The following is a 71,470-nucleotide window of genomic DNA, read 5'->3' as shown; positions in this document are numbered from 1 at the left end:
ATAACCTAAACTACAGTCCTAATTCCTCAAGAAATTTTATATTAGATAGAAATTAAACTCTGATATCTGAGGATTTCTAAATCAATAAGGTTGTTGGGTGCTTTGGTGGTCCTCGTGGAGTTAAAGAGTTCACAACAACAAATTAAGAAACGAGAGCGACTGAGGTTCGAGAGCAGAGAGCCACTGCAAGTCTGCAACTATGTAGAGAAAAATTCACTAGAGAGAGATGGAAAAGTTTGCGTCTTTTTGTCGTTTGATGTATATATCTACGATTTTTTTTTCTTTTCTTAGGGGTACTGTGATTATATATAGGGCTAAAATCTGTTTAGTCCATGTATTTTGCCTCCAACATCATTTCAGTTCCTGATATTCCAAATTCATCTAAACCCTCCTTGGCCTCTCAATTTCTCTCCAATAGGTCCACTCCGTTAACTCTCCGTCCAAGTGCTCCAGTAAGTCGCTGACGTGGCAATCTCTTCCAAGCCAACTCAGCAAGTCGCTGACGTGGCAATCTCTTCCACGCCAACTCAGCTCGATAATTGTGAAATGTCTAATATAACCCTGTGTTCTTTCTCCCTTCCTTTTTTCTTTTTAATTTCTTCTATTCTTTTTTTTTTTTTTTTGGCCTTTTCTTCTACCCCCTTCTTTTTCACACCCAAATTCCAAAGCATAACACCACCACCACCATAACCACCATCGAGCACTGTCTCCAAGCGGAACCACCAATTCCATTTCAACTTCCTCCAACCCCAAAAAATTGTGAAACTCTCCACCGCCACCACCAAGCTCACCATCCAAACCTCCTCGGATTTACAAATTCAGGATGTCACTATGTCAATAAACCCATCAGACGACAGAGCTCAGACGACAGAATGAGTGTTTTCTGTTGTCTGAATAATTTTAACGACAGAATGAAAAAATTCTGTTGTTTGAATATAGTGTATAACATGGTAAATTAGGTTTCTGAAAAAGGTTTTGTTTCAGACAACAGATTTCTGTTGTGCATTACATTGAGGTTGATTTAGTTTTGATTGTTTGGGTTTTTTTTTTTCTTGAAAAGAACTGTTTGGAAAGGATTATGTTTCAGACAACAGAATTCTGTTGTGCATTGAACTGACTTTGGTTTTTTATTTCCCCCTCCTTTCAGTTTGGTTTTTTGGCACAACGTAAAGGTATATCCCCTTCTCAAAAAAAAAAAAAAAAAAAATACGTAAAGATATATCCGCCTAACACTTAATGAAATTTTGGCCCGACAAATTTGTCAAACTGAAAGAAACCTAAAAACCTTCTCTCAGCTCGCCCTCACTCTCAAACCCACCTCCTCTCTTGCTCTCGCTTTCGTTCTTCAAACTGAAAACCCAATCCTCCCCTCCGCGCATCAGCCCGCACAGCCGCGCCAGCAGCCCACCCGCCTACGCCCCAGCGCCCTCCCCACCTGTGCAGATCCCAGAAGCCCCGCGCGGCCCCGCCTGCGCAGATCCCAGCAGCCACAGCTCACCTCAGTAACTCGCGCGCAGCCTCCCACCAGACTGGCCTCAGCCCTGCCGCCAGCCCGGTCTCATCCAACATGGAAACTGAAAACCCAGAATCATCTCAAGCATCTCACCTCGCAAAATAGAAAACCCCATTCGAGCCAAACGATCTCGGTCTCAATCTCAATCCGTATCATGGTCTCAGTCTGAGTTCGCATCTATCACGGGTAATCCCCTTGGCTAAGTGTTAATAGATTTAAGGTTTTTGTTGGATTGGGTATTTAGGGTTTTCTCGATTAAGTGTTCATCTCACTTTGCCTAGCTAGGCGATTGCATTGGGTAGCAGCACAAGCGATTCAGGCTGAGTCTGTTATCTCTTTAATCCAAAATAGGAAGAGGAAAGTTCAAGGGCAAGCCCACGGGTCACTGCAACTTCTCCACTCACGAAGAGATGGGTATTCAATCTCTCTCTCATTCTTTCACTTTTTCCTCTATTTCTATATCTATTTGCAAGGTCTCAATTGCTTGGTGTTTTCTCCACTCACGAAGAGATGGGTATTCAATAGATGAATTTGTAAATGTTTTGCGTATTCTAATTTTGAATTTGGGGTCTTCATCTAAAAGCTCGTACTTCTTTCACTGAAATTTTGTTCCTTTAATGAACTTTGGTCCAGTAAAGCTTTGAAGATAAGTTATAGGTTTCTGGTAGTGATTTGGCTTGAAATCTGGTAGTGATTTCAATTCGCAGCAGTCAATTTGAAGGTATTGGAGTTTGATTCGCTGTAGGCCATTTGAAGGTATGATTCCAATTGATTTCATTATAAATCTGGGTTTGAGTTGTTCCGTTTGGATAATCATATAGAGTAAGTGTCTATGCTTTTGTGGAGAATCTTTGTGGGGTATTCCAGCTGCTATCCTTTCACTGGTGAATGGGAAACCTCCGATCTATATGAAGTTCCCTTCTGCTTCTGCCAATGAAAAAGTCGAAAAAGTTTTATCTGGTCATTAGAGTATATCATTATAAATTTAGTTGCTGGGTTGATTTTTAGGTGATTGTGTTTATAGTGCAGGTGATTGTGTTTAGTTGCTGTGTTGGATTTCATTTAGAATTTGTCAACAGTATGATTGTTGGTAATGTATGAACTGTTTTGATTGTTAGGGAAACTTGATTAAGTTTTGATAATTGAGTTGTGGAGAGCATGCACTGTTAGTGTGCTTGGGCGAATCCCCAAGCACAGGGAGATCAGCCTAAAGTGAGTGTTATGGTCCTTCTCGGTGTTTACATGACCCTTGCATTTGGGAGCTCGTGGTCTATATTTATTAGGGCTGTGTTGGTAGCTACCTTTGGTCTAGAAGCTGCACAGAAATTCTTTCTGAAGATGCTTAGGAGTGTTTTCAGCGCACCAATGTCTTTCTTTGATTCTACTCCTGCTGGACGGATTTTGAATCCAAGAGATGCAAGGTGGTGAATGACTTACTTATATCTTATTTCATTCATGTAGAAATTGATAGAAAGTTTTGATAGGGTAAATCAGTTATTGTTTTTCTGATGTGGTACTTCACTTTGCTGGAAGTGACTGGGTTATTTTTACAAACCATTACTCTCATGTGAGTCAAATGATATAATCCATTAGATGAACATGTAGTGGATAATGGATATTGACGTGACAAACCATGTAGTGGTCTCAATTCTGGAGCTGATTGTTATTGTTCTGGGTTCTGGGTTGTGGTTGTGGGTGCAGTTGGTTCTGAACTGAGGAAGAGGAAGCTGCTGTTCTGTGTGTTACTAGATTAAAGGTACTGTGTTTTCGAGATTTTATTTTTGTTATGGTATGATTTAATATCTTCTGGCATTTGATTTAGATTTTTCTTATTCCTCCACTTTGGTTTTTTTTACTTTCTAATACGATAATGAATGCTAAAGAAGAGTAGCAGTAGTATTGCTGGGTTAAGTTGGCTTGGCAGATTGTGTGAAAAGAGTATGTGAAGAGTAGTCATTAAAATTGGAATGAGCAGTCAGACACCCATTTTGTTTGTATTCCTTGATCTCGATGATATCAGTTGCTCTTAATTATTAAAACCAAACCTCACAAATCAATATAGATGGGTACTGTGGTATCTTTTTATGTATGTGGAGTGCAGCTTTCTTCTGAAGCTTAAATTCTTTGTCTGACATTTGCATTTGCTTTATTGTGCAGGCCAAATAAAGGAGGTCTTTGTGGTGCTGCACTGCCAAATTAGTCCAGGTAACAATTGACCAAAATGACCAAAACTGCATATGGTGGAGAAACTTCTCAGCTATAGTGATTTGTTGTCCATATTGGGACAAAGTAGGTGAATTGAAATGAATGTAAACAAACTTAAATTCAATATTAACAGCAACCAAATAACTCAAAAGAGTGAAAGAATAACCACGGCCCTAAATCTTCACTGTAATTAATTATAGAGTTCTTGACCGAAATTTCTCGACTTGGATCTAATGTTATAGGTTCATATTATCACTGATACATTGGTGACAAGTTTGACATTTTGCACATCTATGGTCAACAAGCTCTTACTTTTGCAGCTCATTTATATCAATTTTCCTTTGATCTGCACTCATATATATATGAACGTGTGTAGGTTTACATTATTTCTATTTGCTTTGCTTGGTTTTGTTTTCAGCTTCAGTTTTACATGTACTGTTGGTAATTTACATTTTGTAGTTTCAAAGAAGTATCTCATAAGATGATCTCCCTTCCAAGAAAAGAATAAAACTAATTTATATTATTAGTGTGTGAAATCTATGTAGTAAACATAAATACTTTGTTTGCATTTGTACCACTGCCTACATCATAGAGGTCAATCATTATAGCAGTAATTTTTCTTTTTTCCTTTTTTTTTTTTTGGCTTACAGAAACTTTGCGTTGAAATTAGTGTTTGTAGTTTGACAATTAATTTCAGCATTTCATTGCTGTTTTATTTGGTTTCCACAGATTTTATGTGAAAGAATATTGGCACCATTTTGCTGCTGCTGTTCCTCTGTCTATTCGTTAGTGTTTCCTTTCTAACATTCAATCATTTTCAAAGACAAGTTTTTCTTTTCTTTGTTTCTCCTTACTATTTCTTTTTTCTTTATCTAACTTTAGCCACTGAAAATCTGATGCAACTATAAATATTAGCACTGAATTGATTCAGTAGCATGTGTTTTTGATTAATGTTGACACTATTTTGCAAGTTTGTTGACTACTCAGCATTTGATGACCATGGTTTCTACTGTCTTTGGCAGGGTCAACAAATGCCTTGGTTATATCTAAGCAGACCATTCTACTTCGTGTAGAGGTAGTGAGTAGCTGCTCATGTCTTTCTATAACAACAAGGCAAACCGCTAATTTTCAAGCCAACATCCATCAAACGGTTCTCATTATTGTTTTTCATCTATTGCTTTATTAGACGATACATACCAAGTTTGATTTGAAGTTATTGATTCCACTGAGAAATTCGTGTAACATGTTTTAATCATCCTTTTGCAGCTCAAGACTACATAATGAAGGTTTGATGTTGGACAAGGAGTTCAGAAGTTCAAAGCGGGCGATAATGTTGTAGCATTTCACCATGTGAGAAGAGCCTCTGCTTCAGAATTGGAATGAACAGTAGTAGTAAGAGAAAATGCTAACAACTGAAGCTGCTTTGTGTTAACTACTTGTTTCTATGTACTTATTATGTCAAGATAATGTACTGATGACTTGTACTGTACTTATTATGTCAAGATAATGTACTGATGACTTGTACATATGGAGTTGTTAATATAGATATATAACTGATTCTTTGCCTATAGTACTTGTGTCTGCAGGCATGAGAACAAAAACAAGCTGAAATCCGAATCAACATCAAACAACAAAATTCAAGCAAATGTCTGTTGTCTGAAAGCACCATAAACCACAGATGATGTAGGCTAACTATAGTCCTTAGGCTAATCAGACAACAGAAAGACCTAAGAAGGTTCATGCTGCTACATATTCAAACGACATATTTCTGTTATTTTAGTCAAAAAGAAACAATAGAACTTTATGAGTATATGTTGTTCATGATTGAGTCACACAACAGAAAGACCCAAGAAAGTTCACGCTTTTACATATTCAAACGACATATTTATGTCATTTTAGTAAAAAAGAAACAACAGAACTTTATAAATATATGTTGTTCATAATTGAGTCACACAACAGAAAGACCCAAGAAAGTTCACACCTCTACATATTCAAACGACATATTTCTGTCATTTTAGTCAAAAAGAAACAACAGAACTTTATAAATATATGTGGTTTCTAATTGAATCACACAACAGAAAAACACAAGAAAGTACAAGCTTCTATATATTCGGACGACATATTTCTGTCATTTTAATAAAAAAGAAACAACAGAACATGAAAAATATATGTTGTCTACAATTGATTCACACAACAGAAAAAATCCAAGATAGTTCAAATCTCTATATATTCACACAACAGATTTCTGTCGTCTTAATGAAATACAAACGATAGAGATTTATGAAAATATGTTATGTAGAATCCTTTATAACAACATATAACTGTCGTTTCATTACATCTTCAACTACAGAAAGTCATAATTTGACATATCTCGACATAATCAGACAACAGATTATTGGCCGGCCTCTGTTGTTTGAGTGAAATATAGATCACGGGTAATATCTATCGTCTGAAGGCCTAAGAGATATCAGGCTACTAGACAACAGAAATTTTCTGAATCAGACAACAGCCCTCGGCTGTTGTCTGATGGGGTTATTGACATAGTGTGTGGTTGTCAATCTTGCCAACCTGAGACGTTTGGAGGATATAATTCAATACATTCATGTTGCCAAACATAGCAGCAATCATAAGCGGTGTTCTCTCCTTAAACCCCATCTTCTTCGAGCCAACATGCCATCCATACCAATAACTCGCCTCATCAACATCATGACCATCTTCCTCCACAACACTTTTGAACCCATCCAGATCATCGAACGATGCTGAAGAAAACAAGACACAAACTTGTGGAAGATTTTCTGGTATATTGATTCTTAGTAAGAAATAGACTTACAAGGATGCACTATATAGACACGTTGAGTGAGAAAACAGACTTCCATCACCCTTAATCTAAGGAACAACAAGTCAAATTTAAACCCATAACTATGTTAACAACTAAGATAAGGTGAGGTTAAGGTGAGGTAAGATCGATATTAACAGTAAAAGTTAATGCACAAATCAGTATGCCATGCTAGCCATACTTCCAATACTCCCCTTCTAATTGGATCAAAAGGATTCATTGATCCAAGCTTGCCCAAAATTCTGTGAAAGTGAACAGTAGGAAGCGACTTAGTGAAAATATCAGCCAATTGATCATGACTGCGAGTGTAATGACTAATGAGCATCAATAAGCTTTGATTGAACTTGAGCTCGAATCTAGTGACAATCAACCTCTATGTGCTTGGTTCGTTCATAAAAAACTGGATTAGAAGCAATGTGCATGGCAGCTTGATTGTCACAGAAAAGAGACATTGGTTGACTACTAGGATACCCCAGATCAGAGAGAAGACATTTCAACCAAATAAGCTCACAAGCAGTGGAAGCCATAGCTTTCTTCCATTCCTCAAGATGGTTAGTTTCTTCAAAACTTTGAGGTTCACGAGAATTATCGAGAACACTCAGGAATGTTGAATAAGCAAAGGAAAATTTCTTATAAGATATGAAGTATATCATCGGATACCTTGCATTGTAGGTTTTATAGTCATTGAGCTTTGATGGAGGACCTCTTTCTCGTGGAGGGTTTCTACAAAGAACAACTGGAGGTGGAGAGGATGGCTCGACAACAGATTGCATATTTATTTTTGAATCCTAAATTACAGCTGAAACTTCTTGAATTGGAGTATCAGGATTGATAGACGAGTTGCAATCCTCATAATCCTCATCAACAAGAACATCAACAGGAAGACTAGGACTTGTCTGCTTTGCACTCAGAATTTGACAGATGACAGACATCACATTAATTGTCTGCTTTGCACATATTTGGAAACAAAAAGGACAACACCTTCTCTGAAGGATGAGCCAAGTGTTGGCGTCATAGATGATGATCTTGTGCTGATGTTAAACTGACTTGAAAAACCTTGGAATCAAATGAATTCTTGGACAGATAATAAAGACCATTCAAAAAGAAACCTTCACTAATTGTCTTCTTAGTGATAAGATCCTGAAATATGACATTATAAGGAGAGAAGATTACAAGGAATTTCAAGGTGTTTGTAATTCTCCCAACAAATAGGAGTTGAAAAGGAAAAGAAGGAACATAAAGAGCAATTGACTTAATAAGACTAGAGAGTAATTTTATTTTTCATTTTCCCAAAACTGCAGCACCTTTGCCATTTGCTACACACACTTTAGAAGGAATAGACATTTTTTCAAAATCATGCAAATTAATAATCTTATTTGTCATGTGATCCGTAGCCCCTGAGTCTATAATCTAATAATCATCCATAGCACACACATTGAGAGCAGTAGAAAATGATTTTAGAGTACCTGAAGCTTCTTCATGTGAAACAGAATCAGTTTCTGCAAGGAAGCCAGTAAATTTTCCAAGGAGTGCAGTGTGACTTTCACTCCCAGACATGGTTGTTTCTTCACTTCCACTATGCATCTGCTTCTTGTTGAGATAGGCAGCAAATTCATTGATAAAAGCAGAAGGGTTGGAGGTGAAGTTCAGCATACCCTCAGAAGAAGCAGAAGGAGTTGCTACAAGGTTTGCTCTTGGTGAATTCCAGCTCTTTTGAGGACCTTTGCCTTCCTTTGAAAACTTTGGCTCTGTTGGGGATGGAGAACCCAACATCTATTCTTGACATGTCCAACACCTTCACAGTAGCTGCATTTCAAGTCAGGCCTCCTGCCTTTGTATGTTCTAGCTTTAACTTGCCTGAGATTAGAAACATAAGCTCTAGCTTTAGATGCACTTGTCTTGGTCTCCATATTCATCACCTTTCTTCGAACTTCTTCCCTTTGAATGGTAGCACACACATTGTTGAAAGAAGATAGCTCAGCATTCATAAGAATGTGACTTCTTAAATCTTCATAAACTGAGCTTAAATAAAGTTGAAAAATCTTGTCCTCCTCAGCTCTTTTTAACAAAACACTAGCCTCGGTGGTATGAGGCCTATAAACATCTAGCTCATTCCACATACTTGTAAGGCTACCAAGATATTGAACAAAAGGCTTGCCTTCTTGTTGAAGATCAGCAATATCTCGTTTAAGTTGAAAAACTCGAGCAACATTATTCTAATTTATATACATCTCTTTAACATGTTTCCAGAGATGCATATATAGAAGACTTAGAAAAATGAAAATTTCTGCTATTCTGCTCTCCATAGAGTTGAGCAGCCAAGACATAACGAGTTGATCCTTACAGCAGCCAAGACATAACGAGTTGATCCTTACACAGCCAAAAGAATCATATGTAGAGGAGTCAACATTAGGCTTCTGTATAACTCCATTGACATAGCCAAGCTTGGACCTTCCTCCAAGAGCAAGTGTAACAGTTCTGGCCCAAGAAAAATAGTTGAAATCATTAAACAAAATAGAGCTAAGACGTTGGTTTGGATTAAACTCGACATCGAAAGATTTTGCAAGTGGTTCATCAGTTTTAGAACCAGATTTCCCAGCCATGTTAAGTTGGTAAAATTAGGAAATGCACATGAAAGAATACAGATTCAAGACTTGAATTCATGCTCTGATACCATGAAGAAAACAAGACACAAACTTGTGGAAGATTTTCTGGTATATTGATTCTTAGTAAGAAACAGACTTACAAGGATGCACTATATAGACACGTTGAGTGAGGAAACAAACTTCCATCACCCTTAATCTAAGGAACAACAAGTCAAATTTAAAGTTTTAAACCCATAACTATGTTAACAACTAAGATAAGGTGAGGTTAAGGTGAGGTAAGGTATTAACATTAAAAGGTAATGCACAAATCAGTATGCCATACTAGCCATACTGAAGCCATACTTCCAATAGTTGCTAACTCTAGCAACATCAAAAAGCTAAACCTTAAACCTTCTTGTTTCTAATGATCCATGGTCGAGTTAGTGGTACAAGGTTTCCTCTTTGAACCGCTACACATGGAAATTGGTCTTCAAAGCTCTCTTTCTAAAAATTACAGCACACAATTAATTCTAGAACCATAACAAATTACCTTCTTTTCCAACATATTTCAATTTTATAAATAGAATTCAAAAAAGACGTACTAGGCCTACGATTCTAGAATAAATATGCTATACCTAGTTTCAAGAAAGAAAAAAAACAGAAATCTATTACAAACCCAACAACCAAAACCAAATAACAAACACAACCTCTAGCCCAAAAAATTGGGAAAAATCAAAACACATACAACTACCCTCTCAATTTACCATTCAAACTCAGCTCAAGAACTAAACCTTAAACTCCCCAACTTCTCGATTATTCTCGATAAAGCCACAAACTTTCACAAGATTAAAGAAAACTCAATTAGAATCCAACCTCAAATGATCCAATAAACCACAGAAACCAACAAAAAAGAACTAAAAAGTTTCAATTTCACAAAAGCATGGGCATACCTTAGAACCAAGAAAATGGAAGAGGAGAAGCAGAAGTCAAGAGTGGGATCAGAGAAACCCAAGAGCCTTGTTTAACTAACTGTCCAAAACTGTAGCCAATATAGAACATCTTCACCGCCCAGGGCCGCGAGTGATGGTAAGATCCATTTTCAGATTTCCTTTTAATGGAGAGAGAGAGAGAGAGAGAGAGAGAAATCTTCTGGAGGGCTCAACCACTCGAAAAAGAAATAGAAAAATAATTTAACGGCACATTTGGACGGAATTGACCTATTGGATATAAATTGAGAGGCCATGGAGTTTTTGGATGAAATTGGAATGTTAGGCACTGAAATGATATTAAAGGCAATGTACAGGGACTAAACATATTTTAGCCCTTATATATGTATATCAATTTTTTTTTTTTAAGAAAGGGCTGGTGCAGCGGCCCTCACACCTTAACCATTAATGAACCCTTAGAATACACCGGGGGGGGGGGGGGGGACATAGCCCTTATCATAGTTAGTAAAAAACGGGACGTGTATAGTATGAGAAAAATACGTACCTGTATTATTCGGACATTTTATCCTGTAGTTCGGCAAAATATTTTTAATTAAATAAATAATTAAAAATATTATTTTATATTCATTTTTGTTAAATAATATGTGTAAAATACGGGAAAAAACGTAAAAATCGTGTATAGTACGTATATAATATTTTTGACTTCAAAAGTATGGAAAATTTAACGAGTCACTTTCAAAAATACAAAGTACGGAAGTATTTTTGAAAAAAACGTAAGTACGTGTTTTATTCGCGTATAATACGAAAAATTACTAACTAGGGCCCTTATATATGTATATCAATTTTATTTTATTTTTTAAATCAAAAAGTTGGGGTGGGCTGCAGCACACCTTATGCCACCCTTGGTTTTGTGCCTGGGGTTGAGTTTCTTCAGGCTTTAAATGTCACAAAAGCAATAATTCACGGTAATTGTTTGCTTGCAACTCAGGCTAATAATTCAGTGGAGGAAGACTTGTCTTCTCTAGGCAGTATTGTTGAGGCAGACTAAAGGACTCAGATGATCAAAGGTGGTCTGGCCGATCTTTGGTGGGCGATATGGAAGCTTCTGTGTGGTGGAGACAAACATTACCCTTCCACGACCTCCTGATTGCGACGCTTCCGACTAAGATGTGGAAGCGGTGAGTGTTGGTTTTGGATTAGACTTGATGTTGTGGGAGATGTCCAAAAAACAAAAGAGATGCATAGGGAGGTGGTGATGCGCACAGTCTTATAAGTAAAATTGTGAAAGTGGGGTGCCCAAATCAATGGGTGAGCCCAACACTAATTGGTGAAAAAAAAAAAAAAAGTTTTATATGAAGTGACCATTTTTTTTTAAAGGGGTTTGGAACCCAGCCTAACTGGAAGGCTCAGCCCCACACCAGGCTCTATTTATTATATTAATAGTAAACTTTTGCGTCGCGGGGACATATAACCTATACCCCGAAGTGACCATTCTTAAATAAGCATTGTTGCTATAGACCAATCATACTAGGGGGAATGCTATATACACACTCACTGTGCGCGTGAATGTAACACCATAGTGCCACGTGCTATGTGGCAACAGAAATGGAATAATCTATTAATGCATTTTTTTCTTGTCACTTTTTCCCTTGCTGTTATTCTCTCTCTTATTTTCTCCTTCTCCCTCTCTTCTCTTCTGCAACAAGACACCATGGTCTTCTGCAACTCAGACATCAAATTCATCAAGGAAAGAGAAAGAACAAATGAGAGAAAAAGCTCTGAGAGAGAGAGAGAGAGAAAAAAAAAATAGATATGGGATCCGCTTTCTCTGTTCTCAGTCAACCGGAGCTCCACCGGCAACACCTGCACCACCATCATGCTCGATCACAGGTCGTCGACGAGTCCAACCCAGCATCCATGACGTCCGACGACCAGTGTCGAGTTAGGATATGGATCATGGATACATGACAAATAAGACATGATTCTTTGCTTTATTTTGTGAGATCTGCTAAAGTTATGATTTTTCAAATCCAGGAGTTGGGCATCTAGAAGCAAGAACCTGCTATTTTGTGATTGTTGAATGCAAAACCCTAATACTCACGTTGTTAGGATCGCCAGGATCCAAGCCCAGAAATGACATAGTTGTAAAAGAGAAAGAAGGAAAAGAAAGAGGAAAAAACTAAGCAAATAAAACTGATTCAATTCTTCGATGATCTGTTACAAGTCCTAGTGGCTATTCAAGCAAAGAAAATATCTAGAAGTAGTGGACTCATGAAACATAAGACCCAAATAGGCCCATACAACAACGATAGCCCATGTAAAAAGATAGAATCATAACAACAACAACACTGTAATATTTGAGGAAACGTTCTTATTCACTTGAAACAGAAGATGATGGCTTTATAAGCCTTACAAAGGAAAAGATAAAAACAAATAACACCTCACGTTGTGCACTAACTAAGCAACGTGAATCATGGACTGGAATAATTCAAACCTATACTACTTTCGTAACAAGTAGGGATTATTAACAGCATTAAATACCAAACCCTAACAAACTTTCGGTTAAAACCCTAACTTCCCCAACAGTGATTGTCTCCAAATTAAGTTTTACAAGTCTGGTGTTATAATGGTTTGACGAGAGAGAAGAAGAAAGAGATTGCTTTCGCAGAAGAAGAGAGAGAGAGAGATGAAGAAGAAAGAGAATGGAGCATAAGGGTAAAAGTGACAAGAAAAAACTGCATTCCATTTCTGATGCCATATAATAATTTGTATCTCGCAATCTCCCCTCTAATTTAACAAAATTAAAATCGGTGGCCAAAGGTCAAAATTTTCCAAAATTCAGGACCAAAATCTAAAAAAAAATGTATAGTAGTACACAGTTCAGATATAACGGCTATGCTACTCTCCTCTTCAGTACCCGCAAAGAAGAGAGGGAGGGAGGAAGCGAGAGAATATATCAGAGGCCTCTCTTTCCATGAGTATTGGTGAACTCTTAACAGCTTACAGCTCAATCCAAGAATGACTCCAACTCTCGCTCTCAACTATTATCTCTACACCTCCACAGCACCACCCAACCTCTCTCGAAAACGCGCCGCCGAGCCCAGAGCAAACCAGGGCGCCGACCCGCCGAGATTTCCCAAATGGGTTCGTAAAGCCGCAAAACCACCTATCAAGTCAACCACACTGATTGAACAGCACAGCTCTTCGCTCAAACAGGCTCTTCATGACCATGTTCAATCTGGGTCCATGGAAGACGCGCTCTGGGTGTTTGAGAAAATGAACCAGTCAGATGCGTACAACTGGAATATCGTTATCAGAGGTTTTACGGATAACGGGTTGTTCCGAGAGGCGATTGAGTTTTATCGGAGAATGGAATTTGAAGGTGTTGGAGCGGATAACTATACTTTCCCATTTGTGATCAAGGCCTGTGGTGGGTCCTTATCGTTGGCCGAAGTCCGAAGGGTTCACGGGAAGTTGTTCAAGGCTGGGTTGGTTTCGGACGTATACATATGTAACTCTCTGTGTGCTGTGTATGCGAAACTTGGTTGCATAGAAGATGCAGAGAAGGTGTTTGAAGAAATGCCTGTTAAAGACTTGGTTTCTTGGAATTCGATGATTGGTGCGTATGTTGCAGTTGGGGATGGATGGACTGCAGTGGTTTGTTTTCAAGAGATGCTCGTGGTTGGGATAATGCCGGATAGATTCAGCATGATCCGCGTTCTTAATGCTTGTGCTATCGAGGGTTTGCTCCAAACTGGGAAGGAAATCCATTGCCAGGTGATGAAATGTGTGGTTGAATCGGATGTCATGGTTCAAACCTCGCTTATTGACATGTACCACAAATGCGGTAGAGTAGACTATGCGGAGAGGTTGTTTGATAAGATTTCTCAAAAGAATGTTGTGGTTTGGAATGCGATGATACACGGATATGCGCTAAATGCTTGTCCCATGGAGTCTTTTTCTTGCTTGAAAACGATGCAAGAGACTGATAAGTTGAGGCCTGATGCTATTACGATGATAAATTTACTCCCTTCTTGCACACAAGTAGGAGCCCTCATGGAGGGAAAATCTATCCATGGCTACGCCATTAGACATGGGTTTCTCCCTCATATTGTCTTGGAAACGGCTCTGATTGAGTTGTATGGTGCGTGCAGCAGGGTAAAATTTGCAGAACGTATATTTGGCCAACTGGCTCAAAAGAATTTGATATCGTGGAACACCATGATTTCTGCGTATGTACACAATGGACGGAATTGGGAAGCCTTGGAACTATTTCAGGATCTTGTGAGTAAACCTCTTGACCCAGACCCAATTACGATTTCAAGCATCCTACCTGCCTATTCTGAAGTAGCATCATTTGGGCAGCGGATGCAAATTCATGGTTATATCTCGAAATTGGAGCATCATTCAAATACCTTCATCTTGAATTCATCTGTTTACATGTATGCAAAATGTGGGCATCTAGGTACTGCCCAAGAAATCTTTGATAGGATGATATACAGGGATGTCAGCTCATGGAACACTATTATTATGGCTTATGCCATTCATGGGTTTGGGAGAAGATCAACTCGGTTGTTCTCCGAAATGGTAGACATGGGCATTCAACCAAATGAGAGCACTTTTGTTTCCCTGTTAACAGCTTGTAGCATTTCTGGCATGGTCGATGAGGGTTGGAAATACTATGCATCTATGAAATTAGAGTACGGTATTGATCCTGGAATAGAGCACTACGGTTGTATGATTGATCTTCTTGGGCGTACAGGTAATCTTGACCAAGCCAAGACTTTCATTGACGAAATGCCGTTGCTGCCCACAGCCAGAATCTGGGGTTCTTTACTGACAGCCAGTAGAAACAATAGAAACATAGAGTTAGCAGAGGTTGCTGCTGAGAACATTTTATCCTTGGAACATGATAATACTGGGTGTTACGTCTTGCTTTCCAATATGTATGCTGAAGCTGGAAGGTGGGAAGATGTAAAACGGATCAAATTTCGTATGAAGCAAAGAGGACTGGAAAAAACTATTGGATGCAGCTATCTTGAGACCAAATGTAAGCCTTACAGGTTCATCAACCACGACAAGTCGCACGTTGAAAGTGACACGATTTATGAGGTTTTAGACGTAATTTTGAGGAAGATTGGGGAAGACAAGTATGTTCACAGTATCACCAAGTTCAGACCCTTGGATTTGATGAGAAAGAAACAAAATTCTGCAGAGCATCACAGTGTAAGATTGGCAATTTCTTATGGGCTGATCTCCACGAAACTCAGAGACCCGGTTCTTGTTAGAAGAAACACAAGAATATGCGAAGATTGCCATAATGCTGCTAAGAAGGTTTCAGAGATGACCAAGAGAGAGATAATAGTAGGGGATTCCAAGGTCTTTCACCACTTCAGAGATGGGAATTGCTCATGTGGTGATTATTGGTGACTAACTGTTTTACAGAAACTTGGTGTACATACAAAAAGTATGTTGCAAAATTAGCTGCAAACTTCCACGGGTATGTAATTTTTTAGAAAGAGACTCAAATACACAGCAATGCTAAAATTTTGTAGACTACAGGCTTCCATGAGCTTCATCGCATAGAGCATACAAGCATTGATAGGCACACGCGAGTCCTTAATTGATGGACATCGCGAATGCCTGATACACATGTGGATAAACATCTGGTGTGCTCATTTTTCACAAGATTCCGATAAGGATCGACACATCAGATATTGTCTACGTGACAAAAAGGATCAGAAAATATAGTCATGAAACTGATGAGGGAGCTACAAAAGTGTCATGGTCATGATTACTCATCCATGAGTTGGCGTTGCAAAGTTGGAATTCACTTATTCGAAACATGTGAATACCAACAAGTCTCGGAGTCTCGATTGATGTTGAAATTATGCTAAGCTCAACATTTTCCGGGTCCATCACTAGCTACAGCACATGCATGCATAATTATTGCTTTGAAAACAAACCCAAGTTTTACCATATTCGTGTAAGTCGGATTCTGCACTCGTTGCTAATATTAGCATGGAAGAATAACACATGAAAGATTTGAACTTGGTGTATATGGACGTGATGATTTGTCGTCTTATCTCTTTGAGTCATTGCGTTAGAATGTATCGTTGTAGAGGATATTTTTGCTTCATTTGGTCATTCTCATAAAGAGAGTGTGGATTTATTTCTCACTTTCTTGTTTCGTTTGCGAAAGAAAATTAATTCATTTATTTTTTTTATGTAAATTGAGATTTCTATGATGATTCATTTTTTTTTTTTTTTTTTTGAAAGGATGATGATTCATTCTAATATTTGATAATGTTAGGAAAGTTGTATGATGCGTGATTAATGAGAGAAAATAATGCAGAATTAATAACTAATGCAAGAAAAGAGTGAGGAATAATGAGTCTCTCTAGAATAGAGATATTCAATTTTAACTTGTTCATTTCCTTGTACTTACCAAATACATGAAATGAATGAGTTTATTTTCCTAATCTCTCAAATCCACGAAACCAAACGAGAGCTAGCATCTTTTATCTTTTGTTTGGCAATCTTGATTCGAGCTGTAAGCGAAAGTTGAATATGTTTTACAAGTAATTCTTTTACAGACTTAAAAACTTTATTTAGTAACTATTTTACGAACTCAATCCGAACTCGAATTCAAATCACCCACTCAATCATTAACAATTCATCAACCTTAAAAAATTGCTCACTACATAGTTCCTTCTTGAAGAAGCAAAATTTCTCTGTCAAGAAACAACAAAGTGTTCGGTGATTAATAAATCGAACACAATGTTGAAGCGTAACACACCCATCTACAGGTCACAAACCACCAAAAACATAAAAACAAAAATTCTATTTACAATTCCTCCCTTTCGTATCTATCTATGCCTCTAAGCTACCGGTCAGTCAAACCTGAACTTCCAAATATGCCCCCACACTCTCTCTATCTCAGTCTCAGTCAACCTTGACGTAATCATCGTCGTCGTAGTCGTCATCATCGTCCTCATCCCAATTCCCCTCCCTCCGGCCATCCTCCCCAAACGCCTCCTTCACCGAATTCCAAACGACGTCGCGCAGCCAGTCCAGGCATCCGATCCCGTCCGTACACCCACACTTGTCCCTGACCGTCCGGATTATCCCCTTGCCGCCGACCTCGGGCGGCGACGACATTGGCTGGAGGTAGGCGAGAGCGGCATGCTTGACGAGCGGGTTCTTGATCGGAATTTCGTGCCAGCTGGAGTTTTGCGTGGGCGAGCCGATCGTCGGCGGGGAGGCCGGTAACAGGTCCTTGAGGCTGGTGTAGGTGACGGTCTGTATGGTGATCATCTCTATGTCGGAGACGTCGAGCTGCGGGGAGGCGAAGCCGTTGTGGGAGAGGAAGGTGGGGGAGTGGGAATTGGGGACATTGTTGAGACTCGAACTCTTAATCAAGGAGGTCTCCATAGAGTTGTTTAATTCGGATTAGAAATCATAGAGTGATTTGGAGAAAGGTGGGTGGAATTTGGATTCTGTGAGAGAGAGAGAGAGAGAGAGAAGCGGGGGATTAAGGAGGGAGTGATGAGGTGGTGGGCGAGGCCAAATGTAACTGTGGGCCATATGAAATTGTTGGATCCAAGTGGGAGTGACACGTGTATGAAGGGTGTTGGATTTGACGAGCTCTTTATTATTTTATTATTTGTTGATTAAAATGTAAAGACGGGTACTTTTATGTGTACACACGCTCTGTGGTTAGTTTTATATGCTTGTTTTTTTTTTATATATTAAGTAAACAACTCTCTTCAGAGTCCACAGTCCATAGAAGCTTTGCCAGTTATTCAAAAGAATTAAATTAATTACACGAAAGATTAAGACTTGGACCAAAATAATATAAAAAGAAAAAAGATTATTCATAAATATATGATGAATCAATGATACTAGTCGCGTATCGTGTTCTAGACGGCGGGATGATGCGATCATAGTTTGATTTTTTTTCTTTTCTATTTGAGGAAGATTAGGTTAGGTTATGTGTTAATGAAAATTTCATTCAATAGAATGTACTAAAAGAAATGTTTAATCGATACAATCAATTTATTTTTTGGATTCTTGACCCAATGCACAAAATTGGGCCAAGATATTCTCACTTATACCACAAACAGATTTTTATTCTCACTTACCTCATTTAAACGTCAAATAACAATTTTAGCCTTCAAAGAATTGTGAAATTACAAATCATACATAAAATCATAAAACGTTCTCTCTCTGTCCTCTCTCTCCCCTCCCCTCCCCTCCCCTCCACTCTTCGTTCTCTTTCCGGCGAGGAACATTCCTCCATTGAGCAAGTCGCCCTCACCATCATGGGCCGGGCTAGGGTCGGGCCGGGCCGGGCCTAGTCAAAGTCAACAAAATTTAGAGCCGGGTAGGGTCGGGCCGGGGCTTTAATATGCTAACCCTTACCCGCCCGAAAAGCCCGATTCACTAGGGCCGGCCTTCCTAATAGAGTCAAATAGGGCCGAAATGGGCCGAAAAGGGCCTTATTTTGTATAACCAAAAATTTTTCCTCAAAATGTGGCTCAAATTTAACACACACACACACACACACACACACACACACACATATATATATATATATAGAAATTAACTTATAACATTTATTAATTTAGTTAAGGTGGTTATATTCAATTAACTATCTCTCTAAATCTATCAATATTAATTGTTGTGTAACAAGGAAAATAATAGTTAAAGAAAACCAGTGTTCTAAAACTCGGCCGCCCAGCCAGCCTAGGCGGCGTCTAGGCGCTGGGCGGTGGGTCTCCGCCGCGAGTAATGGCCAGTCGGTGGGATAGGCGTTCTGGGTTTTGGGCGGCCGCCTAGGCGGCTGGGTTTTGCTGGGCGTCCGCGTCGAAATGTCTCTCCCTTGCTCATCAGATCTTGATACCCGATCGCCGAGACATCCTGGGCTCCTTACCGCTCCGATTCATGATTCATAAATGCTATTTTGAGGGAACATATGGGTTTTCATTTCAGAAATTGGTTGTAGGTGGATGGATGTTTAGGACGATGAGCAAAATAGGGCCTGTGTTTGGTTGATCTGATCAAATTCTCTTCATGGAAGATTGATTTTGGTGATCTGCGAATTGGGTTTTGAAAGATTGAAGGTGCGGATTGGTTTTGGAAGATTGGGGAAGATTGGTTTTGGAAGATTTTGGGGGATTTTGAAAAATTGAAGGTGTGAATTGGTTTTGAAGAGTTCGGAAGATTGGGGAAGATCCGTTTTGGAAGAGTACTCTGGGTTATCTCATATCTGTTGGGTTTGTCACTTGGTGTTTGAATAGGGAATCATCACTCATCACTTCATCAGGCCATGTGTTCACTAAAAAAAAAAATCAAGCCATGTGTTCGACATGCATGAAATTATCTTATAGAAAATTAATATTATTTTTATTTATAAATTATAATAAGTGGTTATATATTCTTTTTAAGTCTATAATATGTTTATATGGTATAAAAATCAATTAAAATTAAAAAAATTAAAAACCGCCTAGGCGCCGCCTAGACACCCGACTAGGCGTCTGGGCGCTAGTCGTCTGGCCACCGCCCGACTAGCGCCTAGCGATTTTTCGAACCTTGAAGAAAACAAAGCCTATGTAATAGAAAATAATAAAAATAATATATAAATTTTAGGGTTGGACCGGGTAGGGCTATTAGGGCCGGGCCGGGCTTGGCCCTTAAGGGCTCAATTGGACCGGGCCGTAGGGTAGGGCCGGGCTTCATTTGCATGACCCTTACCCTACCCTATTTGAGAAAGGGTAGGGCCGGCCCGCCCTAATGTAAGGGTCGGGTCGGGCTTAGGCCCTACGGGCCGGGCGAGCTTAGGGTCGAAAGGTAAATGATGAGGCCTAACCGAATCCCCACCTCCCAGATCGCTGGCTTCACCATCCTCGCTGTCGATTTCCTCTCCGAGACCTCGACCGAGGTCTTCATCGTCAAGATATTCCAATCCCTCAACAAAACGACGTTCGTTCGCGCGTTTTCGAATAAGCCCCACGCCATGGTCTTCGGGTTTGCGAAGACGGAGAGGACCATGAAGTATTTATATTTGAGGAGATTGCATCTGTGGCTGAGGTTTCATGTGGAGGTTTCAAATGAGTTGGATAGGGACACGCCAAAGGTGGTGGGTATTAGGGTTCCGATGACCAAGTACATGGTAGATTCAGAAAGCAATTATTGAAGTATCGATGCTTGCTTGAAAGAAATGAGGAAGACGAACAAGGTTGATGTAGAGGACTTGGCTGTCGAAAATGGACTGTTTTCATTTGAGGAGATTGTGAGGAGGCAATTGGATCCAATTTGGCATACTTTGGGGAAGAAGACTAAGCAGCTTGTATCTGACTCGAAGACTCTCAGGAAGCACTTGGAATCTTGGATTACCTTGTTAGGTACACTTGGCTCCACTCTTTCCGGGCATTGTTTTTTTTTTTTTTAATGGAAATAAATTACTCAATTAAAGAAGGAAGCCTCTAGGGCAACCAATGTTTACACCATCAAAAATTAAGGCTCTAGAAGCCTCACTAGGGACCCTATCACTCTAGTACATAGGAGAAGTAGCATCATGTCCTAAATTTGCAATGGCGTCAACTACAAAGTTTGCTTCCCTATAGATATGCTTAAAGGAAATTTGAGAAAAGGAAGTTGCAATAGTTCTAATGTCTTCAATCAATTTGAGCAACCTCCAAGGTGGGATCACTACTCCATTAACTGCATCAATAATGAGCTTCGAGTCTCCTTCAACTTCAACTCTTGTAAAACCTTTGTCTTTGGCCACAATCAGGCTATCCCTGAGCACAATAGCTTCTGCAACATGTAGCAGCTGAATCTCTACTACCTGAACCATCAAAATTGATTTTAACACAAGAACTAGGAGGAGCAGACCACTTAATTGTGGTTGAAAGGTTTGAGGTATTTGCTCCACTAGTACTAGTGTTAAAATTAACAAAGCTTTTCATTATTGCCTCAACTGACATAACAACTGACATAGGATTAACAGAATCTGTTATGAAAATAACATCTTTTCTAGTCTTCCAAACCTGCCAGCACAGAGTAAGAATCTTTGCAAACAGGTCAGCATTGTAAGGTTGGTGTAAGAAAAGTTCCTCAAAGACTTTGAGATACCCTTCCTCCCAGTCCACTGAGGTGCATGTCAATGTTTGCCAGCCTCCAAACTTCCTTAGTGAATCGCAATAACCAAACAAATGGTCAGCGGTCTCATTATTTTTATTACAGAGGAGACAAGAGTTATCATTAATAATCCCAAACTTGGAAAGTCTATCCCAGTTTTGAGCCTTCCTCTAAGAAACAGCCAACCAAGGATTTTAATTTTTGGCTGAACATTAAGCTTCCAGAGCTTATTTATCAACTTGGACTGGTTATGCTTATGAAGATGATCATATTGCAACCACGTAGCAGATTTAATAGAGAATCTACCATTCGAGGCGGGACCCCAAATATATTCATCTTCCTGTTCACAAACAAGTAAAGGAATGCCAAGAATCTGCTTCACAATATTAGTATCTAGAACAGAAGCTAGCTTTGCCATGTCCCATTTACCATTAATAATATACTCGGCCACTGACTCTTCTAGATTAATCATATTCCTTCTATCATCAGGAATGAAATCAAGTAAATAACAATCAAACACCCAATATATTAAAAGTCCAGAACTTTATATTCTTACCATTGCCTACAATCCAACTCATTCCTTTCATGATCAAGTATCTTGCATCCAAGACACCATTCCAAGCAATAGAGTTCTTCTGTTTATTCTTGGCCTGAAAAAAAAAAAAAAAAAAAAAACATTTCTTAGATACTTTTTTCTCATAATTTGTGACCACCAGTTATCCTTGTCATTAATTATTTTCCGAGCTAACTTATCTATAGCTGCATTATTGAAAAAGGCTGAAGGTCTAATGCCTAAGCCACCTGTTGACTTGGGTTGGCACACCTGCTCCCAAGCAACAGAGTCACATTTCATGTCTAGGCCCCATAAAAAGGATCTGGCTTGTTTATCAATATTGTTAGTCAACTTCTTTGGACATTTGAAGCAAGACATAATATGATTAGGCATACCAGCAATATTAGAATTAATAAGGGTTAACCTGCCTGCCCTTGAGAGGGTTCCTTTCTTCAAGCCAGACAGCTTATTAGACAATTTAAGTAAGATTTCTTTTGCATTTATAGGATCCTTCCAAAAAATAACATTATGGATACCTAAATACTTACCTATTGTAGCCTTTTGTTGGATGTTAAAATATTTACAATATCATTTTTGAGACTAGAATTGACATTTGGAGAGAAATAGAGAGAAGATTTATGCTAATTGATTTTTTGTCCTGAAACAGCAACAAAGAGGTCAAGGATTTTAGAAATGTTCCTTGCACCTTTCTTAGTAGCCTTTTTAGCAAAAATTAAACAATCATCAGCAAACATGAGGTTAGAAATTCTAAAACCACATGGTGAAGATAGAAGACCAACTTGTGACTTATGGTTGATAGCTAGAGCATTTAGGTGCCTTATTAGAGGCTCCATAACTAAAATAAAAATATAGGGAGAGAGAGGGTCACCTTGTCTGATACCTCTAGCTGGTTTGAACCAACCAGAAAGACTGCCATTAACTATAATCGAGAAAGAAGCAGAAGAAATACAGTTTAAAACAAGCTTAATCCAATTATCATGAAAACCAAACCTCTTGAGGCATTGGGAGATATAATCCCAGTTTAGGAAATCAAAAGCTTTTTCGAGGTCCAACTTAAGTGCTAAAGCACCAACTTTTCCTTTCTTTTTCTGAAAATCCGGAAGATTTCATGTGCAATCAGGATATTATCCTGGATGGCCCTTTCGGGAGCAAAAGCTCCTTGATTTTTGGAGATACATTTTTCTAGCAAAGGCCTTAACCTTTTGTGACGACCTAAAATTTTTAACATTTTTTTCCGAAAAATAAGTTTAATTTTAATTTTTTTTTGTGCTAAATTATTTGTTTAAATATTATTATTTAGAGATAATTTTACTTGTTTTCTTTTGGGTTTAAGTAATTAGAGTAGCCCAAAGTTTTTGGCCCAAGACTAAAAACCCAAGTAGCCTAACAGCTGATAGAAAACATTCCACGACCAAACTAGATCAACAACGCCTAAACTCAAAGGTTTGTCCCTTCTCTTCATCGTCTTCCTCACCTCCACATTCTTCTCTATCTGGTATACCAGCCACCGCCTTAGGAAAGTAAAAAGGACATAGCCGCCGCCATGGGTAAGTAGGAGGTGTCAACAGCCTTGGAAATCAAGTTTCAGATTGGTGATTCCCCAAAGCTATGAAGCTAGAGTTGGAACCCTAGAATCAAGAGCTGGAACTCTAGAAATCTGGAGGTGGCGAGTCTAGTATCTATATGGGTAAGATTTCAATTAGAATATCCAATTTTTCTTCGGTTAGACCTATCTTGTTTTCTACGTATACACCTCCTTTCCAGACACTATAAATAGGCTGACCATCTATGCTTTCCATATAGTTCCTTGAGTTGTTAGATACATAGATAAACAAGAAAGAGAGAGAGAGAGAGAGAGAGAGAAAGAGAGTTTAATTCGGTATCTTAGAAGTGGAGGAGTGAAAAGTCAGGTGTGATTTTGTTTTTCTGATTTGATAAGTTGTTTGATGGTTAATGCAATTGGAAATTGAGTTATGTTTCTGCTTTAAATATTCATAGGTTACTGTAAGACTTGGGGATTCATGTTGATGGAAGAACTTGAAATAGATATGAAGTTCAGTTAGGAATAAATTGTTGTCACTAGAACAGAATTAATTCTTTTCTCATCTTCTATTTTGATTTCACTAGTTTTCTGGAAAATAGTTTTTATATTTGGTTTTTGAATTTATCCCAAGTAGAATTTGAAATCACTTTGCAGCTGGTTTGTTGTTTCCTTTAGTCATGAGAGCTTTTGGAAGACATAAATTAAGAGAATCTGACTTGAGAAGAGTCACGAACCAAGTAGGAAACATATGCAGTTCTAAAGTTGAAAACTTTCACTCATCCTTTAAAGCCTTGTTGAAAGTGTGGTTTCTTTTATTTTAACACTTTAGAAAGTCTATTTTCAGTACTGAAAGTTTTACACAAATGGGAGTTTTAGAAAGTACATTAAAACTGAAGAGGTTAGCACACAGTAGCAGTTTCTGCAGAAAAACGTGGGACTGTATCTGAACTTTAAAAATTCATAACTAATTCTAGGAAATTTGTTTTCAGGTGATTCAAATTCCGAGAGTTTCTTTAGGATGTCAGCTACAAATCGTTAGAAGACCATGAAAACAGATTTTAAACATATTTGTACAGTTTTTAACGTAAAGGTGACTGGGTCAGGAAACTGCAGTATTTCAGTTTGTCAAGTAAAAACCTGTTTTGGTCAAAATAACTCACTGCTCAGATTTTCCAAGTATTTTAGCTGAGTTTTGCTTTAATTCTGTGTGTGTGGAACTAATGAATTCTATTCTTGCAATAGGAACTTGTTTTCATCCGGATACTTAACGTGAAGATTGATTGAGGTAGGGGAAAAACTTGGGGAGCCTCTATGTTTGCATTGGATGGTTGTTTACATGAGTGTATTGGATGGTTGTGTTCATGATTATATGCATTTATGTCCTCTGTTTCTGATTGTTTGGTATGGCTGAATAGTGAATACACTTACATATTCAAAGTATTTGTGCATCAATAAGACATGAAGTATAAGGGTGGTGATGGTAATGTGAATATGCTATTGGAATGAGTATGTTGGTTTATCTTTTGCGTAGTTGAGTCTATAACCTCAGCAGGTACCAGATCCCAGGTATGCCCACTTGTTAATGTGCACTTAGTATAGGATATTGAAAGGGTAATTCGGGACTGGCGAAAGGGGAATGGACAAGATGACTAGCAAAAGAAGGTTAGGGGGGATTGATTTTGGGTGGGGGTTAATTTACATTGTTGAATACTCTGAGTCACCTTCGTGGTAAAATACATGGTATGGGACATGTAGGCTCGGTTTATTTTGCAATGTGGATTATCGGGAATAGATAATAGTTGCATCCATTCATTATTGCTATTCTAACTATGATCTTCACAGAGGTTTTGTTCTCCTACTGGGCAATGTATGCTCACCCCTTTTTATCATTTTGCAGATGACGAATAAATAAGTTTGAAGTTATTTTACTGCAAGGGTGTTTTTAATAATGTAATATACATGTGTGTTATGGTTAATCATGCTTGGGTTCCTAGACAAGAACTTGGAATATAGTTGACCTTTTGTTGTAAATGTTGGTGTAAACCCCCCTTGTAATAAAGGTTGTGTTTCAATTTCGGAAACTTGTCTAGTATCGTTCTTTTCCAATTATTCATATTTCGATCTCGGAAATTTATTTCCATGATTGGAGTATGAGTTGCATCTCAAAAGAAAAAAAAAAAAAATTTGGGATGTGACACCTTTTAACAAGAATTTTGGTGATAATTTTATAAGAGACATTGCAAAGGCTTATAGGCCTAAAATCATTTACCTTAGTAGGATTATCAACTTTGGGGATCAGAGAAATATAATTAGTATGGTTAATTAGGTGTTGAGAACTACTATCAGTAAAAACACCTTTGATCATGGGAATAATTGTATCCTTAACTTCACTCCAACAATTTTGATAGAAGGCGGCATGCAGCCCATCTGGGCCGGGTGCTTTAAGTGGTATAATATCTTTAACAGCTTTTAGAATTTCCTCATTTGTGACCTGTTTGTTCAAAAGCTCATTATCAGAATGATTAATACATGGCTGTATAATGGCAATAAAATCATTTAAGGAATCCCTATTAGGGATATTATCAAGATGAAATCTCTTTTTAAAATCATGGATTAGAATATCAGCAATGTCATGGTCTGTAGTTGCCCAATTTCTAGAACCATCTTGAATTCTTGTTATCAGGTTAGATTTCTTCCTGATATTGGCCTGAGCTTGGAAGAATATAGTATTCCTGTCTCCTAATTTGAGCCAGTTAGCTTTAGCCATCTGGACCCAAAACAATTCCTCATCTTTATAAAGTTTCAGAAGTTCCTTTCTGACTTGAACATCCTGCTCATGCATGTAGTCAGACATAGGTGAAATCATTAACTATTGTTGAATAAGCTTACTTCTTTCATTTAGCTCCTCCAGCTTCCTGAAGAGGTTTCCGTAGACATTTTTGTTCCAGCTTTGTGCCTGGCTGGAGAATTGATTTGCAATGGTGACAAAATTCAATAAAGGATTAGTATTGTGTTTTTGGTTCCAAATATTTTCAACCAAAGGTATAAACTCCTTATGTGAGAGCCAAATTGCTTCAAATTTAAAACATCTATTTTTCTTTTTCTTCATGTTATTGAGTGTTAGACAAATAAGTCCATGATCAGAGCCAATAATTGGAAGATTTTCCAACTTAATATCTGGACAGTCATTGAGAAGGCTTGTGTTAACACAGACCCTATCCAATGTCTCAAAAATAATAGAATCATCTTCATGTTTATTTGTCCAAGTATAAGGGATTCCAAAAGCTCTCAAGGAGAAAAGATTTTCATTGTTTAAAAAATCATAGAAATTGAGCATATAATTTGTGACTACTTGGCTCCCACCAAGCTTTTCATCAAGACTCGTAATGATGTTGAAGTCTCCCATCAGTACCCAATTTTCATTATTATAAGGTTGTAAACGAGCAAGATCATTCCAGAGTACAGCTTGTCTATCTTTTTGGGGATAGGCATAGACAAAGTTACATAATAAGATTTGGAAGTAACCAAATCCTTAATCAGACAATGGATAAATCTATCATGGGGTTCAATCACATCAAGTTTAACTAAATTTGATTTCCAAAGAATCACTAAACCACCACATTGCCCTAAAGCTGAAATAGCATAAGAACTATCGAAAGGGAGGTTCTTAAGTTTATTTATAATAGAAACAGAAGGAGCCTTGGTGTCCAAAATACATAAAACATCAACATCAAAACAAGTAACATAGAAATGGGTTTGTGCCAAAAAAGCCCTCCCAGGTACATTGTCTTTGCTTTCTTTATGTATGGTCAAAGAAGCCACTGAGGAATGAATGACCCACACTTCAATTCTCTGTATCCATTGATCTTAATGGCTGCACGCATGCAGTTATAGATAGTTTCTTTGTATTCCATTTTTTGTTATTGATGAAATTTTTGTATTTTCTTCTTTTATATATATATATATATATATATATATATATATATATATATATATATATATATATATATATATATATATTTGTTGATGGTATTATTGACTCTGAACTTCAATTCTTACTTAATAGAGAATTACAGACGTACTCCTTTCACCTTTATCAGCAAAACTTAATAAGCATTCTTTCATAAACAAATAGTTTATGTCATCTTTTTCAAAATGTAAAAGAGTTCGTAATTACTTATGATTACTGATCACCAATGGTAATTACTTTAGTTTGAGTGGAGCAATAAAGGGCTATTGAGGGGCAATAGAGATTTGTTAAAGGTCTATTGGGGGGCAATACATGTTTTGAAATGATGTAATCTCCTCGTTTTTTTCCTTAATCAAAGTTCTATTTGTCTAGTCTTACGGAGATTAGTTCTCATTCTGGCAACCGAAAGTTCTGTTGGGGGGCAACAGACGTCTATTAGGGGGCAATACAAGTTTATTCAGGGGAGTAGTAAACCTCTCCAGCCCTATATGAGATCTCCAAAAACCTCTTTAGAGACTTCCAGTGAGGTTTCATAAACCTCAATTGCCCGCCTCCCCCCCCCCCCCCCTCAATAAGGGTCTATTGGGGGGCAATAGATATCTATTTGGGGGCAATAAACTTTTCCGGCGACCTATGAGATCTCCGACGACCTCGGTTGGTGGCGGTCGGTGACGGGAATCCTGTGGCTGGTGACCGGACTCCGACGAAGTCTCCTATGGCTTATCTCTCTCTCTCTCTCTATGTAACAAAGGGTGAGGGTAAAATAGTCTTAAAAATAAACAAAAAACCAAACATAATTGGGTATTAGGGAAGACTTCCTTAGAACGTTTTGGGTAAGGAGGAATTAAAAAAAATTAATAGGGTAAGTGGGAAAATTAGAATTGAGGTAAATGGACAAAAACCCTTTTTTAACCTTTATTTTTAAGAAGATTTCATTGAAACTTTAACGAGTACACTTGTTTAGAATAGCATAGCTGAACAATTATAAATCAAGTTTGGCTATCAGTACTACACAATGCTTGACTTGCTAATTAACTTGTGAGCTCTTATTGGCTTGACGTTGAACAAAAGTGATCTTGTATTGAGCATTTCCTCTCACCAGTTCCTTCACATGTTCTCGAAGAAAACCTATACTAGAGAAATCTGTGTTCTCCTGTTTCAAAGCCTGACCAAGAAGCATGCAATCTGGCACAAATTCCACTCGATCATAGTGCATTAGCCAAGCCAATTTCATACCCTCATGAAAGGGGAAAACCACTTGATCAAATTGCCGCATAGTTCTGTAGGAATTTTTATAGTTATTTCAAAATACAAATTGTTGTCGTAACAGTTGAACAAGCAATGAAATCCATCATTGCAATATTGCTCTAAATATTCATCCTTAATTGTCTACTACTGCAAGGTCTATTTCAAATAAAGTCTTGAAACGTTATGTCATAATGTGCTCAACCTTTTCATACCATTCAATTTCATATTCAATTCAAATATGATGTCTGACAGATAAATGAGCCTTAAGAAATCCTATATAAACCATTGCCCAAATAGAAAAGATCACATAAACACATTCTCTATTCATACATCTTCCTCATTGTTTTTCTTTATGAGTTTTCCCAACATCGCTTTACAGAGACTCCTAATAAGAGTATCTTCAATCCATCTACTGTGCCAAGGACAGAACCGAAGCAGTTCTAGGATCCAAGTTTGCGAGTGTACACTTACAAGGATTAACGGTTGTTATACTCTAGAGGGTAGAACGCTATAAACCTGCTACATCGAGACATTGTCTCTGAAGGGTAATGAAATCTACTCTTAAAGGCAATGTTTAATTGCACGCCTCAACCTTAAACACTTCTCGAATGATGTATCCTTTGGAAGCCTACAAATCTAAGAGATAAATCCTATTATCCTTGTTATTTTAATCTAGAGTTTTTGTCAATTTACCCTAATTGTAGGGATTTTCCCACTTACCCCATTAAGTTTTTTTAATTCCCCTTTACCCATAAAGACTCTAATAAAGTCTTCCCTAATACCCAATTAATTTTTTTTTTTTTAGACTATTTTATGCTCACCCCTTTGTTACGTAGAGAGAGAGAGAAAAAAAAAAAATGGAAGAGAGAGAAGTCATAGGAGACTTCGCCGGAGTTCGCCACCCACCAGACTTCTCTGAAAACCTTGCCGGAGGTCCCTAAAAAGGTCATCCGATATCTCATAGGTCGCCGAAAGGTTTATTTGCCCCCAATAGATGGGCACCTAGTAATGCTCTGGGTACCGAATTGGAGCAAACACCGAGAAATGCTCTGGGCACCGAATTTGACCAAACACACCGAGCCAGGGTCAAGTTCTACGAGTTTCTTGCACTACTGGGCTACACCGGTAATCTGATAATCAATGAGATAGAGCACTCCACCTCTCTCTGAATCGACTCCCCTATTTTTGACCACCCTACTTTCATGCTTGCTCCTGACATCTCCTTCGTCCAACCCAGCTAAAGGCACCCCTAATTTCAACCTCAATTCCCCATAACTCTTCGAATTCTTCACCAAATCGTCTCTACTTTAATTGCAGGAATCTTATACAGAGAACCTTCACCTTAGAATGATCTTTACAGAGAGCTTGACCACTTCGCCACCAGGTCTCGGAATTTGAGCAGAATCTTGTAGTCGCTGGATAAATTGAGAAACCGAGTGGGTATCGGAGAACCATTGGACTGAATCGAGTACAAGTCAGCGGGTTCAAAATTGGAGTGGCGATGGCGAGAGCGACTATCTGTTGCTGGTTTGCTTCCATAAGGCGAGGTGAGACGAGCTCGCCAATCTCCACCGCGTCACCACAGCCGCCTTGGATGGTGGATTCAGATGCCGTGGCTTTGTTATAAAGGTTTTTCCACGGTTTGAGTTCCTCCAACCTCTTTCTACGAAATGGCTCAGTTTTGTTGAAGCCGAGAGAGAGAGAGAGAGAGAGGCGTGGATGCAATTTCTTAATTATACGAAGGGTAAAATTATCATTTTATTATAAATTGGGTAAGTGAGATTAAAAATCTGTTGCTAGGGTAAGTGGGATAATTTTGTCCAATTTTGGTGCTTTGGGTCAAGGACCCTTTAATCTATTATGACAACAACATGTTGATTATTATTATTATTATTTTTTTTAACCCTTAGCCCACCCCACGCTTACATATGTCAGTGAGAATCGAACCCATGACATTTACAATGTTGGAATTATAACTTACCAACAAATTACTGATTTGTTATTAATATATTGTATTTATGAGATTTATATCCTACAAAAATATGGAGATAGAAGTGGCATCCACTGACCAAATTTTCCAACAATCTTAAGAGTAGATTTGTTGGTGGATGTTTCGTTAGTTATTACAAAGATTACACGACACCCATTTAGATGACCACAATTTGCATTTTATTAATAGTCGCAGTGGTTGGAGCACCCACTACCTATGTACGAAGTCATGGGTTCGAGTCACCATGGGGGTAGGAGTGAAATCCTTTGATCCTCTTTCTAAGAAAAAAAAAAAGAAAGAAAAAAAAAAATAGTCGCAAACTGGTAAGTGTTCTATTTGATGAATACCTGTATTTGGTGGAACTTCTTTCCATAGAGATAAGTATTTCTCTTCACTACTATATCGGTTTATATTTTAACGTGGTTACTATGGTTTTGAGGAGTTTTGAAAGTCTTTCTCTTAAGCCTTATAAAAAGGTTGCTTTAATTTATTTATTTGGTGCATTATATTAACCGTTGTATTCTAAATTATTTAGTTTGCGTGGTTTTTAATTAAATTTCTATCTTAATCACTAATGGGTTTTCAGTTTGCATTTTTTTTTTTAATAAAAGGATTTGGAACCCAGTCAACCTGGGAGTCTCTTCCCCATGCCCATGTTATTATATATAATATTTTGTCGCATCAAAACGGACGTAATACTTATATCGCGAGCATTTAAATGTTGATACTATAAATAAAATATATGCTACCATTACTTTTGGTTGATTTTATTTTCATTAAAATTGATTTAGCTAGGTTGTTATAATATCGTGAATAAAGCATTTAGAAACAGTTTTATCAATTTTCATTGACGGTTTCCTTCACAATTTGATGCCTCGGAATATTAATATGGCCCTACATTGTTAATGCCTCCTGAAAAAATGTTGCCTTTGTTTTAGGGAATCAGAAATTTGAGAGAGAAATTACTGTGCTTTCATTGATAATAGGGGTCTCTTTATATAGAGGATTACAATGCATAGAATCAAAGTTGTACAAGGAAAGATAATCATACATTGAATGGATATATCTAAGATTCTCCGAGATTATCTCTAATTAAAACTCTATTACCACTAGGTAAAGTAACCTAGAGTTTGGGTCAGACACAATCTGGATTTACTTAAACACTCCTCCTTGTGTAGCCCAAACGCGGTACTTCTCTCATTGTCTCGTCAAAAACTTTGCCGAGTAACAAAAACCCAGTGGGCCGCACTACTACAAAAAGTGCATCACACAACACGAATCACACAACGGAACAGAAATTATCTGTTGTGTGTTTAAGTAAACTCTATTGTACAACGGTATTAGTGATGTTCTGTTGTGTGAATGTCAACAAAGTGATAACTTTTTTATCAGAACTACATTGCACGACGGAATTGAGTATTGTCCGTTGTCTGAGTCATAAAAAATTTAGCGACAGATTTCCCTCCACTTTGGAGTCTTGATTGCCTCTTGAAACACTGAAATTTGGGGTACTAGGTACAACGGTATAGCTATTTCTGTTGTGTGATTGAAAACTGCGCGCCAATTTTTGAAGAATTTTGCTTGAATGTCTTCCACTCGGTACACCTAGTGCAATCTGTAGAAATGGCACAACAGATTTAAACTATTCTGTTGTGTGAACTAAAAACATTGGAGGCAAGATTTTGAGCCCAAAGCAGCAGGCGGCATTGTTTCCCTCCATGTTTTAGCATCTAGTTTTTATGCGATACACTCCTACAACAGTTTGTTACAGAAACATTGTGGGAGTGACTTGAAAATAATCAAAATATATTGAGGGTTAATTGTGTCCCATAGACCGAGCCACATCTCGACCTAATTGCAAAGTGGAAGACAAAACCTCTCGACCCTCTCAGTCATCTTCTTCGCCACTTTCTCTTCCCCTTCTCATCCAAAATGAAAATCTTGTGCCCTCCTCACTGCTAATCCAAACCACTAATTCAATTCCTCAATTTCCCCCATTTTCCTTTCAATTTTTCGAAATCCGTACCAAATTTTTCCACAATTGAAAAAATGGGATTCGAATTGAACGCTCTAGGGTTCCGAGTAATCGAGCAGCAGTGAGATGAGCAACAACACGGAGAGTTCAAATCCGAGCCTCCTGACCTTGAGAAGCAGCAGCAGCGTGACGGCGGCGCCGAGGCGATTACCTTAATTCCCAAGTCTTCTTGGGTTGAGTCTAGCCATCTGCGGCTCGACTTGTTCTGGGGAATCTCGAGCCTCTCGTCGTCGCTGTTGAAGACCTCGATGTACAGCAACAAAATATATTCCGTGCCAATCGTCGTCCAGGCTCCACCAGTTTGGGCTAAACGACAAGGCGTCGCCGGTGAAATATAGTGGATTCAGAGAAGGCCAGTAGTCCTCTCCAGTCATTGTGTTTCTTCGCTTTCTCTCTCTCTCTCTCTCTGAATTTCCAAATTTGATTCTCACTCTCTCTCTCTCTCAAAACCCTAACCCCCATTCTCTAGACCACAAGACTTCCGCTTCTCATCGCCGCTCGCCATCGACCTGCCACGGCGTCGTTTCGGCTTCGTGTCGCATTATCGGTGTTTCTCGACATTGTCGGTGACAGCCGGAAGGAAGAAGGAGGGAGAATGGGGGTTTTGGCTTTATGGGACTTGTACGACGGCGTTGGTGATCGGTCTTTGTTTTGATCAACATTCCGGCGTTTTGGCTTGCCGGAGAAGAGCGATTGGGGTATCGGAGGCTCTGTGGGAAAAGAGGTTTGTTGAGTGAAACTGCGAAGGTAATTTCTGAACCTAATCCAAGTGATTTAGCTTTGTTTGGTGCTTATGGTAAACAGAGGCGTTCTGTATTTTGGGGCAACCAAACAGAGGGAACTAGTTACTCAGAAGAATTTTCTGCTTTGCTTATAGATTGTTGTGTTGATTTTGTTGATTGTTGAGCAGAATTGTTTGTTCTTTTGTAAAATAAATGTTACGAAAAAAAATGAATTGAGCCCTGGGTTGTATGTTCTGTAGCTGAAACTTCACCAATCTTTGGTTAAATTCAATGTTTTCTTCTTGGTGAAAAAGTGTTATTTTGGTATTGTTTATGTGCAATTATATGTAGAAGCGGAATAAGCATTTGGTATTTTACATATATCAGCACCTTGAGTGGTTGTTACACTGGCACATTGGCACATTGAGTGAAGAGGCCTTCAAGGGGCTAGGGGACTTTTCAAAGGAGGAGCTGGACTCGGAGTCAGAGAGTGAGGTGGTTGAGCCGGCTAATGAAGATTTGAAATTGTATCTGGTAATGATAGGAAATTAGGAATCATAGGATTGATAGCTATTGATATTGACTGATGCTCTGATGGATAACTGGACAAGTTCATTTAGTTATGAACTTATGATTTATTAATTAATGAATTATGACCTTTTGTGGTTTTCTTTCTTTGTTTTGTTTTGTTTTTCATTTCTAATGAGATGGACTGAATATTGGTTCCAACTAGTATTGTAGTTTTCTCCCTGTTGGGGCCTCATGATTATGATTTAATTTTGCAGATGCTTCAAGGCTTTCCAAAGAGCAAAACATGAGCATGAGGCATTAAAGAGGCAGCTTGAAACTTATTTCCAGGTACCTCTAGACTCTTCCTTTCTTTCTGGGCAACTGTACGCTGTGTTTGATTAATTAAATAACTCTTGGAGCTATTTTTCTTTCATATATTTGTAGTTGAGAAGACAAGCTGGAATGGCACAAAGGTCTTGAATGCCACATAGATTGGCGATTGCATGAGGTGCCCATATAATAGGGAGAAACTAGTTGAGAACTATGTATTTTGTCAATCTCGTGAACTCCTAGCTACGTAATATTTGTTTAACTATAGAAGGCACCCTATTCAAGTTTAGCTGCTGCAATATTCAGATACTGAGTTTTGGTTAGCCATATATATAGAAGTAATATTGTTCGAAAAATCTACTTCCTAGATTTACCAATAATGCAATTTTTACTCCTCTGTGAGATATACTGCAATATGCATGTATTATGATATAAAGGCCTTTCTTCTTGGAATAAATAAACTTGCAGCTGTGTTGTTGTCATTTAATTGCCCTTGTGTGTAGCATGTAATTCTTAACTTCCTGATCTAATGATAGCAAGGGAGGTAATGAGAGGTTGGATGTGATAGAACTTTGTACATACTAAACTTTCTAGTAGGATACTGATCGACTTGAAGGGTAGAGGAATCAGCCTATTTAGAATCTGTTAAAGCTTTTGAATTGTTAGCTAATTGGTTAAGTTTGGTGTTTGATGACATGGCTTTGGGAGTTATTTGACATTGCCACAAAGAAAGTCTCTTCCTAATATGCGCTGTGACATTGCCAAGCTTCTTGAGATTGGCTAGGAAGCTAAAGCTCAGATTCAGGTAATTTATCTTTTTTCATTGAGGTTAATTTACTTGCACAATATCTAAAACAAGTTCTAAGTTTTTGGTTAGTAATTATTTGGTATATATATTATTAGAGAAGAGAATATGATGGCAGCTCAGGAGATAAAAGTAATGATTGGTTTTTCAGTATATGAGCTTTGTCTGAGATACAAGCACTGTTTGCTTAGGCTCCAACATTTCAATTAATTAGAAATTTGGAACTGAACTTTTCAATGCAGTTTTCAATTAATTTTGGTAAATATTGTCCACAAATATTTTCACTTAATTAGAAAGTTGACCAGTAGAGCTATCAATGCTTTGATTGTTCTGGGATTTGGGACCTTTGCGGTGTCTAAGTTGCTATCTCTCTGGCTTAAAAATATCCATGCAGAGTGCAAGTGCTTGTGATTCTTTAGTTGGTGTGTTCTATTCCAAGCCTTTTGACACCAAGGTGGACTGGAGCTTTGTTGCTAAGGCTTCTCCCTGTTATGTGACTGTATGTTCCTATTATTCTCGTAAATTTTACTTTTCTTTTTAGTTTCTAGTTTTAAAAAGATGATTACATCTCTCTCTCTGTTAGTCTGATACTGATTACATCTGTATGGCAGTATCTAAAGGATGCAATTGATCAAATCTGCATTGTTAGCTGAGAGTTTGGAGTATCATGGTGACTTTCAGTTTCCATTAGCTTGTATTGCTTGAATGTTGAATGTCAATCTTACTTTCCAAGCTGAAATGTGGTGATTTTTCTTCAATTAGTATTCCATAAGTCAAGGACAGCATTTCAAAAGAGGCCTGATTGTTTTTGTGTACAAATATCGTTTTGAAGTTTGGATATATTTGTTTTTCACCTCAGGTATAATAGTGTACAAAAAGCAAGTTGTGAATATGCACACGTTAAAAACATGTATCTATTTGGTTGGAACTGGTTTTCTGAGCTTTTCTTTTTTCAGTTTCTTCTTGTTGGGACAGGGAAGAATGAGTTTTATTGGCTTGCATTGAATTATTTCATGCTAATCTTGCTTATAGAAAGTGCTGTGATTATTGTTAACGGGAGGAAATTTAGTGATAAAAGCTTTTAGGGAAGAAGAGAGTCCTGTGAAACTGTGATATATGTGCTTTAAGACCTTTCTTCCTACAATCATATGAAGAGTCTTATCCCTCTTCTGCTTAATACAGTTATGTCAGAGATACAAAAATTAGAGTTCTCTATTCTATATGGTAGCCCACCTTGGGTGCAGTACTTACTATGCATGTAATACTATACAAAAATTACAGTTCTCTATTCTATGTGACCTAATTAATAGTATTAACTTTCTTTCTGCAGGTTGAGGCTGAAGTGTGAAAGTTGGAGCAGTTCAAGTCAAGTAGGCTCAAATAGATCATTTTGAAAAAGAAGTTGGAACTGGATGAGAAGCTGTTGGATGCTCCACCCGACACACTAGGTGCTATTGCCTTAGCACTACACTATGCAAGTATGAGAGAACTTTAGTGGCAAATATTTTCCTCTCGCAACGATTTGATTGTATTAGCTTTTGCTATCTTTCATTGTAATTAGCTAGAATGCAGCAGCCATCATGCTAGCTAGAATGCCTTCTTTTTTGGTTTTATGGAATGGATGGATACATGAATGCTACCTCTTTTGGTACATTAGATTGTTGAATACTCTAATGCATAAATCTTATATTGTGCATTATTTTTGTGCAAATATTTCAGTTTAAGAACCGAAAATAATCAAACAACAGTCCATTACATTACGTTGTATGAATATGCATACATCGTTAATCACACAACAAATCAATTTTAATCACACAACGGTACTTATAAAATTTTGTCGTATCATTAATATTCACACAACATAACAAGTGAGTAACAGTTGTCTAATGTTAAATCACATAACGGTATAGAAACAATATGTTGTATGACTTATGAAGAATTCAACATTGAGCCTCACACATACAACATTTACTTTATGATATCTGTTGTGTGAAGGAACAACCCACAACAGTTGCCATATTTTTCTGTTGTATGATAAGTTAACCAACAACAATATATTATTACTTCCGTTGTCTAAGTGTCATTTTTCTGTTGTGTGAGAAGTTAACCAGCAACAGCGTGTACTTACTTCTGTTGTCTGATCACCATCGAAACAGCGCTGCATCCGATTTCTGGCATTAGCATGCGCAGAATCTGTGCAACGGTTTTAACTGATGCGTTGTGTCTATGGAATACACACAACAGTGTTTCACCGTTGTTGGAGTGTGCTCATCACACAACACCGAGATAGACGACAGACATGGTGCAAATCACACAACAGATTTCCACCGTTGTGTGATGCACTTTTTGTAGTAGTGGGGACAAAAATAACCTCGGTCGAACGAGAAAAAGAGCACAACACACCATTCACGTTCTGATATCAACATGTAGACATCTCCCCCTGATGTCAGCGTCTGATACCCCTAAAATAGACACTCAACTTAACCCTGTGAGATGTAGTCGTTAGCAATATAGAGTAAGCAAGGATCGTTCGATGCCAGAGATTGAGGGTAACAAATTAATCACACAAAATAAAAACAAACTAATTTAAGGGCTAAATACTAGTTAGTACCCTATGGTTTAGGTCCAAAATCAATTCAGTCCCTGGACTTCTAATTTCATCAAAAACACCCCTGCACTTTCAATTTTGATCTAATAGGTCCAATTCGTTAATATTCTGTTATGGATTCAAGTTATAGTTGGATTATTTGTTGAAAAACTATTTATTTTTAATAGTATGACTCACTCCTAAATTGACTATGCAGACCATCTCGACACCACATCATAAAACATAGGCCATATATGAGCCACATTAACAAGTTAAATAACTCAATTGTCGGAAAACTAACAAATTGGACCTATTAGATCAAAATTGAAAGTGTAGGGGTGTTTTTGATGAAATTGAAAGTTCAGGGACTGAATTGATTTTGGACCTAAACCACAGGGTAGTAATTTTTATTTAGCCCTTTAAACAAACTAAAGCACAAAACAAATAATCAAAACTATGAGAAAGAAAAACGTCAAAGAGGAAAAAGAAAAGATGGTAGGACAAGATGGGGATAGAAGGGTACGTTGCAATCCTAAGTTGAACAGATTTGGGGTTTTTAAGTTTCTACGAAATAAAAGGAAAATAAGAAAGCAAAAATGATTTTAGAGTTTGAATGACAATATGGAGAAGACGTTAGAGACTCGGAAATCCACCACCAATTACTTTTGAACAATGTTAAGTTAACCTAGTTTCAATTACTAAGGTGTGAACAGAAACCAACCAAGAAACAAGTCGGAGCAGATCATGTCCCTTATTAATGTTTCCCTAATTACTTAGTCTACGTGAACGCACAATAGCTAAGCCTATCAAACATGCAATCAAGGTATATATAGAACGCTATCCTATCAACAACACATATAGTGTCAACACATTTGAAGCATTAAGATCTCATGAGAACGATTGGTTATAGAGTTGCAGTCTAGTGTGGAACGCCTACCTAGCATGCTCTTCTAGTTGTTTAAAACATCAGCTTTTGTCCAAAGCCTTGCATACTTGTGGATTAGAAAACAAGACGATTAGGTGAATTATTTTCTAAACCTAGCTCCAATTACATGCATAAATCCTATGATGGCTACCATAAAACAAACACATGCAAAAGTTTTCAATCAATCAGAATTAAACAACCAATTCACACCAAAGATCAAGAAACTAAATTTAAACAAACATATATTCTACATAATTGGGGCTTCAAACCTCACCCCTAACAAAAATAACTAGCCACACATTGTCTTAAATTCAACAAATAAAAACCTAAGTATTGAATTACAAGAGTATAAAAACCGTAAAAGGGGAGGGTGAAGGCCACGAATTCACTTTTAGGCTGCCCTTGGATGCAAGAACTCCTTCAAGATGAAGAACACGGCAAGACTTGATGGAAGACGGATGATGGTGCACGGTTTTACTTCTTGAAGACTTGGGAATTTCAAGACTTTGTGAACTAAGATTTGGGGCAAAAGATGGCGCTGTAGGGTGGTTGTTTGCAACGTGTTCAGAGCCTCTATATGTATGGAATACACAGCCCAAGTTTCCTTTTCCAATTCTTCTTTGAAAGCCTCTCCTAGTTGCTTGAGGATTCCTTTAATTGGTGCACAATTAAATGATTTTCAAGCCTTAGTAATCTTCCCAAAATCTTGAGGAATCATTCTACGACTCTCCTTGATATTTGCAGCATCAATAACCTTCCAAAAATGCCCAAGAAATCCGTCCAAAGAAGAGTCTCGGCCAAAATGCCCTGTTTTGACTAGGATTCAATTTCTGTCTCTGAAGCTTCCTTCTTGGATAAGGAACGACCTCATCTTGCTATGTTTCTGGATGATTCTTGACTCCTACGTGTTCTATGACATTACATATTTTAGAATGATCAATAATCTTCTGAAAAAACTCCAAGCAAGTTGCCCGAAAAGATCTCCCAAAAAGCTTCGTGAAAAGCTGACAGTTTCTGCCTTATCGGGAAGCTTACTTCGATCTTGAATTCCTGCTGCCTCGTTGACGCTTTTTACCAGTTCTTTGGCTCCTATTGAATTATAACATCATTTATTCAAGGATCGCTGGCCGTTTCTGAAAAGGTGCAGCTGGAAAAATACAAGAATTGCTCCTTAAAATCGTTCCCAGAAAGCTGATTCTGAAACTGCAGTTTTCTGCTTTGCAGCAACTGTTTTGCACAACGATTTCCGTGGATTTCCCTTATAATTTCCAACCAAAAGATTGATCAATCTTGGTCCTTTGCATCAGTACTGTACTTCATGATCCATGACTTCGTTGCTCCCTTTAAGCTCCTATTTCTCTTTAATCACTCCACGAACTACCTAAAAAGAAAACAAAGTTAAAACTGACTTTTTAAAGGAAATAGCTAAGAAAAGTGTAAAGGATTGCACATTATATTTGTCGCATTTTATGCTCCTATCAGCGTCTCCCCCTGATGACTACGATCATGGAAGTTCAGATAACTTCCACAAGCCAATGCTTGCAACATGTTTCTCGAACGTGGATTTAGGCAATGACTTAATAAACAAGTCTGCCACATTGTTCTCAAATCGAACCTGGTTCACTTTGATCTTGAGGAGCTTCTGTTGCTGCTTATTGTAGAATAACTTGGGCCATATGTTCTTGGTATTGTCGCCTTTGATGTAGCCTTGCTTCATTTGTTCAATGCAAGCAGCATTATCCTCACAAATGCTGGTAAGCTCATTTGTGGTGGATTTCAAACCACAATTGCTTAGAACATGAGTAACTATGGATCTAAGCCATATACATTCACGAACTGCTTTGTGAAGAGCAATAATCTCTGCATGGTTTTAAGAAGTAGCGACTAGGGCCGTTTAGTAGACCTCCAAGATATCACGGTCTTACCCATGGTGAATAAATAACCAGTTTGGGAGCGACCTTTGTGTGGGTCAGAGAGGTATCCAGCATCAGCAAAACCTTCCAAAACACTTATGTCGTTTTGGGATGGGGAGAGGGAACGCAGACCACTGTTGGTGACGTTATTGACATATGATGGGTCTAAATCCATCGTCTCTCTGTAGGGATAGAACAAGCTCATATCAATCGTACCACTTAGGTATCGAAAGATATCTTTAACACGAGTCCAATGGCGTCGTGTTGGAGCAGAGCTATATCTAGCTAACAAGTTCACAGCGAAAGAGATGTCTGGTCTCGTGCATTGAGCTAAGTACAATAATGCACCTATTGCACTTAGGTATGGCACTTCTGCCTCTAGCACATCTTCGTAGCCATCTTTTGGAAGGAATGGATCCTTCTTTGGATCACAACTACGGATGACAATTGGGGTGTTTGAAGGCTTAACTTTATCAGTATTGAAATGCCTAGGCATCTTTTGGGTATAAGCTGACTGATGAATCAGGATACCATCTTCACGGTGCTCAAGTTCCAAACCGAGGCAAAACTGTGTTTTCCCAAGATCTTTCATCTCAAACTCGGATTTCAAGTGTTCAGCGGTTTCCCTTAACTCTTTAAGGGTGCCAATTATGTTCATGTCATCAACATAAACCGCTACTATTGCAAATCTGGAACTTGTTCTTTTTATGAACACACATGGGCATAGTTCATTGTTAACATATCCCTTCCCAATAAAGTAGTCACTTAGACGGTTATACCACATCCGTCCGGATTGCTTCAATCCATATAGTGACCATTTCAATCTTATTTAGAGCCACTTTATTTGGATAACTAAAGTCCATCTGGGACTTTCATGTATATCTCTGTATCTAGATCCCCATATAGATACGCAGTAACCATATCCATAAGCTGCATGTTCAGTTTTTCAGAAACTACCAAACTGACAAGGTAGCGGAACGTAATAACGTCCATTACGGGAGAATAGATCTCCTCGTAGTCGATTCCAGGGAGTTGTGAGAAGCCTTGCGCCACAAGGCGAGCTTTGTACCTTACAATCTCGTTTCTCTCATTACGCTTTCTAACGAATACCCATTTATGACCAACTGGTTTGGTGTTGGGCGGTATTGGCACAACTGGCCCGAATACCTTTCTCTTCACTAGAGAATCAAGTTCTGCCTGGATCACTTCTTTCCATTTTGATCAATCAGCTCTACATTAGCATTCATCAACATGTCATCGGTCTCAATAATCTCACACGCTACTGAATACGCGAATACATCATCAATGATGATGGAGTTTCTTTCCCACATCCCATGTACACTAGTTAATTTACAGAGATCTCTACGTTCTCAGGGATAGGTTTTGACATTGAGGCATCCCCCAATGATGTCTCTTGGACATAACCATACTCTGGAACATTCTCATGGGACGGATTTTGAGTATCGATGATCAAAAGATTTGTTTGTGCCTCATTTGCTCTCTTTCTAAGGCGAGTATCCTTCGAACCAATCGGTCTACTGAGCTTCCTTACGGGACCTGCGGCCATAGACGCCACATCACTGCCAATCTGGGCAGTGGTGCCATCTCCTGGTGTCAGAGGAGTTGCGTTACGTCCAATATCTGGGACGTCAATCCTTGCAAGCACGTTTGCAGCAGGTATATGTGATCTCATCACTTTAGTAACATTAGAAAACGCATCAGGCAGAGTGTCTTCTACGTTCTGGAGCTCGATAATTCTTCTCACTTCAAGTTCGGACTGTGCGGTACGGGGATCGAGATGAGACATAGTGGGGACAAACCACGACAATTCATGTCATTCTTGTTGAACATTCATGTTCTTATCTCCCCCTAACGATGGGAAGACTGTCTCATCTAAGTGACAATTCGCAAATCTAGCGGTAAAGAGATCGCCTGTCGAGGGTTCAAGGTAGCGGACGATAGTTGGAGATTCATATCCAACATATATGTCCACTCGTCTCTGTGGACCCATCTTAGTATGCTGTGGCGGCGTAGTAGGCACATAAATGGCACACCCAAAAATGCGTAAGTGCGAGATATCTGGCTCGTACCCAGTCACTAGTTGTAACACAGAATAAGGTTGGGTGGCAGTGGGTCGTAGACGAATTAGCATTGTTGCGTGCAATATTGCATATCCCCAAGCGGAAATAGGGAGATTGGTGCGCATAACCAATGTCCATGCTATCATTTGTAGTCGTTTGATAGCGGCTTTAGCGAGACCATTTTGGGTATGAACATGGACAATTGGATGCTCTACATCAATCCCTAGTGACATGCAATAGTCATCGAACATTTTCAATGTAAACTCCCCAGCATTATCAAGTTGAATTCACATAATTGAGTGGTCTGGGTAATGAGCCCGTAGACTGATAATCTGGGCTAGGACTTTAGCATAAGCAGCATTTCGAGTGGACAACAGCACGACATGTGACCAGCGTGTCTACGCATCAACCAATACTATAAAGTATTTAAAAGGTCCGCAAGATGGTTGAATTGGTCCACATATATCCCCTTGGATTCTCTATAAGAACGGAATGAGTATTTTGAGATCCTTTGAATAGGACAGTCTCAGTCCTAATTTCTTTAAAGAACAGGCTTTGCAAAATTATTGAGGGGCCTTAGAAGCAACCAATGAGGATTTTGGTTGGGCCGGAGCGTCTGAAACGCTATTAGAAGCAAAATTTGTGACTACATCACCTATCATGGCATTGCAACCATGAGAAGTGGCACCCGTGGCGCCATTGCCATGGGTGACGCAATTTATGGCGTTGTCAAGGGGGAAATGGGCGTCCCTAGGCCGGCGGTGGACGGCGGCGGCGCCAGAGGCGGCAGTCACACTAAGTCCTGGAATCAATCTTTGATTCTTGCTTCTTTTCTCTCGAAATAATGGATGTCCGTATGAAGTTTTTGGTATACGGATCATCATATCACGACCAAGATGTCCTAGTCGGTCATGCCAAAGCTAAAATGTGTCAGAATCCAAGAGATCTTCTCCTATTACGTTATTGGATTCAATAGGTCGAATGGTAATAACATAAAGTCCACTAGATTGACACATAAGCTTCTCTAAGATGCGCTTTCGTCCGCAATCATTAGAGGTAATGCAAATGAACTCTTTTCCGTTCTCAGTATGCGTTTCCGCATGGAATTTGTTGGCTTGGATATCTTTAAAGCTCAATAAGGTTCGATTTGCCTTAGGAGCGTAGAGAGATTCTGTGACATTAATCAAGGTGCCATTTGGCAAGAGGAATTGGGCCATTCCATGTCCTTGAACTAATCCTGAAGGCTCAGCCATCGTAGTCGCAAAGGAATATGTAGGCAACGTCTCCAAGAATAATTACCTATGGCGGAGAATGGTGTCCGTATTCGCACTATCCGCAAGACATTGCAGTTCTCCAGAATCTATTCCTAAAAGAAAAGGCTCGTAATTAAAAAGAAGTCATAAAGAAAAGAACTCAACTTTTATTAATAAGCCAACGAAATTACATCATTGTCTCTTTTACTATAGAGATTCTAATCCAAAAACTAGCTAATGCAAAACAATGGTAGTCATCTAACTTCTTTCGGTAACTCCAAAGCAAATGTGACCAGGTAGGTAGAGAGATGTCGGTGGAGCAAGGCTCGCTTAAGCACCACTTATCTCAAAAACCTTCCTAAACATCACACTTACTTTGGGTGAGCCTAGTTTGAAGAAAGACTAAACCATTTGCATTTACTACAAAAATAATATGGCAATTGCCTACATCTCTTGGAAAATAAAAAGACTTAATCAAAATTGCCAGTCTCTAGATCTTGGCCTTTGAAGTCTTCCACCCTCAGATCGAGATCACCATCTTGATCTTCTTGTTCCATGTAACTTGCTTCACGATACATCTTCTATGCGTTTGCAACATTCTGGGATGGTTTACATGCCCTTGCCCAATGTCCAGGTAGTCCACACCAAAGACAAGCATCTTTATGGTCATGTTCCCTTGATCGAGGCGCTTTAGGAGAGCGTTGGAGACGGCTTCTCTCTTGGGTGGTGTCACCACCATAGCCGGAGGCTTGGCCTCTCTCTCTCTTCACACGTTGACCTCCACGGTTCCGTGCACACCTCTCTTGGCTGTTTCTTTCCTCTTTGGGGTGAGAATATGGACCAAAACGTCCAAAATTATCCATTTCCTTAAGGTTTCACTCCTTGCGCCCTCCCTTAGGGGTGCGACTATAATAGACTCCGGAATTGGCTTGGCAAGTATGTTGTCGTGCTTTTCAGCTACGTTCATGGCTCCAATAAGCTCATGAAATCTTGTGATGCGTCTGACATTGACATCAATCTGATAGTTCTTGGCTTTCATCAATGCAGAGACGGGGAAGGTAGAGAGAGTCTTCTCGATCAACATTGTATCAGTGATTTTTTGCCCACAGAATTCCATCAAAGACTTGATACGAAGTGCTTCCGAATTGTAGTCAAGTACAGACTTGAAATCACATAAGCAGAGGCTATGCCATCTCACTTCTAAATCAAGAAGCAGGGAGTCACGAACGTTGCCAAAACGCTGCTTGAGTTCTACCCATAGTTTTCTTGAGTCTTCCTCATTGAGGTACTCATTCTGGAGCCCTTCATTCATGTGCCTTGACATGAGAATTATGGCTTTAGCTTCATTCGCCTCTCTCGTAGCTCTATTAGCTTCAAAAGCGGCAGCTTGTTGACGAGTAAGCACGATATGACTTGGCTCTTGGATCGTACTTAGGATCCCATCAGCCTTAAGATGCTGGCGCACATCACAGACCCACTTGTGGTATCCTGCACCTGTTGTCTCTAGTGGAGTGAAGCTCAACTTGTTCAGGTTACTCATCTGAAAAACGACAAGAAAATAGGGTTAGTTTTGGAGTGAAAAAGGCTACCACAAAAACAATAAAAATTTCCGAGTGTAGTCACTTCCAAGAAATTTGATTCCAAGAGGGATTAGATTAGATCGAAACAATGATGTTTGTGGTCGATCGTTTCTTCTCAACAAACTCTAAGTTTAGAGGACTCTACAAGCTCCAAGCTTGGAGTGAGCACGAACCCTCACAGCTCGGCTTAATTAGGTCTCCCCTATGAAAAAGAAAGGGGGGTAGAAGAAGGGAGTTTGCAAGTCCCCGAGAAAAAGAATAAAAACTTCAGAAACGGGAACTTTTAGTAAAAATAGGTCGCTGGAAAATTTGGCCGGAAAAAGTTGTCGGAGCTGATGTGGCAGGGGCTGACGTGACAGTGGGTTTGTGGGCTGACGTGACAGTGGGTTTGTGGGCTGCGTTCGTGGGCTTTTGGGCTGTCTCCTCCTTTTCCCTTTTTTTTTTTTTTTTTCTTTCTAGGCTTCTGGGCTTTTGGTGTTGGGCTTAAAGGCTTCTAGGCTTCTGGCATTGGGCTCATTGGTGCTGCAAGTGTAGAGACTGGCAGTGGCAGGCCGGCTCGGGATGTCAGAGGTTCCGCTGACAAGTTCAGGGTGTTTAAGGCCGGTTCCGGGAAATTTTTTTCTGATTCGAGGATTCTGGGGTAGAGGTGCAGTCTGTGACAGAAGTTGACGGTAAGTGGTGGACGTAAAAAGTACGAACCGGGTAGAAGATCTTCTGCTTCTTTTTGGGGCCAGTTCGGTGTTTTTCAAGCCAGTTCCGGGGGTGGCGCTGCCGGTTTTGGACTCCTGGAGTCTCCTGGAGTTTAGGGCTTTAAGGTGGGCGGCGGAGGTTTCTAGGATTTGAAGGCTACGAATTTAGGGTTTCAGGGTTAGGACTTCATGCTGATAACGTGTTTTAGGAAATCAGAAATTTGAAAGAGAAATTGGTGTGCTTTCATTGATAATAGGAGTCTCTTTATATAGAGGATTACAATGCATAGAATCAGAGTTGTACAAGGAAAGGTAATTGTTAATGCTTGGATCCGTTGGGGATCTAATTAACGATAAGTAAAGAGAGAGAGAGAGAACGACACAAGACATATAGTGGTTCATTTCCCGCCTTAGAGGGAAACTACGTCCACTTGAATGTTTAACTAGTGTGTTCGGGCCTTGCGGCCCAAAGGGATTACAAAAGATGTAATGGGATGAAATGAGTTGTGGGAGGAGAGTTCCTTTTATAGGTGAAGGAATGCTTCTCCTTTACATTTTCTTAGATGTGGGACAAGCAAACAACTATTCTAGTATAGAAATGCATATTGTGGAGGCAACTTGGCAAGGCCGGAAAGGTGGCTTCTTGGTGACGGATTTGCGACTTCCGGATACGGTAGCGTAGCTTGAACATAGGGCTACAAGATGCAAGTCTCGGTTGGGCCTCACCATGGCTTGTGGGTGTCCCAAAGAAGGTGTTAATTATGCTTGGTGAGATAGCAAATACTCCATATTGTTGGAGGTATGTACAAGTCCCCGAAGTCCCCAAGTAAGAGGAGCTTCTTGGTTGGGGAGTTATACACATGATGTCACCAAGCATAAGTACCCGGGCGGCACGGAGCCCCTACAAGTCCCCGAACTCCATAAGCAAGAAGGGACTCGTTTAGTCCTGCACAATGAGACAAAAAAACGCGCATATGTAGAATGCTTGTTGTATTGGTCACCGTTCGTATTAATGGAATGCGAAAAGAATTCGATTTGTAGCGAACAACAAATGGTAGAAGAATTCAATATTCCATTAATGTGTATGAACATGTAAAATATTGGTAGTTGTATATGTGGATCTTATGGCCATTAATACGCACAATAGATAGTGGCAAGTGTAATGGGTGTCCATAGTAATTTTGTGGGAGTAGTCCCGGTGACATCGTATGAAGCGTTTGTGAACTTGGGGCTTAAGTAAAACATGTTGGACATGATCGAGCAAGTTGGGTTGTTCGAGCAAGTTGGGTGTAGTTGAGTGTGTAGGCGCTGTGCGAGCATGCGAGGCGTGGCCCAAGCGCAAGTCGTGGCCATACTCGATACCCAAGCGAGTCGTAACCCGAGCAAGTCGTTTATCCGAGCATGTTTTAGTAAGTCGTAAGTGTCACAAGCTTCTAGATGAGTGTCACATTTATTTAATTGAGTTGCAATTAAGTAGTAGCATGACATATGTGTATAGCATGTACTTGTAGTAAAGTTGCTAATAACATTTTGTAGGCATGCTTAAGGGTCATGGAGACATGTAAAGATATATCAAGTGTGATATTCTATAAGCATGCTTAGAAGTAGTAAAAGCATAGTATTGGCATGGCGGTAGCGTAGTAAAAGCATAGTATTGGCATGGCGGTAGCTCAAATTGAAAGAGTGTAAGAGATAAGATATAGTGACTTATCTTATGCCGATTTGGAAGCTAGCGGAGTTGGCCGAGCATGACGGTCCATTGCTTGTGGCGGATAAAGTGTTCCTATAATGTACGTCATCTCGTGGAAATAGTTGAATTTCCTTGAAACAAGATAGGTGATTAGTACATTAGTGTGCAAAACCAACGCTAGTATTTATGTTTATTTGCGGTAGATCACGTAGGAGAAATACAAATAAGCAAGGGATGCTAGCGGTTGAGATGGAGCATGCTAAACATGTGTACCTATGTGTGTTAACTACCTTAATAGCACAAGGCACATGCAGCTAATATACAAGTAGAGGGATATTAATCAGCATGTTTATGCACAGTAGCTCACATAATTGATTTCCACAGTTAATTCATATGTGAGCATGCTTTGTATACACATGCACGTGAGCTTTGAGATAGACCCATTGATTAAAGATGGGTACGTATGGTATACACATCAATTCATTTGGACCTAGGTAGATATGCATGGTTGACTTCCCCAGCTAATTCATATCTGTGTGATGTTCTGTTAGCCAAACTGAACTATGCATAATAATTATCACATGTAATTTGGACTTATGACACAATAGTCATCAAGTGGTGGCATATATACCACTGTTTATGCATTTAGAGATAAATGAGAGCAAGTCACAATTAAAGGCATGTGTAATTGCATGGCATTTTAATGGCACCTGAGCGGTGGGGTACATGCATATTTGGAACATAGTATAGTCAAATAAAGTTGATGCCTGCACTTGAGCTAAGAGAAATCAAGGCCACGTGCTACCTAATTATGTTTTCTATGGTTAGCATATCATGATGTCTAGCGTGGTATGTGTCATGGTGCACTGACCATTTTTTATTCGTAAAACAGAAACATGCATGTGGTACTAAACCGGATTTTTCTATATATCCATATCAATGAGCCGATAGCTTAAAAGGGAAGAGAGTTTTAGCAGATATCATGTAATACGTGGCACTAAACCAGCCATGCTGTTTCACATGGAAGCACGTGGTGTGCAATTGGGATTTCAGTCCATGCTTATCAAATAAAGATAATGTACGTACCGAGCATCAGAAGACTTAGCTTATTGACTGCCTTGGGCTGGCTCTCGATTTAGAGGCTTCAGAATATGGCAGAAAACCGATGGCTGGAAATCCGTTGGCATATTCAGTAAGTACCCAGGGATTGCTTGTTCAGCGGTGGTTTTTTTTTTTTTTGGTCAGCGGTGCTTTTGCGATGCCGGAGCCTAGCGGAGGAAATTTTGCCGCTGATGATCGGATGGTGCAATGGAGGTTGCCTAGCGGATGATTGCTAGCGGTGTACAGTGTGGCGGCAGATGGCCGAAAGGAGGCCCGTGGCTATCTTGGCCAGCGGAGGATGATTGATCAGCGGCGGAGCTTGGCTAGAGGTGGAGATTGTCAGCGGCTCTCTTGGCCAGCAAAGGAGGGCAGTGATGATGGAGCTTTGGATCATCAGCGGAGCATGGACGGCGGAACTTTTTGCCGGTGGTGTTTTGGAGCTCGGGGGGGGGGGGGGGGGGGGGGGCTTGGAGTTCAGCAGAGTGGAGCACTTTCCTAGTGGAACGGAGCATTTAGCGGAGCATTTTGGCGATCTCGGCGGAGTGGAGCGGAGCTGCGCGGAACTGGCTAGCGGAGCGGTGCTGGCAGTCTGCGTGGGTGGCAGCGAGCTGGTTGAAAGCTGCAATCGGAGGAATGCAGCGGTGCAACAAATTGCAGCGGAGGCGTGAGTCCGGAGCGCTGGGCGGAGGGGGGCCGGGCAGTGCAGCACTGGGCGGAGGGATGTGCAGCGGAGTTGACCGGAGAAAACGCAGCGAAGAAGAAGAAGGGTGTCCAGAAAAGATGTCTGGGTGCCCAGAGAAATTTGGCGCCCAGATTTTTTTTGTTTTTTGTTTTTTTTGGGTAGTGCCAGCGTTGACTTTCTTCTTCCCAGCGTTGACCAGCCTTATGGGCGTTGACCTTGCCTAACGGACGTTGACCGACTCCGCCAGGCGTTGACCGGCCCATATGTTGGTGTTTTGATCAATTTCTGCAAGTTTTGACCACTCCTTGGGCGTTGACCACGTGTTGACCAGCCCTCAAAGTGCAAATTTATGCACATTTCTGCTGTAGTTGTACCGCTGGAGTAATGTTGATCATGCTTTGGCAAAAGTTGCCGCCAAGAAACACAAATTCAAACATGAACTCACTGGGAACCAATGAAAATTCATGAATGACCAAAGAAAAATGGGTGACCAATGAATTTGAAGTAGCTCAAAGAAGGAGGGAAAAATTTCTTTGAGTTCCGCTAAGCAGACTTAGCTCACGGTAGGTGACGAAGCCATTGTGTTGGCTTCCCACAGACGGCGCCAATGTTAATGCTTGGATCCGTTGGGGATCTAATTAACGATAAGTAAAGAGAGAGAGAGAGAACGATACAAGAAGTATAGTGGTTCATTTCCCGCCTTAGCGGGAAACTACGTCCACTTGAATGTTTAACTAGTGTGTTCGGGCCTTGCGGCCCAAAGGGATTACAAAAGATGTAATGGGATGAAATGAGTTGTGGGAGGAGAGTTCCTTTTATAGGTGAAGGAATGCTTCTCCTTTACATTTTCTTAGATGTGGGACAAGCAAACAACTATTCTAGTATAGAAATGCATATTGTGGAGGCAACTTGGCAAGGCCGGAAAGGTGGCTTCCCAGTGACGGATTTGCGACTTTCAGATACCGTAGCGTAGCTTGAACATAGGGCTACAAGATGCAAGTCTCGGTTGGGCCTCACCATGGCTTGTGGGTGTCCCAAAGAAGGTGTTAATTATGCTTGGTGAGATAGCAAATACTCCATATTGTTGGAGGTATGTACAGTAATCGTACATTGAATGGATATCTCTAAGATTTTCCGAGATTATCTCTAATTAAAACCCTATTACCACTAGGTCAAGTAACCTAGAGTTTGGGCCAGACACAATCTGGATTTACTTAAACAGCCTTAAAATTCAGTTACAAGTAACAAATGTTGCTTCATTTATATCTTGATTGATGAATCATATCGGATCATATCTTGTGGATTAGATATAATGGTTGCCTTGATATTTAAATGGTAATATAGAACATGGTTGCCTTTAGGATTTGGATACCAAGAAAATAGTTGCCTGATTATATGTTATTGGTGCTTCTATATATAATTGTGAGATCTTGAAAAATTGGTTTCCTATTTTTAAAAGGGAAAATAATTTCTAGCTATTTTAAAAGTATTTATAGCTTTTGAAAATTATTGAAATTTTTGGTTTGTCAAATTTTATATTTCGAGTCCATAGGATTAAACTAGAGGTCACTACGAGTTCACATAAATTTTCAGAGGATTTTTTTGGGTTCCAAAGCTATTTCTAAGGAACTTTTAAAATTTAGTTAGAAGAAAATAGGATGTTGAAGTGGCAAGATCCTATTGGTTGTTGGGTGATTATGTGGTGGTGGGTGGATGATGATGTCAACAGAATAGTTAGTCATGTGACACTTGTCAAAAGGAGACATAAGCTTTGTTCTTTGCATGACCAGTGTCACAAGCTTATTGGTATTTTCATAAGAAATTGACAAGTTGTCTATTTCTATTAGTTCCCTTACCTCATAAATAGGTTGACCAGCAGCTTCCTTTCTTTCATAATCTCCGAGAGAATTTTCTCTCTCTACTCTCTTTCTCTATGTACTTACATGAGCATTTGCCAGAGCATAATTAGCTATAATAAGCCACGCTCATGCTACCGCCAGCGGTACCAACTCCCACCAACGGAGTGACCTACAGAAACACAGCCAAGCAGGCTACCGCCCGAGCCCCGGCTCACTCCCAGATCACCGCTGACGCGCCGCCACGCGCCACGCCAAGATAGCATCAAAAACTCCAGAAGCTGGGAACTGAAGCATATCAGTCCCACATCGAAAACATGGAAGAGATCAGCCTCTTCCCCACCTATAAAAGGTTTACTCCTCTCTCCTCATTAATTACACATTTACTACTTACCTACTGTTATTCTGTCAACATAAATACATTGACTAACTTAGGCATCGGAGAATAGAAGACCGCCCAGCGCGGTCTCCCTCTGATGCCCTTTGTATTTTACTTGACAGGTAGCGGAAGTATTGATTATATCACAAGTAGCGGTCCGCCCATCGGACCAGCGTTAACTAAGGTTTAGCCACCGCTAAATCTTAGACATTAACACTCTACATTTTCTCTCTCTAAAAATTCGGCAAACCATAACTTCTTATCCGTAACTCCGATTTAGGATCTGCGAAAAGCTACAGATTCGTCTTGATATCCACTTTCTATCATGGAGGTTTGAGTTAGATCAAATGGTGATTTCTAAAAGGCTCGTATTAGGATACTCGGTTTACAATCGGTATTCTGGGAGGCTCTTCATATTGTTGAGCTGAGTGGTTTGTGAAATATGTTTCAAATATTCTTATTTGCTACAAAAATGGTAGAAAATCATGACCTTATCTATTTACGAAATATCTCTCTATTTTCAAGTGAAGCACGTCTATTTGCAAAATATGTAGGGTTTATATATATTATGTGTTCGATCCATTGTTTGACTAGTCATGGAACATGTGAATTTCTTGATTGGTTATACCAAGGTAAGGATGTGTCACACGATGATATAGGGCTAGAGAAGGTCATTATGGTGCCCGTGGTGGTCACTAAATTGAAGGATAGCCAATAAGAATGGATGAAGTGATGTGATGAATTGTTGTGTATATGATATACTATTTTATAGCGTGTGTAAAATGACATGGCTTTACTGACATATTACATGATCTACTCACTAAGTGCGTGGTTGCTCACCCACCCATCTCTAATATCTTTTGCATAGAAGTATTAAAAGTTTGTCAAGCCGGAAAGGGATTAGACGAGCCTAGAAGAAAGAACTTATTTACATTCTTCTTTGTAACACTCACACCTTAAATTCGGTTAGGTGCTTAAAATTCACCAACACTGAGTCCGGGGAGTGACAATAATGCAGAGACAATATGTCTCTAAACATGGTTGCCTAGCCATTGAAGGCATCAATATTATTACCACAATTATATTTTGTTGCTTACTCCAGTATTTGCTCTGATCATTGGCTTGGTATGTTGCATTAAAGATTTTGGTTTGCCTTTCGATTAATTTTGCCTTTCGATCAATATTGCCTCAATGTTATATTGATGTCTACATCAATATTTATACCAAAAATTATTGCCTTGTCTACATAAATATTGGTTTGCCTTTCGATTTATGTTGCCCTTCGGCGTGGGTGACTAGCAAAATATATTTCTCCCTTTGAAGGTGAGGCACTTATTGTTTTGTAATAGACATTTGGGCGTTTATTTCTTATGGAATAGTTGTGCACCAGTGTATGCCTACATTAGCTTATTTTGGTGTATGTACACTTGAGAATAAAAACGTGGTTGAGAGAATAATGCAAAAAGTTTATTCAGGATTTTGAACCGGACCAGAAGGATTTTTAGCAACTGTTGTATGATTTTGCCCCTTTTCACTATAATAAATTAATAATCAAGATTTTGAACCAAGTGAGCTGCAACACGTTCTTGTTGGTTAGGCACCGGTTTCTTCCAAGATGTAGGACACTCATTCAGCTTGTGACATTTGGCTCTAATGTGCCCGGGCAGTTTGCAGAAGGTACAAATAGGACGAGTGCCGATGGGTGATGGAGAACTAGGTTGAGTATGAAGCTGCTGTGTATGTGGTGGCACATACTTGGGTGGTGTAGCCTTAGACTGAACTGTGAGTCTAGACAATTCAGAGTGAATTGCCTTAACACTCTCCAGTTGAGCCTCATCCTTCCGAATATAGGCAAAAGCTTCAACAAGGGAAAGATGAGCAACAAGCCTTAACAATTCACCTTTGGCACTGGCATGCCTGGCATCAAGCCCATTTAGAAATATATGCACCCTTAACAAATCCTTCTCCTCATTATAGAGCTTGATATCATCAGTAGTCTTCATTTTTTTGGGACGCCTCTGGTCAATCTCCAACAAAATGTTCTCCAGAGTAGCAAAAATGATGGGCATGGATTGTCCATTCTGAGTCATCTTAAATGCCTTGGTGTGGAGTTCATGAATCTGAGCAAAGTCAGAATCATTGAGATAGAGTTCCTTCAACACCTTTCATACCTCAACAGCAGTTTCACACCCTATAATCAATTGCACTACATCATTGGTCATGGATTTACACAAAATAGACATAACTGACCTGTTGGAATATTTTCATTTTGAGAACCCTGTATCCTTCTCTTCTGGAGCTTCAATTGTTCCATTGATCTAACCAATCTTGTCAAGTCTACATTGATAGGCAGTCATCATCTTTCGCAAGTGTAGTAATTGGTGCCATTGAACTTAGCACCACCACAACCATTAGAGGAACCTTGATTCAGAAACACCTCCACCTTCTGAACAAGAGCATCAATGTCCTTGCTTGACCATTGTCCTCCCATTGTAGCAGTTGAGCATAGTGGAATGAAAAGATGAATTTTAGCAGGCCAAAAGGTATTGTTCGACTAGTCAACGGAGAGTAGAAGGCAAGTGCTGCTGAGGCCTGAAGAAAAACCCCTAAAAAAATCAAATTTTAGGTTTAAAGGATAAAATACTCTCAATTACAAGAACACGAAAAAACAAATCCCAATTACTGGGTAGAAGAAAACTTTAGAGAAATTAAATCGAGAAAATTGAGAGCGATGAGAGAACAAAGAGACAAAGTTCAATATGGTTCTTTGGTCTGATACTAACTTGAGAATAAGAATGAGTTTGAGAGAATACTGAGAAAACTGTTTTAGGGAATCAGAAATTGAGAGAAAATCGCTGTGTATTCTCTGTTTGGCTCCAATTTTGCTGCAGCTGGTCAACAGTCTCTTTTCTTGCGCGGGCGTGCCAGCACCGTTCAGGTGCGGTCGTCGGGGGTGTCCCTTGACCTGACTTCTATCAAGCGATTGTAGACGAGGAGAGCACCAACCTCGTCGTGGGATTCTTTGTGCCTCGTGGTGAGGACTTTGCTGAAGTTTCTTCTTGTTCACAAGTCGATACTCAATATTGCAGATTGAGCAGAGCGAAATCACCGGGAAGTATTGAGATCTTGCTAAAGCGTGACTTTAGCTTGGCTGGGTTGCTAGGGCGTTACCCTTGCTTGGCTGGTTCTGTAACCGTTGTGGTCGCGGCACTACCGTCGGCTCCTGAGGAGACTAGGACCGAAGCACGTTGACAGAGGGTTTGGTGGCATTGAAAGTCGGCTTCTGAGAAGACTAGGACTAGGAGTGTGATCACCGGTAAGAGAAGAAAAGGAGAGGAGTTGCTCTTAGAGAGGTTTGCTCTAGAGAGAACTTAGATCATCTTAGAGATGTTTTGATGTTGTGAATGTGAATGTGTGTCTTAGAATGAGAAGAGAAAGTGTTTATATAGGGAAGAAAAAGAAGAGTGAAATGATGAGTACGGAAGAAAAATAATGAAAGTGGAGTATGAAAGTGATTTGTAAAATATGGAAAAGATAGAGAAATGATGAAATGAAAGCAAGACATGAAGGTACAAAAACATGGAAGTGATGATGATCTATTAAAGAGATTGTAGTAGGAAAATATATCCAAGGAAAAAAAGAAAAGCATCTAGCTTTCTTCATGTGGGTAGGAAACATGAACATGTGAATATTGAGCTGGTTTTAGGTCAGTTTCTGCCCCTTTATTCCTTCAATTATTTCTCCAACAAGCCTTCAAAATGAGCCTTCGACTTCTTCATAAAAAATGTTCCACTATGAGTGTAGATCATCCTGACAAATTTTCAGAGCTTTATTCCATGCGGTTGGGCTGGAAATGCTGCTGGACCTCTTACAGGTCCAGTTTTCCAGTTTTGCTTCTGTAGAAAATTGGACCGATTGTTTGAAGGCCTTCCACTCAAATCTAGCTCTGGCACTCTTCATAAGAAATGATCCTGATTTCTAGAATTAATCTGGAAAGTTTTAGCTCATTTAGATTTCATTTGGTTAGTCTGCCGCCCCTACTTCCTTGTTTAGCTCGGTTTCTCCTAGCCGAAGTAGGAAAATGTGCTAAAGTTGACTTTTCATGTTTCCATGCTTCCATGCTTTCATAGTAGGCTTTATTTAGCCTCTAAATATATATTTCGAACTTGTCGACAATATATAGCTTGAGCCACTGATATTGGCTCAATTTCTCCAAGACACGCCTTGTCAGGCCAAAATGCTTATTTTGGGTCCAAACATTCTCATTGATAATAGGGGCCTCTTTATATAGAGTATTACAATACATAGAGTCTGAATCATACAAGGAAAGATAATCTCTAGATTCTTCTAATTAAACCCAATTACCACTAGGTCAAGTAACCTAGAGTTTGGGCCAACACAAATTAGGGTTTTACTTGAACACTCCCCTTGTGTTGCCCAAACGCGGTGCTTCTCTCGTTGCCTCGTTAAAAACCTTGCCGAGTAACAAAAACCCAGTGGGACAAAAATAACCTCGGTCGAATGGGAAAAAGAGCACAACACACCCTTCACGTTTCGAGGTGAACATGTAGACATTTCCCCCTGATGTCTGCGCCTCCCCTTGATGACTACAATCATGGGAGTTCAGATAATTTCCGCAAGCCAATTCTTGCCACATGTTTCTCGAACGTGGATTTAGGTAATGACTTAATAAACAAGTCTGCCTCATTGTCCTCAGATCGAACCTGGTTCACTTTGATCTTGAGGAGCTTCTGTTGTTGCTGATTGTAGAAGAATTTAGGCGATATATGCTTGTGTTGTCGCCTTTGATGTAGCCTTGCTTCATTTGTTCAATGCAAGCAGCATTATCCTCATAAATACTCGTTGGCTCATCTGTGGTAGACTTCAGACTACAATTGCTTCTAACATGCGTAACTATGGATCGAAGCCATATACATTCACGAACTACTTCGTGAAGAGCAATAATCTCTGCATGATTCGAAGAGGTAGAGACTAAGGTCTGCTTTGTAGACCTCCAAGATATCGCGGTCTTTCCCATGGTGAAAACATAGCCAATTTGGGAGCGACCTTTGTGTGGGTCAGAGAGGTACCCAGCATCAGCAAAACCTTCCAAAACACTAATATCGTTTTGGGATGGGGAGAGGGAACGCAGTCCACCATGTGTGGCGTCCCTGGCACTTGATGGGTCCGAATCCATCTTCTCTCTATAGGGATAGAACAAGCCCATATCGATCGTACCACTTAGGTATCGAAAGATATCTTTAACACCAGTCCAATGGCATCGTGTTGGCGCATAGCTATATCTAGCTAGCAAGTTCACAGCGAATGAGATATCCGGTCTTGTGCATTGTGCTAAGTACAACAATGCGCCTATTGCACTTAGGTAGGGCACTTCTGCCTCTAGCACTTCTTCATCGTCATCTTTTGGACGAAATGGATCCTTGTTTGGATCAAGACTACGGACGATCATTGGGGTGCTTGAAGGCTTAATCTTGTCAGTGTTGAAGCGCCTACGCATCTTTTGGGTATAAACTGATTGATGAATCAGGATACCATCTCTACGGTGCTCAAGTTCCAAACCGAGGCAAAATCGTGTTTTCCCAAGATCTTTCATCTCAAACTCGGATTTCAAGTGTTCAGCGGTTTCCCTTAACTCTTTAAGGGTTCCAATTATGTTCATGTCATCGACATAAACCGCTACTATTGCAAATCCAGAACTTGTCCTTTTTATGAACACACATGGGCATAGTTCATTGCTGACATATCCCTTTCCAATCAAGTAGTCACTTAGACGGTTATACCACATCCGTTCGAATTATTTCAATCCATATAGTGAGCGTTTCAATCTAATCGCAAACGCACTCCGTGGTTTAAAGCCACTTGATTTGGGTAACTGAATTCCATCTGGAATCGTCATATATATCTCTGTATCTAGATCCCCATATAGATACGCAGTAACCACATCCATAAGCTGCATATTCAGTTTTTCGGAAACTACCAAACAGACAAGGTAGCGGAACGTTAAGACGTCCATTACGGGAGAATAGGTCTCCTCGTAGTCGATTCCAGGGAGTTGTGAGAAGCCTTGCGCCACAAGGCGAGCTTTGTACCTTACAATCTCGTTTCTCTCATTACGCTTTCTAACGAATACCCATTTGTGACCAACTGGTTTGGTGTTGGGCGGTATTGGTACGACTTTGCCAAATACCTTTCTTTTCGCTAGAGAATCAATTAAGTTCTGCCTGGATCGCATCTTTCCATTTTGGCCAGTCTGCTCTACGTTGGCATTCATCAACGGAGCGTGGTTTGATGTCATCAGTCTCAATAATCTCACGCGCCACTGAATACGCGAATACATCATCAATGATGATGGAGTTTCTTTCCCACATCCCATGTACACGTACTAGTGTAAGTTACAGAGATCTCTACGTTCTCAGGGATAGGTTCTGACATTGAGGCATCCCCCAATGATGTCTCTTAGACATAACCATAATCCGGAACATTCTCATGGGACGGATTTTGAGTATCGATGATCAAAGAATTTGTTTGTGCCTCATTCGCTCTGTTTCTAGGGCGAGTATCCTTCGAACCAATTGGTCTACCGCGCTTCCTTGCGGGACTTGCGGCCATAGACGCCACATCATTGCCATGCTGGGCAATGGCGCCATCTCCTGGTGTCACAGGAGTGGCGTGATGTCCATTATTCGGGACATCAATCCTTGCAGGCACGTTTGCAGCAGGTATGTGTGATCTCGTCACTTTGGCAACATCAGAAAACGCATCAGGCAGAGTGTCTGCTACGTTCTGGAGCTCGATTATTCGTGGCACTTCAAGTTCGGACTGTGCGGTATGGGGATCGAGATGAGACATAGTGGGGACAGACCACGATAATTCTTGTCGTTCCTGTTGAACATCTGTGTTCTTATCTCCCCCTAACGATGGGAAGACTGTCTCATCAAAGTGACAATCCGCAAATCTTGCGGTAAAGAGATCGCCTGTCAAGGGTTCAAGATAGCGAACAATGGTTGGGGATTCATATCCAACGTAAATGCCCATTCGTCATTGTGGACCCATCTTAGTACGCTGTGGCGGCGTAATAGGCACATAAATGGCGCAGCAAAAAATGCGTAAGTGCGAGATATCAGGCTCTTACCCAATCACTAGCTGTAACGCAGAGTAAGATTGGGTGGCAGTGGGTCGTAGACGAATTAGCGTCGCTGCATGCATTATTGCATATCCCCAAGCAGAAATAGGGAGATTGGTGCGCATAACCAATATCCGTGCTATCATCTGTAGTCGTTTGATAGCGGCTTCTGCGAGACCATTTTGGGTATGAACGTGGGGAACTGGATGCTCTACATCAATCCCTAGTGACATGCAATAGTCATCGAACGTTTTCGATGTAAACTCCCCAGCATTATCAAGTCGAATTGACTTAATTGGATGGTCAGGGTAGTGAGCCCGTAGACGGATAATCTGGGCAAGGAGTTTAGCATAAGCAACATTTCGAGTCGACAACATCACGACATGTGACCAGCGTGTATTTAAAAGGTCCGCATGATGGTTGAATTGGTCCACAGATATCCCCTCGGATTTTCTGTAAGAACGGAATGAGTATTTTAGGATCCTTTGTGTAGGACGGTCTCGGTCCTAATTTCCCGAAGGAACCGGTTTGCAAAATGAGCGAGGGGCCTTAGAAGCAACCAATGAGGATTTTGGTTGGGCCTGAGCGTCTGTAGCGCTATTAGAAGCAAAGTGTGTGACTACATCTCCCATCATGGCGTTGGAGCCATGGGAATTGGTGATTATGGCGTCATGGCGATTGGGAGGAACAACCATGGCGTCATGCTCATGGGACTTGGGCTGCCCTATGGCGCCCCAAGACGGCTGCAGCGCTAGATGCTGCAATTGTTGCGGTCTTGCTAAGTCCAGGAATCAATTTTCGAGTCTTGCTTCTTCTCACTCTGAAGAATGGATGTCCGTGTGAAGTCTTTAGTATACGGAGCATCATATCACGACCAGGATGTCCTAGTCTGTCATGCCAAAGCCAATATGTGTCTGAATCCAAGAGATCTTCTCTTATGACATTATTGGATTCAATAGGTCGAATTGTAGTGACATAAAGTCCACTAGATTGACACATAAGCTTCTCTAAGATGCGCTTTCGTCCGCAATCATTAGAGGTAATGCAAAGGAATTCTTTTCCGTTCTCATTATGCGTTTCCGCATGGAATCCGTCGGCTCATATATCTTTGAAGCTCAATAAGGTTCGATTTGCCTTAGGAGCGTAGAGAGCTTCAGTGACTTTAATCAAGGTGCCATTTGGCAATAGGAATTGGGCCATTCCATGTCCTTGAACTAAACCTGATGGCCCAGCCATCGTAGTCACAGAGGAATATGTAGGCAACATCTCTAAGAATAATTGCCTATGTCGTAGAATGGTGTGCATAGTCGCACTATCCGCAAGACATTGTAGTTCATCCATTCCTAAAAGAAAAGCTCATAATTAAAAAGGAATCATAAAGACAAGAACTCAACTTTTATTAATATGCCAAACGGAATTACATCATCGTTTCTTTGATCAAGGAAAATCTAATCCAATAAACTAGCTAATGCAAAACAATGGTAGTCGTCTAACTCCTTTCGATAATTCCAATGTAAATATGACCAGGTTAGTAGAGAGATGTCGGTGGAGCAAAGCTCGCTTAAGTACCACTTATCTCAAAACCTTCCTAGACATCACACTTACATTGAGTACGCCTACTTTGAAGGAAGACGAATACCATTGGCATCTACTACAAAATAATATGGCAATTGCCTACATCTCTTGGAAAATAAAAAGACTTAATCAAAATCGCCAGTTTCTGGGTCTTGATCCTTGTAGTCTTCCACCCTTAGATCGAGATCGCTATCTTGATCTTCTTGTTCCATGTAATTTGCCTCCCTTGCTTCACGATACATCTTGTATGCGTTTGCAACGTTCTGGGATGCAGTACACTTCTTTGCCCAATGTCCACTTGATCCACATCGAAGACAAACATCTTTATGGTCAGGCTCCCTTGATCGAGATGCTTTTGGTGCATGATTTGGACGACTATTACTCTTGGTGGCGTCACCACCATAGCCGGAGGCTCCGCCTCTCTCTCTCTTCACACGTTGACCTCCACGGTTCCGTGCACGCCTCTCTTGGCGATTTTCTTCCTCTTTAGGGCGAGAATATGGACCAGAACGTCCAGAATTGTCCATACTCTTAGGGTTTCGCTCCTTGCGTCCTCCATTGGGGGCGCGACTATAGTTAGACTCCGGAATAGACTTAGTTCCCACGGGTCTAGCATTATAGTTCTTCACAAGAATATTGTTGTGCTTTTCAGCTACGTTCATGGCGCCTATGAGCTCATGAAACCTTGTGATACGTCCTGCATTCACATTAATCCGATAATTCTTTGAAATCATCAGGGCAGAGACGGGGAAGGTAGAGAGAGTCTTCTCGATCAACATCGTATCAGTTATGGCTTGGCCACAAAACTCCATCAGAGACTTGATAAGAAGGGCTTCCAAGTTATAATCAAGCACAAACTTGAAATCACAAAAGCGGAGGCTGTGCCATCGCACTTCTAAATCATGAAGCAGGAGTCACGAACGTTGCCAAATCGCTGCTCAAGTTCTACCCATAGCTTTCTTGGGTCCTCCTCATTGAGGTATTCACTTTGGAGCGCATCATTCATGTGCCTTGTCATGAGAATGATGGCTTTAGCTTGTTTTGCTTCAACAACAGTAGCTTGCTCAATGGAGAGCACGTTCTGACTAGGCTCTTGGATGGCTCCCAGAAGTCCATCAGCCTTAAGATGTTGGCGCACATCTCGAACCCACCTATGGTATCCATCGCCAGTTGTCTCCAGTGGAACAAAGTTCAACTTGTTCAGGTTACTCATCCTGAAAAACAACACAAGATTAGGGTTAGTTTCGGAGCGAAAAAAGGGCTACCACGAAAAACTATTAAATTTTCTTAGCGTAGTCGCTTCCAAGAAATTAGGGATTTTCTGAGCGTAGTCGCTTCCAAGAAAATCCGATTCCAAGAGGGGTTTTGGATTAGATCGAAACAACGATGTATGTGGTCGATCGTTTTCTTCTCAACAAACTCTAAGTTTGGAGGACTCTACAAGCTCCAAGCTTGGAGTGAGCACGAACCCCCACAGTTCGGCTATTGGTCTCCCCTATGAAGAAGAAAGTGGGGTAGAAGAAGGGACGTTGGAAGTCCCCGAGAAAAGAAGAAGAAATTGAAAAACTTCAAAAACGGGAACTTTTAGAAAAGTTTACCTTGAAAAGATGCCGGAAATCTTGACCGGAAAAGAGGTCGAAGGTGACCGGAAAAAAGGTTGCCAGAGGTCGCCGGAAACAGGTGGCCGGAGCTAGGCTGGGCTGTGCAGGGCAGTTGCGGGGGATACTGCAGGGCTTGTGCGGAGGCTGTGCTGGGCTTGCAGGCAGATGTTCGGCAGGGGCTAGGCAGCTGTCGGCAGATGCAAGCACAGGGGTGCGCAGGCCTCGGCAGCTGTCGGCAAGTGTCGACAGGGGTTATGCGGAGCTTTCGGCAGATGTCGACAAGGGCAGGCACAAGGGTGCGCAGGGCTCTCGGCAGTTGTCGGCAGGACTCGGCAGGAGGTTTGCAGGGGCTGTCGGCAGATCTCGGCAGGTGCAGGCACATGGCTCGGCAGATCTCGGCAGCTACTCGGCAGCTTTCGGCAGGGCTTGCAGGGGCCGGTTCGGATTTTCAGACGGCCGGTTTAGGTCTATTTCGGCCTGTTCCGGTGGTTCCGCCGCCGGTTCTGGGCTCCTTGGGATTAGGGCTTCGATATGTGGGGTGGTGGTTGCAGGATTTTGAAGGTTACGAAATTAGGGTTTTCAGGGTTAGGGCTTCATGCTGATAACGTGTTTTAGGGAATCAAAAATTGAGAGAAAATCGCTGTGTATTTTCATTGATAATAGGGGCCCTCTTTATATAGAGGATTACAATACATAGAGTCTGAATCATAGAAGGAAATATAATCTCTAGATTCTTCTAATTAAACCATATTACCACTAGGTCAAGTAACCTAGAGTTTGGGCCAAACACAAATTAGGGTTTTACTTGAACAAAAATTATATTCTTCTAACAATGAGGTATTTATACACCAAGGTTATATATACAGACTAGGTAAATATTAACTACAATTAAAGTGGTAATTACATTCCTAATAGAACATTCCTAATAGGACACTATTATTCACAATAGGATAAGTTGACTCACGCTAACATGTAATAATCTGATCAAAATCATAATCATTTTCTTCTTACTGGGGCTCGTCGCCATGAAATTGAGCTGAAAGAAGCGCCGCACAGACCTTTTTCTTGGCGAAGCCACTCCCGGAGTCCACAACTCTAAGCAAGTGATTCAGTAGCAGCAGTCCCTCGGAACAACAGTAAATCATGCTCATTACCTATGCTTAGTATCTACCAGTAGTTTGAGTTATTGTATAGCATATTCCAATCAGGTATATAGATACAAAGAGGATACTTCAAACCGTGTAGAAAAGAGTGGAAAACCATATGTGTATTGTATTATGCTCATTTGGCCGGATTTGGGGTCTCTCGACTGGTTTGAGTCCTTGTTGTCTTGTATTCTGCTCCTTTAGCAATGGTTATTCAACTTATTCTACTTGTTGTTTTGGTTTGGCTTTAGGTTAATCTTTGTGGTTGTTTCTCTCTTCGATTTGTGTCTGTTCCATCAACTTTAGTTTGTTGGGTTTGAAATTCTGGTTTGTTATAAGAAAAACGAAAGACCCCTTGTTAAAAAGACAAACGAAATTGATCTAATTTTGGAAAGTCAGTTAATGACATCCGTCTCATACTCGCACTTAAATAGTGTAAAGCAAACATCTTCTTTAAAAAATAAAAAATAAAAAATAAAACCGTTTTTCTTTGCCAAAACGTTTCTGAAAGAACTCTCAACGACTCAAAATCGCACAGAGGAGCCGAGCTTTTATCGAAAAGCACAAACCTTTCTTATCTGACGTTTTGTCCATTCAGTTCGTGTCGGCGATGCAACACTCTCACTCGGAAGAAGCAGACTCGTGCGTGGCCACTGAAACATACGCGTGCTGGTCGATCCGAGACGCTCACTTTCTTAACACCATGACACATCCCTAGCATCGTAACTCTTGGTTTCGTCTCTTCTCCACCCACTTTTCATGGTTAGCTTCTTCTTCTTCTTCTTCATTGCTTGTTATATTCGCTTTTACCTTTCTGATGTACCGAGTTATTGTTGAAATCGATTGCGGATCGTTAAGCACAATGAGAGGTATTTTGGTTTTGTTTTCGATTGACCCTTTGTCGATTTGGATTTGAGAATGATGAGATTTGATTTGTGGGGATGTTTTGAAGGAGGTCAAATTGGTTTTCTTTTTGTTTCTCTGATCAATTTGATGTGCTAGTTTTGATGGGTATTTGTGGTTGTGTCCATAAATTCATTGCTTTTGTCTGTGATATTTGTAGAGAATTTGATTTTAGTTGCAAATGAGGATTTGTTTTTTTGTAAGAAGTTATCTTTTTTGGACGAGTCTCTTCAACTTGCCTGGTAGAAATTTTAATTCTAGTGCTTCTGTTCTGGTTAGGTTGGCATTTCTTGAACTCGTAGTTGTTCCTCTCTTTGGCCAAGTTCTGATTTTGAAACTATCCGGCTTTGAATTGAGAACTTAAGCCCATAATTTAATGGCTTTAGATATGCTGATATGAGCAACAAAGGATGCTTTTGATTCCTGATACGAAGTATCAGTTTTCTTCTTGATTGCCACCCTTATATGCTCCTTTTCATTTATTCTCTTTCATTCTGCTTGAACTTTTCAAGTCGAAATTCTGTAGATTTTGATGACACTATGGTACTTGCAGAAACATAGAACCTCACCTGCAAGAGAAAGTAGTGCGAAAATGTTGGACAACTATATTGGCGAGTATGTTGGTATGGGGGAAGGATCTTCTCACAACTTACACAAGTACAATAAGGTTTCAATTGTACCTCTTGTATTCTTGATCTTCTATGAGGTCTCTGGGGGGCCATTTGGTGTCGAAGACAGTGTGCAGGCAGCCGGTCCCCTGTTAGCCCTTCTCGGTTTTCTGGTTTTTGCAATCATATGGAGTGTTCCGGAGGCCTTGATAACTGCAGAAATGGGCACTATGTTCCCTGAAAATGGGGGATATGTTGTTTGGGTTTCATCGGCTTTGGGTCCATTTTGGGGATTTCAGCAAGGTTGGGTGAAATGGCTTAGTGGGGTGATTGATAATGCTCTGTACCCTGTTCTATTTCTGGACTATCTGAAGTCAGCAATTCCAGCTTTAGAAAGTGGTTTGCCAAGGACAATTGCAGTGTTGGTTTTGACTGCAATTCTCACTTATCTGAACTATAGGGGTTTAACCATAGTGGGCTGGGTAGCTATTTTACTAGGGGTGTTTTCACTTCTTCCTTTTATAGTCATGGGGCTGATAGCAATTCCTAAGATAGAGCCTTCGAGGTGGCTTATCGTAGATGTGGGCACTGTTAATTGGAGTTTGTACTTGAATACGCTTTTCTGGAATCTTAATTACTGGGATTCAATCAGTACTCTTTCAGGGGAAGTGGAAAACCCTAGTAAAACTCTTCCAAAAGCTCTGTTTTATGCTCTAATCATGGTTGTTGTTGGATACATTTTCCCTCTTCTGACTGGTACTGGAGCTATTCCAGTTGATCGTGAAGTATGGTCCGATGGCTATTTTGCTGATATTGCTAAAATGCTGGGAGGCACATGGTTAAGAACCTGGGTTCTAGCGGCAGCTGCTTTGTCAAACATGGGAATGTTTGTGGCTGAAATGAGCAGCGACTCATTTCAACTTCTGGGTATGGCAGAAATTGGGATGCTTCCTGCATTCTTTGCCAAACGATCTCGTTATGGTACCCCTCTTACGGGAATCTTGTTCTCTGCTTCCGGTGTAATTCTGCTATCGTGGTTGAGTTTCCAAGAGATTGTAGCGGCAGAGAACTACTTGTACTGTTTTGGGATGATTATGGAATTCATAGCATTCGTGAAGTTAAGAATTCAGCACCCAAATCTACCGCGGCCTTACAAGATACCTTTTGGGACTATTGGAGCTATTTTGATGTGTATTCCTCCAACAGTGTTGATTTTTGTAGTTATAGCTCTTGCTTCTCTCAAGATCATGGCTATAAGCATTGCTGCTGTGATAGTCGGGTTTGTTTTGCACCCTTGTGTTGAGCACATTAAAAAGAAGAGATGGTATGATTTCTCCAGGAATTCTGACCTTCCAGATTTCCAATATGCATCAGTGTAATGAACCATGATCTCAGTAATGCTAGTTGTCAATCGGTGTTTAAATTGTTGGTTTGTTTCTGAATGTTAAAAGTTACTGGTTGTCTTCTGACTTCTGAGATTTCCTTTGCGGTATGATTTATGAAATTGATATGGGTGAGAAAACCAATGAGCTATAAAATTGATGACCATTGCCGTCACCACATGAACATTCCTTTCATTCTGTACGATAGGACATACGCCTTCTAGGATTTACCGTAGTTCATCCTTCGTTTTGTTTTGGACCGTTGGTTTGTCCAGTTCGTGCCTGTGCCTTTACCTATAGTCTATAGGGATACATCATGCACTACTTCCAAACATAGCCAAAACCAAAACTGGGTTGTGGGTTGGATATTTGGTTTACATCCAAAATAAACCTAATGCTTATTTTCCTCATTATTAGCAGTAGTTGGAATTGGTTTTGAAACAGAGTTCATCTTCAATTGCGCTTTTGTATGAGGCACCTAAACTTTGCCTACCTTAGGTCATGCTGATACAGGGCAGAGAACACTTTTAACTACTTGCCAAACACAGAAGAAGTGTTTTGGATTGAAAAACTCAAAAACTGGAGTGTGAGAACCAATCCCATTATGTAATACAAATACCTAATTGCTTAATCATGCCTCTTTAAGACTATGGGGCACTCATAATGAGGATTTAGAATGGAAAGCAGAGGATGGTGAGTTGTCTTTTTCACCATCTTCCTTTAGCCAACTATCTCATACAATTAGGTACAACACTCACTCCTATAGTACTTTAACATCTTTTCAATACTGATTGCAACTTAGAATGTAAGTCCTTTTTTTTTTTTTCCAATAACATGCCAACAGCATGGAGCAACTATGATCGGCCATATGATTCTGTTTGGGGGGGTCTATGATTCTTACTCCACCATAGCAGATTCTGTGTTACATGTGCAGCTACTTCACTCTGTTCTTCCATGCCTGCCAAACTGTCCCCAGAGAGTGGAGCCCTTGCTTAAAATGCCGAGACCGATGGGTTGGTGGAAGCACATGGATGCTAAACCTGATTCAAATTTATGAGGATTGTTGTCCTGTTGCTAACTACAACCTGTTCAATCCGTCCGTCCCTCCAAAAAAATAAAATCCACGTGCCATTCACAGATATGAGGAGCGAGAGCGAAGAAGCTCTCTCTTTGGCTCAACCTTTTCTTACCAGCTATTGGCTTTTAATTAAAACTATAAAGGTCTCTGTTATCCAACGGAAATTACAACACTTTCTTGTATATATAACACCGCTGTCTTTTTGGCCTTTGTACTACTAAAGCCTCTAGATCCCAACAAGTAAAACAGAGGCTAAACAGTAATAGCAATATGTTCTTTCTTTGAGCGGCTAGTGAAACTTTGATAAACAAAGAAGGATGAGGTTCATAGACAAGAGGAGAGTTGAAGGTTAGGAAGAGAAACAAGAGGGGAAGAGAGAGAAAATGGGTGCGCAAAGTAACACTACTCCGAAAGTTTCACCTAGAGTTTCGACGAGGAAAAGATCAACAACCCTTCAACACCTCTTTGATCTTGATTCCAATGGCAACAAGATTGCCAACAACAATGTTGGGAGCTCATCATCATCTTCTTCATCTTCTTTCAACTCAGATCACGAAGAAACTCTTTCTGCAGTGTCATACTGCACTTTCGTTTTCGCCTTCACTGAAAATGAATGTCCTACACAACAGGAACTCAAGAGGCAAAAACTCTTGCAGCTCCTTTCCTTTGTGAAGACCAATAAAAATTCAATTCCTGTGCAAGTTCTGTCGTCTCTCATTTCCATGATATCAGCCAACTTGTTCAGGCCTCTCCCTCCTCCTTCCAATCCCTCCATCACTGCGGACTTTCCGGATGATGAAGACACCATGTCAGCTTATTCTCCGGTATGGTCACATCTTCAGTTGGTTTATGACATCCTCATACGACTAGTGATCAACAACGACCCCAAGGTACTTCGTCAGTACATTGATAACCAATTTGTTATCAATCTCCTTGCTCTTTTCCAATCCGAAGACCCTAGGGAACGCGACCGCTTGAAGAATGTCTACCACCGGATATATTCCAGATTCACATTCTACCGGGCCTTCATGAGGAAATCCATGAATGATGTGTTCTTGCACTATGTGTTTGAGTCAGAGAGGCATTGTGGGATTAGAGAGTTGCTTGAGATATGGGGAAGCATCATTAATGGCTTCACCATGCCGCTTAAGGAAGAGCACAAGCTGTTCTTGATGAGGGTACTTGTTCCTTTTCACAAGACGAAAGGAATGCAGGCTTATCATAGGCAATTGGCTTATTGTGTGTCTCAGTTTGTCCAGAAGGAGCCGGTGCTCGGTGGGGTTGTTGTTAGAGGGATTCTGAAGTATTGGCCTGTGACTAATTGCCAGAAGGAGGTTTTGCTGATTGGGGAACTTGAGGAACTTGTCGAGAATATTGATCCTGATCAGTATAGGAAGCTAGCTGTGCCTTTATGTAATCAGATTACAAGATGCTTGAACAGTTGGAACTCACAGGTACGCACACACTTCCTTTATACTTATTATCATTGTAAACCAAACAGCACTAGTACGCTTTAGTTTTCATTGTCATTGTTATATCGGTATTGATGTAATTTTAGGTAGCGGAGCGAGCCCTTTATGTTTGGAACAATGAGCATTTTGTGAAGATGATATCAGTGGCAATGGAGGAAGTGTTTCCAGTAGTAGTTGAAGGCATGGAGAAGAACTTGAAGTGGCATTGGAGCAAAAGCGTGCGACAATTGACAGAAAACGTGAAAGTGATGCTCGAAGAAATGGACCCCATTTTGTACTCGAAATGCCTCCAGGAAATCGAGCTCAGAGGATCCAAGGCTCACCAAGCTGAGATCAAGAGGAAGAAGAATTGGGACAGAATAGAACTGGCAGCAGCTCAACACCAGTATTTCCAACCACCACATTTCATATGTGTCTAATTATAACTAAAACAAACGTCAATGTACACCAGTCTCTGCTGGCATTTGGTTTTGGTTTCATAGTCCATTATAGATCGAATAGAAGGTATAATTAGTCTTCCTAGTTAATTATAAGCTTAATTAGTAAGGGAATTTGGGAACATATACAACTCTTCTCAATATGAAACCCACTGAGCATAAAATGCCAGCAAGACCAGATATAGACCTTTTTTAAAAGAGTTATTTACCAAGAGTGCTATTTTTTTAGGGATAATGATAAAAAATGTCATTTTGAAGTGCCTTATTATAATTCAAACAGCACAAATGTCCCTATGATAATTAAGGTCACCTGTTCACGTTCTACCACTGTACTTCAATTTAATTACAAAACTGCCACCGTCAGTTTTCTCTGGCGGTTTGTAAGAGGTAGACTAAAACGGCACTATTGTTTCGTCTTCTCCACATTACTTCGGAAATTCAAACCTCAAAAAACCGCTCAAACCTACTCCGAAATAGAGAAATATTAATCTCCGGCGGCCACATTCTTAGACACATACCTTCTCCGACGACTGTTTTGCTCAACGGTGAAGCAACGCCGACTCTGAAAAGTACTTCACAGAAAAAGCCCCAAATTTTAGGGATTTGAAGAATTGCAGAACTCGAATCGTCTACCTCGACCGGGTAATCTTTCAGCCTTGATTCTCAGAAACTTCTCTTATCAAGTGGAAAACTAGGTGACCTTATTATCATTTCACTATCTAAAGTGACTTTTTCCATCATTTCCCTATTTTTTTATTACATAGTCCGATATATAAGTTTATGTAACATTTTTTTTTTTGTTACATTAAAGGGAGTCGAACTCTTGATCTAACATAATTCTAACTCAATTTCTTACTCAAATGACTAGCTTGATATGTAATGTTACCAAAATATTAAACAAAGTTTAAGATTTATGATCATTTAGAGATAACGAGTACAATTATATAAATTTCTCAACTAAATATATGTAACATTCACCTATATGATTTCAATATAGAGGTACCACTGCACTAGACACTTCAAGTGATTTGAATAAGATACAGAAGAAAGTAATGACAAAGGGTAGGTCAGATTCTAGTTATTATCTACATAACTACATACAGCACCAAAACAAGTAATGGTTATTAACTAGTCATTATATGAAGTACTACAAGACGAAGTAAGGATTACAAGGCAGTTATGACTTATGACAGGGCAGGCCGCCGGCGACTTAAAGAAAAATAGAAGTTCAAATTCAGAAAGTCCCAAGATTGTCATTAAGTGTTATTAACAACAAGTTTTTATATCTTCAAAACTCAAATAGTTCTTTTTTTTGCAAGTAAATGTTATTGTCCTAAGACGTTGGTACAAAACCTTTACTGCATGCTTATACGGATCTTTCAAAATTTTCACTTAAGGTTTTCCTAATATGATTCATGAATGATGTAAATATGATTCATATATATTATAGTCTCAATGTTACTGCACTGCGGTAAAATTGCATGATGCATGATGATTCCAACTTCCAAGCTTATTAATTGGATGAATTATGGAAACCATGAATATTTTTGGCAGTTTGAAACTATTATTCAAGACATCAAAATGTTCATTGAGTTTTGAGAATTTGTCTTTAAATCACGTGTTTCGTGAGGTGAATTTCACTGTTGATACACTAACCATTCTCAATTATAGTTTGAGAGATGATCAAACATGGTAGAATAATCTTTAGTGTGCTTTCAGTTCTTAATTTCGATCACTTTAGCAGTTTAGCCTAAGATATCAAAAGTCGAATGAACTTTCAGTTGTAATTTAATAAACTTCTACTTTTTTTTTTTTTTTTCAGTATAAACTTTTACTTTTTCAATATATGTTTTTATTTTTTTCAACATGATGTATAATACTGAGGAAAACGCAGCGTTTTGATAGAAACCCGCCAGGCAAACGGTGTTAAGTCGGTGGCTTCATCCCTCGAAGGCTCAAACTCTGAGCCAAACGCTATCCAGAGGGACCAAGTGAGCTGGTAAGCCCCACTTTCTCTTCTCTCTCTCTCTCTCGCTTCAAAACCACGTCTTGCGGCCAATTATTGTACATGGTTCTTGAATTAATTGTAATGTTTATGAATCCCTACAAGTTTTAGAGTGAAAATTTTTCAATTTTGATTCTAGGGTGACAGAAAATTTTGATCTTTCATCCGCCAAAACACAATTGCTTCCTGGGTTTTACATTCTAGGGTTAGGTTGGCTAGGAACTTTTGTCTTTTATGGGGTAAAGAACTGAAATTTTGGTTAAACAGACCCAATTGAATTTTTGGATTTTGAGTTTTCGGGATGAATAGTTAGGAACTCTAAAATTGTTGCTACCAGTTTTGCTCTGTTTCTTTCAGTTAGTTCCCAAGTCAGTAGCTTTCTTTACTCACTTAATGTGTGTTGGAGTGTGTATATAGTAGATATAT

The 71,470-nt window shown here is 39.8% G+C and overlaps 5 protein-coding genes and 3 long non-coding RNA genes across 13 annotated transcripts in view; 7 read left to right on the top strand and 1 right to left on the bottom strand.

The window, feature by feature from the left end:
* The first annotated feature begins 1,227 nt into the window (after window positions 1-1,227).
* LOC133735429 (uncharacterized) lies at window positions 1,228-5,278 on the top strand. Of its 3 annotated transcripts, XR_009859008.1 has the most exons (8): window positions 1,228-1,699; window positions 1,795-1,927; window positions 2,147-2,269; window positions 2,632-2,934; window positions 3,215-3,269; window positions 3,671-3,718; window positions 4,741-4,868; window positions 4,985-5,278. It is a non-coding gene; the product is annotated as an uncharacterized LOC133735429 (long non-coding RNA). The 3 variants fall into 3 exon arrangements; XR_009859009.1 differs by lacking the exon at window positions 4,985-5,278 and having other exon boundaries at window positions 1,799-1,927; window positions 4,741-4,977; XR_009859007.1 differs by lacking the exon at window positions 4,985-5,278 and having other exon boundaries at window positions 4,741-4,977.
* A 7,156-nt stretch (window positions 5,279-12,434) lies between these two features.
* LOC133740594 (pentatricopeptide repeat-containing protein At4g35130, chloroplastic) lies at window positions 12,435-16,265 on the top strand. Its single transcript, XM_062168542.1, has one exon. The coding sequence runs from the start codon at window positions 13,105-13,107 to the stop codon at window positions 15,514-15,516; it is 2,412 nt and encodes an 803-aa protein (XP_062024526.1). The 5' UTR covers window positions 12,435-13,104; the 3' UTR covers window positions 15,517-16,265.
* A 6,961-nt stretch (window positions 16,266-23,226) lies between these two features.
* LOC133740285 (uncharacterized) lies at window positions 23,227-25,482 on the top strand. Its single transcript, XR_009861099.1, has 3 exons — window positions 23,227-23,715; window positions 24,591-24,633; window positions 25,246-25,482. It is a non-coding gene; the product is annotated as an uncharacterized LOC133740285 (long non-coding RNA).
* A 735-nt stretch (window positions 25,483-26,217) lies between these two features.
* LOC133737612 (uncharacterized) lies at window positions 26,218-26,754 on the bottom strand. Its single transcript, XM_062165137.1, has one exon. The coding sequence runs from the start codon at window positions 26,752-26,754 to the stop codon at window positions 26,218-26,220; it is 537 nt and encodes a 178-aa protein (XP_062021121.1).
* A 5,561-nt stretch (window positions 26,755-32,315) lies between these two features.
* On the top strand, window positions 32,316-36,669 carry LOC133737004 (uncharacterized). Of its 3 annotated transcripts, none has more exons than XR_009859789.1 (7): window positions 32,316-33,338; window positions 33,665-33,847; window positions 34,099-34,171; window positions 34,268-34,958; window positions 35,353-35,457; window positions 35,570-35,628; window positions 36,289-36,669. It is a non-coding gene; the product is annotated as an uncharacterized LOC133737004 (long non-coding RNA). The 3 variants fall into 3 exon arrangements; XR_009859790.1 differs by having other exon boundaries at window positions 32,317-33,338; window positions 33,701-33,847; XR_009859788.1 differs by lacking the exon at window positions 33,665-33,847 and having other exon boundaries at window positions 32,322-33,338.
* A 26,949-nt stretch (window positions 36,670-63,618) lies between these two features.
* LOC133738620 (probable polyamine transporter At1g31830) lies at window positions 63,619-66,139 on the top strand. Of its 2 annotated transcripts, none has more exons than XM_062166193.1 (2): window positions 63,619-63,921; window positions 64,616-66,139. In XM_062166193.1, exons 1-2 carry the CDS (start codon window positions 63,919-63,921, stop codon window positions 66,047-66,049), a joined length of 1,437 nt encoding a protein of 478 aa, XP_062022177.1. In that variant the 5' UTR covers window positions 63,619-63,918; the 3' UTR covers window positions 66,050-66,139. The 2 variants fall into 2 exon arrangements, with proteins under 2 accessions (XP_062022177.1, XP_062022178.1); XM_062166194.1 differs by having other exon boundaries at window positions 63,619-64,028.
* A 525-nt stretch (window positions 66,140-66,664) lies between these two features.
* On the top strand, window positions 66,665-69,685 carry LOC133738621 (serine/threonine protein phosphatase 2A 57 kDa regulatory subunit B' beta isoform-like). The gene is made up of 2 exons (XM_062166195.1): window positions 66,665-68,584; window positions 68,689-69,685. Exons 1-2 carry the CDS (start codon window positions 67,514-67,516, stop codon window positions 69,019-69,021), a joined length of 1,404 nt encoding a protein of 467 aa, XP_062022179.1. The 5' UTR covers window positions 66,665-67,513; the 3' UTR covers window positions 69,022-69,685.
* Window positions 69,686-70,932: 1,247 nt separating this feature from the next.
* LOC133740565 (uncharacterized) overlaps window positions 70,933-71,470 on the top strand; it is a 1,696-nt gene continuing 1,158 nt past the window's right edge. The window contains exon 1 of the mRNA XM_062168514.1: window positions 70,933-71,038. The gene's annotated coding sequence lies outside the window, so the exon portion shown is untranslated. The remainder of the gene's footprint in view (window positions 71,039-71,470) is intronic.

This window comes from Rosa rugosa, chromosome 3 (genome assembly GCF_958449725.1).
Source record: "Rosa rugosa chromosome 3, drRosRugo1.1, whole genome shotgun sequence".
NCBI classification, from domain to species: domain Eukaryota; kingdom Viridiplantae; phylum Streptophyta; class Magnoliopsida; order Rosales; family Rosaceae; genus Rosa; species Rosa rugosa.
The sequence above is the reverse complement of the archived record's forward strand: the minus strand, read 5'-3'. Positions and strand labels throughout refer to the sequence as shown.

Excerpts from the sequence above, each read along its gene's own strand:
- LOC133740594 (XM_062168542.1), top strand. The coding sequence starts at position 13,105 with ATGACTCCAACTCTCGCTCTCAACTATTATCTCTACACCTCCACAGCA.
- LOC133737612 (XM_062165137.1), bottom strand. The coding sequence starts at position 26,754 with ATGGGAGACTTCAACATCATTACGAGTCTTGATGAAAAGCTTGGTGGG.
- LOC133738621 (XM_062166195.1), top strand. The coding sequence starts at position 67,514 with ATGGGTGCGCAAAGTAACACTACTCCGAAAGTTTCACCTAGAGTTTCG. Across the intron at positions 68,585-68,688 it reads TGAACAGTTGGAACTCACAG|GTAGCGGAGCGAGCCCTTTA; the intron begins GTACGCACACAC and ends ATGTAATTTTAG.